Source organism: Dendrobium catenatum, unplaced genomic scaffold (assembly GCF_001605985.2).
Source record: "Dendrobium catenatum unplaced genomic scaffold, ASM160598v2 fragScaff_scaffold_313, whole genome shotgun sequence".
Lineage (NCBI taxonomy): Eukaryota > Viridiplantae > Streptophyta > Magnoliopsida > Asparagales > Orchidaceae > Dendrobium > Dendrobium catenatum.
This window is the reverse complement of record NW_021318775.1, coordinates 1,898,270-1,970,358: the sequence shown is the minus strand read 5'-3', so window position 1 is coordinate 1,970,358 and position 72,089 is coordinate 1,898,270. Positions and strand designations below refer to the sequence as shown.

At 32.9% G+C, this 72,089-nt stretch overlaps 1 protein-coding gene across 2 annotated transcripts; it reads left to right on the top strand.

Moving 5' to 3' along the window:
• The first annotated feature begins 47,501 nt into the window (after positions 1 to 47,501).
• On the top strand, positions 47,502 to 66,814 carry LOC110105045 (hexokinase-3). 2 transcript variants are annotated; one of them, XR_002304111.2, is made up of 10 exons: positions 47,502 to 48,040; positions 50,447 to 50,597; positions 50,687 to 50,866; positions 52,380 to 52,454; positions 59,970 to 60,125; positions 60,754 to 60,852; positions 60,925 to 61,052; positions 63,897 to 63,965; positions 65,714 to 65,795; positions 66,072 to 66,126. XR_002304111.2 is itself a non-coding variant. In XM_020834402.2 (9 exons), exons 1-9 carry the CDS (start codon positions 47,739 to 47,741, stop codon positions 66,423 to 66,425), a joined length of 1,527 nt encoding a protein of 508 aa, XP_020690061.1. In that variant the 5' UTR covers positions 47,502 to 47,738; the 3' UTR covers positions 66,426 to 66,814. The 2 variants fall into 2 exon arrangements, 1 of the variants encoding a protein (XP_020690061.1); XM_020834402.2 differs by lacking the exon at positions 63,897 to 63,965 and having other exon boundaries at positions 66,072 to 66,814.
• The last annotated feature ends 5,275 nt before the right edge of the window (positions 66,815 to 72,089 follow it).

Sequence of the window (72,089 nt, the reverse complement as noted above, 5' to 3'; positions counted from 1 at the left end):
TACATGTCATTTTTATTTTAGCATGGATTCAATTGAAAGCTTGGGAGGGTACGCTATAATTTTTTTTGCTTAAAATTAAAATAAAATTTTTAAGTCAACATAAAAACTCTAATAATCAAAGAAGTAAGCCGAGATCGTCGGGAGTCATGCATTATAAGCATATTTTATCTTCTTCTACTTGTTAGGCTTCTCCCGGCCTACGGGTTCTGACAGAGCACCTAGCCTTTGAGGGTGCAGATCTGTCAAGTGGATGTTGTGCAATCTTTAGGAAAAAATATTTTTAAACCTTTTAAAAAAAATTGTTACATATTTATTTTATGTATTTAATCAAATTGATCAACATGCATTATATTAGAAACTAATTTAAATGAGTTAAAAATTTAATTATATTTGTCTCAAGCATTCTCATCCAATATAAATCAAGGAACTAATTAGGATTCGCTCTAAACGTCAGTCTCAATTTTCAAAAGCTTTAATTATAATGCCCCTACCACTTTCATAAAATGATCAAACTCATGAATTTTAAATCGACTAGGTGATTAGTTATCTCTCCAATCCAGGCCAGGATAAGTTTAGATTTTGTACTACATTAGTTAGATTTGGGCCATCGTCGTTTGGTACCCAATTTAGACTTAAGATCTGGGGCAGATTTTGAATCATAAATTATTAACCACTAGGAATATAATCCTAAATTTCCAATAATTTATCCAACTCAAATTAATTTTTTTCTCAATCTAAAATTTAAAGTCCAACACTTAGACTAGGCCAGGACACTTATGAATTATTTCAGAATCTAAAAGTGTCTTCTACCACTCATCCGTTGACTCTAGAAATAAGTGCTCCAATTTAATCTAGTCCATATTGAAATTCTAAAATTCACCTCCCTATATATCACTCCTTGAAAATATCTAAATAGAATTTCTACCGTTATTAATTGATAGTATTCATAGGAGACACTTTGAGATCTTTTTTCCTTTAGGGTGATATATCATTTGTTGATAAAATTTTAAATATGAAATTAACAATAATTCATCTAGATTGTCGTAGCTAGATATTCAATCAAACTTCACTTTGACTATCCGGGGTCATATACAGTTATTTCTTAAATTTGGCTATGATATTTGAGATGAAATTTGCAATTCTAAATATAAACCCTATTTTGAAATCTTATATCTACCTCTCAGGTAGTTTTTTTTTTTTTTTTTTATTTTAGCGTGAATTCAATTGAAGGCTAATGAGGGTACATTATAATATTTTTCTACTTAAAATTAAAATAAAATTTTTAGGTCAATATAAAAACTCTAATGATTTAAGAAGTAAGCCGAGATCGTCGGGAGTCATTATAAGCATATTTTACCTTCTTTTACTTGTTAGGCACCTCCCGGCCTGCGGGTTCTGATAGAGCACCTAGCATTTGAGGGTGAAGATCTGTCAAATGGATGTTGTGCAATCTCTAGGTAAAAATATTTTTAAGCCTTTAAAAAAAAATTGCTACATATTAATTTTATGTATTTAATCGAATCAATCAACATGCATTATACTAGAAACTAATTTAAATGAGTTAAAAATTTAATTATATTTGTCTCAAGCTTTCTCATCCAATATAAGTCAAGGAACTAATTAGGATTCACTCTAAACGTCAGTCTCAATTCTCAAAAACTTTAATTATAATGTCCCTACCACTCTTTCATAAAAATGATCTGACTCATGAATTTTAAATCGACTAGGTGGTTAGCTATCTCCCTAATTCATGCTGGGATACATCCAGATTTTGTACTACATTAGTTAGATTTGGGCCACCGTCGTTTGGTACCCAATTTAGACTTAAGATCTGGGGCAGCTTTTGAATCATAAAACCTCAACTACCAGGAATATAATCCCAAATTTTTAATAATTTATCCAACTCAAATTAAAATTTCTCTCAATCTAAAATTTAAAGTTCAACACTTAGATTAGGTTGGGACACTTATGAATTCTTTCAGAATCTAAAAGTGTCTTCTACCTCTCCTCTGTTGACTATAGAAATAAGTGCTCCAATTTGATCTAGTCCCTATTGAAATTCTAAAATTCACCTCCCTAGATATCACTCCTTGAAATATCTAAACATAATTTCTTACGTTATTAATCGATAGTATTCATATAGGAGACACTTTGAGATTTTTTTCCTTTAGGGTGATATATCATTTGTTGATAAAACTTCAAATATGAAATCAATGATAATTCATCTAGATTATCGTAGCTAGATATTAGATCAAACTTCACTTTGACCCTCCGGGGTCATATGCATTTCTTTCTTAAATTTGGCTACGATATTTGAGATGAAAATTGTAATTCTAAATCTAAACCCCATTTGAACTCTCATACCTACCTCTCGAGTAGTTTTTTTTTTGACGGGTTGTTCGATTTTGGAATTGAAATTCAAATTTAGTTTTAAATTACCCAAAGAAGATTAACCTTTTCAAAACACACTTTCAACTCCAAACAAAAATAAGAAACAAGCTCAGTTATATTCACATTAACATAGATGGTGTAAGAAAGTGAAAACATAATAATCAGCATCCTTGTGATCCTTTTTAAGGGGCAAATAGAGGTTAAAAAATAAAATGCATCATCCCATACTTCTTTCAGACACCCGTATAATGCACTTAAGTTACTTGAAATCAAAGAAAATGCTACTGTATAAAAATAATTGCACATTCATTAAGTACACGTTGATAAAAGATTAAAAAAATAAGCATTAAAAATGATCATATGAATGAATGAATAAAATTATTAGAAAAAGAATTTGTAATAATGATCATACTAATGAAAGTTAGACCTATTCATATAAAATAATATTTGATAAAATAAATTTTTTTTTGTCTTTACAATTTAATAAATAATAGGATAAACAATTTAGAATGCTAATCATAAAAAATGTAATCTCTTGCAGAAAATTATTTCGATAAAATGATTCTAATTCAAGTAGGCTATTTTAAATTGTAAAAATTGACAATAGTTAAATGTCAAATAAAAATAAAACACCACATTTAAAAATAATCATAAATTCTAAAATATTTTTTATGAAATAAATAATTATAAGCATTACATATAATTTTTTAAAATGAATTATTTTATTAATTTGAGTTAATATAATTTCTAAAACAATATATTGGAAATTATATCATTCAATAGAATCTTAGTCTTTCATTTGAACTATTATGATAGATTGCTAAATTTAAATCAAAGCATCAAAAAGATTTGTAAATTTTCATGCATTATATGAGTAGAAATGCATTATGAAAACATAATATGAACTAAATTTATGGTAGTCTAAACTAAGTCGATTCCATCTATAAACCAATTGTTAATGAATTAATTTATCTTGATATAAAAATGATTTAAATAAAAAATTTATATTTGACTTTATTATCAAATGACTTGAACTCAATTTTCATAGGATTCTAGAATGATATCTAGATTTTGTCCAAACAAATTAGTTCCATGCATCACATTAAGCTTGATCTTATTTAAAAAATAGTTAAGATAACCTATAGGTTATTTGGATATTTCAAGATTCATATAAGGTAGGAATGTGAGAGATTGATTTTCATCATTAAATGAACTATCAATGATGAAAATGAGTAACCTATCATAATCATATATAAGCCAAAGAAATAAGAGTTATGATAATGAGCCTTCACAGGTCCCACAATGCGGATTTCATTGCTCGAGGCGCGGCGAGCCAACACTGCCAGTGGTTTGTAGGCCGTGGCGAAGAGCTGCAAAAAAAAAATGAAAGATAGATGATTACAGCCGAATATAAAGATTTGAACCACTTGAATGTGGTGGAAATTAGAATCGATTTGAATTTACTGTGTAAGATATTATATTATAATGTAAAAAATCTCTATAATTTTATCCTAATCTACCTGAAACTTCATATTTTCTCAACATTAGATTTTTAGAACTCCAAAGGAGCAATTGATAAAAAAGATCACACCATGAGCTCACAAGCACTTACAAAGCCTAGAAAAGTACAAAACAAAGTGTAACATTTTAATCAAAACACACCATACGCGAAAAGAGAGGATTCATTGTTGTAACCTACAATTTATTACATTAATTGACAATCATAAAATTTTTTACTTAAATGAATTATAATATTAATTACAAGGATTTGTATTAATTAAAAAACAATGGCAAAAAATTAATTAATTTATCCTAATTGAACATAAAAATACATGTAATTAAATGCAAGAATTGACTCTTACTTAAATGCAATTAATCTAAATAAATGAAAAAAATATCATGCATTTAAATGAATGAAATGAAGGGCTGGTATAAATTTGGAATGAATAAAATTATTTTAGAATGAGGTATATGTAAGGGGGCATTAAATTGCTTAATTTATTCTTTTTAGCTTTTTTTTACTCAAATTTATGAAACATTAATCGACAGGAGGGAAGAATAAAAATTAATATGAGGTGTAAGTAATGGGGAATTAAATTGCTTAATTAATTCTTTTTTAATTTTTTAATTACTCATATTTATGAAACATTAAATTGCTTACTCATATTTATGAAACATTAAATTACTTAATTAATTCTTTTTATTAAAAAAAAATATTTTATAATGAGGTCTATGTAAGGGGCATTAAAGTATAGATTAGTATAGATATTTTTAAATTTGTTAATTATTTATAATATAATGAACGACAAGATAATATTTGTAGAAATAAATGAAAGGTCAAGATTTGATATGGGTGGAAACTCAAGCCTCTTTTAGAATAGTAGCATAGATGTGATGTATGTCAGAGCTAGTGGGCTACCAAGATGAGATTTTGATATAAGATATGTTATGATGTTGGTAAGACATTTATTTATTGTTCAATTTCAGTATAGTTCATTGATTAATTAAATGCATTCAATTTCATTATATGTTTGAGTTTTAACTTTTTGTACAATACACCAATTTATTATTATAGCATAATATTTTTTGGTTCTTTTAATTTCACTTATTGATTTCTATTTTAGACTGTGATAGCATACTGGGTAGCTCACTCATACTTTTATTTTCATTTTTAGGCCAGGCAAAACATAAGGAGTGAGCAGAGTAGTTTTGATAGCAAACCCTGATATGTGTTATATTTATACCCTTTTAGTTAACTATCTTAGATTATAAATACTTTTGGATGATAAATAGAAAATTATTCTGAGATTCATTAGTCTTTTGATTTATTTACATCCAACTAGATCTCAGGGTTTGAGTTTTGCCGCAATCGAATATGATATGACCTATGTGGTATCATGTCATATTGGGTCGGGTTGTGACAATACACATGGCACATCACATTAAATACATTGCATTCATACATGATTGAAATACATGATAGACATGCATTGATACTTAATATTGTATGACATGCATAGAATTATGCTCATCAGCTTATTATAACAAGTATAGTGATGTATATTACATGACATATAGAATGAAATAAAGTATAACTTATTGATATTCATAACCAACCTATTGCATTATATTGTACATGAGTATATTAATGACATAACCTACTAACTTTATATGACTACTGATCACTAAATTTGAATTATAATTATTTTGATGATTTATATACTCATATGAAATGATATTACTCATATTGACTGCTACATAATCTTACAGTTACTTATTACATTGATTTGGATTGAATGATTACATATATATTACTTCTATTTCCTTGTATTGATAACATTTATAGGTTGTAGTAACCTACTGAGCTGTTAGCTCACTCAGTTATATTTATAAGTTTTTAGAAAGGGGATAGAATCCAGTGGAGTGAGGTTGATTATGATTTAGTTTTTTATTTTTTATTTTTTATTTTTTTGTATTTTTGGTTGTATTCTTTTTTAGTTAGAAGTTTAGGAGGATAGATCGATGGATGAAGTGATTGATGAAGTTATTGATCTCCGTATTATTATAAATTGAATTTTGATGAATGAATACATAAATATTTTGATGTATATAATTTACAGTTACTTTCGTTGGACTATTTATATAAATGAATGATTAGTGGCTATGGAAGATTAAGTAAGAAATAAAACAGAAAATTTTTATAAATTTAGGTCTTGGGGCGTTACACTTTAAGATTTACGATTGGGATGTATAAGTGAGTTGCATTAATACTTGTATCATGGTAACTGAGATTGCTTAACTATTTTAATTTCTAACACTTGTACTATACACAATAAAAATTAGTATCGACTATATTGGTAATTGGTAAGTGACAATTTTAATTCAATGCTACAGTCAATAAATATCATACATCATATTAAAAAAATATTAAATGGTAAAGTTATTAAGTAAAAATCATCCTCATGTTTAATAATATAAGTACTCTTTATACATTCATTTATATGTTTAGTACTATTCATGTCACCATTTTATCCTTTTTGTTGTGCCTTAGTGTCTAATTGAATCAATACTTCATAATCTTCAGTAATTATATTAAACTATTCATTTGATCTTGCTTGTTTACAACACTCATATACAATTAACATAATTGTTTACTTAATATCATATGATAGATTAAATTACAAACAAGCTTGTATAGTTGTAGAAATAAGTATCACTTCATAATATTGTGCTCATTATTGGTCACACAGTTTAAAGCTTATTACATCTTATATAGTTTTCACATACACTTATACATATATATCACCATTATTGTAAGTTAAATTTATTAACATATGCATTTGTGAACATTAGTATAACTTCATTTTAATATTTAATTATACAATTATAATGTTTGTACATTCATTAAATAAATTATTAGTTTTATTTACATTTTTGTTAGCCTCCATATTGTATTAGTTTGTAAAGGCTTTGAATTGTAAAGAAATTCAAAAAAAAAAAAAAATCTTGAAGTGTTGATTACAAACCTAATTCACCTCCCTCTCCCTCTAAGTGTACCTTTACTCTATATTTTCTATTATGTTTATTACCCTTCACTTGAAAGTGAAATCTAGAACTTCTTAATATCTTCATAACAATAAATAACAAAATTTTCACATCTCTCTCTCACTACAGGAAAACACGCGTTTACCAGCGGAAATTACCGGCGGACAAAGCTGCGACGAAAAATGCGGCGCTGCAGCGGCGCATAATGCGAAGGAATATCTACGACGTTGTTTCCGGCGCAAATGTCGCAGGTAAAATACCGACGGCTTTTGCGCCGCAAAAGACGCCGGTAAATAACAGTAATTTTTTTTTTCCGGCGCACTTTACGGCGGAAACGTATCGGCGCATTACCGGTGGAAAAAAAACGCCGACGTATTTAAACTCAACGACTTTAAACCAACGCATATTGCGTCGGAAATGTTTCTGGCATCCGAGATGCCGGAAAATCCGCCGGCGTAAACCCTTATTTCCGAACACGAACCCGACGGCTGCTCAATTCTTTCGTTCGTTTCTCTCATAACGTTTTCTCTCCCTCGTCGCCCTCCGTCCGCTCGCCGCCGTAGATAGATGTCGCCGACTTGTGTTGCCGATCACCAGACGTCGCCGACGATCATCGCATTCATCGCCGGGGAAAGCCCTTTTTCACCGTGAGTTTCCTCCTCCCCGTCGCCTCCCTCCCGTCGCCTCCCTCCTGTTTTTTTTTTTTGTGGTTTATGTAATTTGATATAGGATAGGTTTTTTTTTTTTTGTTCATTTAAGGTATATGCATGAGCTATTACTTGTGTTCAATCACAAGGTGGTTTGGCCTAGTATTTTCCTATTTTGTGTGGATTACATCAAGGATCTACCTCAAGTCCATATCTTTTTGCTTTAGGGTTTAGGACATTCTCAATAGGCATTCGCAAGAGGATGCACCTTTATGTATTATTTTTGTTTTTGATATTCTTCTTGTTGATAAGATTAGAGAGAGAGAGTTTAAGGTGAACTTGAATTATGGAGGTCAACTTTAGAGTCTAAAGGCTTTTGCTTTATGGTGCCAAATGTTGGCCATAAAAATAGAAGCATAGTACTAAGTTAAGTGTTGCAGAGATGAGATGCTTTGGTGGATAAGTGGTTTGACCCTTTTAGATAGGATACAAATTGATCATATTTCAAGTGGAGTTGTAAAAAGAGAAGCAAAAAATTAAGTTGAGTATTGTGGAGATGAGGATGCTCAAGTGGCTGAGTGTCTTTACTCTTAGAGATAATGCTTCAGGTCTATTAATTGTGTGATAGTGGAGGAATGCTTTAGGCCTATTATGTGATTGATAGAAAAGTATTGCAGAGATGAGGATGCTCATGTATGTGGATGAGTGTCTTTACTCTTAGAGACAATGCTAAATGATCATAATTTTTTACAAGTACCCTATCTTTTTACATCTATATATATTCAGTTTTACATCTACTTGAGCGAAAATCCATTACTTATTTGCTCTTATATATATGTTATGGTTATTAGAAATCAAAGAAATTTGATGTATAACCGATTATCTCAAGGACGAAAGATATTAACATATGAATTCATTAATGGAGTGAACATTTTCATTCAGCAAGCGAAACAACTATCAAGCTTCATATCAGAAGGAAAGTTTCGATGTCCATGTTCTAAACATAAAAATCTAGTGCACCTAGAACTAGATGATATAATTGTTGATCTGTATCGCAGAGGATTCATGCCACAATATTGGTATTGGACTTCTCATGGTGAGTACGAGCCACAATATGTGATGTTTAGGTGCGCAAGCTCAGGCATACGAGGGGAGACCTCCTCTACTGCATCCAGCTTCGCATCCAGTTCTCATGACTCCTTACAAGCTCAACAAGTAAGTGCCCTTCAAGCTGAGCTAAAACAAGTAAGGAAATCACAAACTGATTGGCAAGCTCAGTTGCAAGCACAGATTCAGATGCAGATGCAGGAGCAACAGAATCAGTTGTTGGATGTAATGCGTAGAATGAGGGAGCAGATGAGTGGAAAAGAGGCAGATCCAGCTGAGGAGGAGTCCACGGAGTCAGAGTAGTTTAGTTTAGTTTACATGAACTTGTTTATTTCTGTGAACGTGTGTTAATTAACAATATGTGATGTTTTTAGTTATTTATGTGAACATGGATATTTATTTTTTCTGAGTATATATTGAAGTTGTTTATATATGTTATGTGTATAGCTGTCATCTGGAAGTGGTTTCTTATAGGTTTGCAGGTGTGGAAATTTGATTGTTGGCTGGGAAGGCAATTTTTTTGTCAATACTACATGTTTCCGACGGATTATGCGTCAGAAAATCGACGGAAACGACGATACAACGAACTGGATCGAGCATGCCGGCGTCTTTGGGTGCGCCGGAAATTACCGGCGCCTATTCCAGCATTTTCTCCACCGGCAAATTCTGACGCCACTTTTGCACTGGAAATAAGCCGTAGCTTATTTATGACGACATTCCGGCGACTTATGCGCCGGTAGTTTCCGTCGGATCCATACGACGTAAACTACCGACACATTAGTCGCCGGAATTACGGAATGAAAATCGACGTCTTCCATGTCGTATTTTGCGCTGGTAAAGCGCCGGAACGTGCGCCAGAATTTTTACCGGCGGCCTATAAATGTCGGTAAATATTTTGCGACGTGAGTTAAACCGGCGGAGGCAAATTCGACGGAAATGTGTCGGAAACTGAGGATTTCCGTCGGATTTCACATGTTACCGGTGGATACTGTCCGCCGGTAACGGCGTGTTTTCCTAGGCTTTAAGTTTTGTTGTAGATTGGTCCTTTAAATCAATTACTAGCTCCTCAAGATCAACACCTGTGGTATATAAATTGGCTACATTAATGTATTTATCATGGGAACCAAGGTAGCATGATTGCTATAATTTATAACTATCGCATTATACACAATTAAAAAATAATATCAACTACTTTGGTAATTGGTAAGTGAAAATTTTAATTAGATACTACAATTTATATAAATTTTTTTGTTAAATTCTTAAGTAGTTAAATAAATTCCATTTTATATTTAATATGCTAAGTACTCTTTGTATATACATTTATTTGCTTAGTACTCTTTATGTCATTATTGTATCCTTGTTTTAGTGCCTTGGTGTTTAATTGAATCAATACTTCATAAGCTTGTGTAATTGTATTAAACAATTCATTTGATCTTGTTTGTTTACAACACTAATGCACAATTAGCATAATTATTTATTATTTCATCGCATATACATGTTGATACATTTATATGGCTGATTAAATTGATAACCAACGTGTATAATTATAGAAATGAGTATTCATAAGATTGTGCTTAATATTATCCACTCATTTTAAAGCTTATCACATCTTATATAGTTTTTCCCATACGCTTCTACTGGTCATCATCGTTACTGTAAGTTAAATTTATTAATATATGTATTTGTGAACATTAGTATAACTTAATTTCTACATGCCCACAAACATTTTTATTATGTGTACATTTACATACACATTTCTATTCCTTGCACATTCATTAAATAAATTATTAAATTTCTTTGTTTTTTGTTAGCTTTCATAATGTCTTAGTTTGTGAAGGTTTTGAGTTGTAAGGGAATTGAAAGAAATTCTTAAAATGTCGATTGCATACCTAATTCACCTCCCTTTTCCTCTTTGTGTGTCGTGGCCCTATATTTTTTTGTTATGATGATTACGTTTTATTTCAAAATAAAATGTAGAGATATGTAATGTCTTCTTAACCATGCACCCCCTAACCCTAGATGTAGCCAACAAAATTGAACCATTTTAAACCCATTATTGTTTATAATGGTAATGAGTGACAATGGTGGGCATTAATACGTGACAATTATGATAGTGATGGTTAGCATCACCAGGTGACGATTAGTGATAATGGTTACTAGTAATGACAGTTGTGTGCTAACGTGGCAGTGGGTATGGACAATGTAAATAATGAGTGATGATGGTTGTGGGAGATTGTGATGGCAAGCAATGGTGATGGTGAATGGTGATGTCAATGGGTAACAACTATGGCGATGAAAGATTAGGTATTAAGTAGAGACTTTTTTCTTGTATTTATAATTTTCTTGATTATTATAAATTTTAAATTTATTAAAAATAAGCATTTTAAGGTAACTTAAGTCCCAACATAATTGATTTGTAGTTGGCTTACTTCAAATTAAAAATACAAAAATAAATAAATAAAATTAATAATTTTTTTATATTACATTCATAATACTTGCCTTGCCACTAAACAACCCCTATGCTGATGTAGTAGCCAACCTGCAAAAATGAGAAACCACAAGAAGCAGAATATTGAACATGACCAAAGGCCTTGCAGGCAAAGTTTCTGTGATAACTTTTTTATATTCCCTCCTCCATGCAAAGTAAATAGTATATATGTGTCTCTATTGTAATAACATAAGTAGTAATTTTGAAAATAAAATATAAAGATACGACCAAAATAGAAAGAGAATAAAACGGTTGTAAAAGCAGTGGAGGAGTATGACTATTGAGTAGGTCCTACATGGGACGTGCATTCTATATGGATTGTAGCCCGCATCAGGTCACACCTACCTCATCAGAACACATCTCTGATGAGAGGGTTATAGGGTGTAGAGTATCCGGTGGGTAGTAGGATGGATATCGATAACATTAAAAGTTGATGAGGTTTGAATGTATTTGGGAAAGTCTATGACGTAGGAATTGTCATTGATTTTGTGCAACAGATGTAATGGACCAAATTTCTACAGGTTGAGTTTTGTGCATGGTCCTGAAGGAAAACAACCTCGGCGGTATCATAACATCACTAGTTCACTCAATTGGAACTCAACATGTCGACGGTGCTTATCTCTTGTGGCCTTGTAGTTTGTATTATTGTCATTTAACTTTTCTTGAACATCCTTTAAAATGTTGGAGAACTGTGTTGCGGCTTGAGAGGCAGTAGTACTGCATCATTTAGGAAGGACATCTAAGTCGACAATATGATTCAGCATCAATTGGTGTAGACAATGCAAAATGGGCATTGGCCCGTAAAACGATTGTGCATAAAATTAGATGTAAACTCGTCCTGTCTTAGCTAGGGCTTATTCTCATTGCTTCAGGTGTTCTTGAACTAAATACCTAAGCATATTAGCAAGTGTCCAATTAATGACTTCTGTTTAGCCATTCGTTTGAGGATGATACATTGAGCTAAGTTTCAATTCGGTTTAAAACCTCTTCCAAAACCCACGCTAAAAGTGGCTAATGAACTTAACATCTCTATCATAAGTCAGAATACGAGGCAATCCATGTAAGCAGACTATTTTCTTAAAGAAAATTTTAGCAATGTTAAGAGCATCATAAGTTTTCTTACATGGGATAAAGTGTGCCATCATGGAGAATCTATCCAAAACCACCATTATAGAATCAGATCCCCTCTTTGTTCGTGACAGTCCCAATTCAAAATAAAGATCAAATCCTCCCAAATTGAACCGGGCACTCACAATGGCTTGTACAAGCCTATATTTTGGGCAATCCCCTTATACATTTGGGATACGACGCAATGTTCTATGAATCGAGAAACAACCCTTTTCATGTGTGGACAAAAAAAATGTATTGAAACTATTGGAGGGTTCAATCATGACCCACATGGGCTGCAAGGCTACTACAATGGATTTCCTTAATTAGCTGATGCCACCAGGATGAGGATGGGATGCATAGGGAATATCCTTTAGAAAGGAATCCATGCATGAGAGAGAAGTCATCATCCGATATTCCAGAATTTCATTTAGTCCAGAGCATGGCAAAATCAACATCTATGTCATATAACGACTTCATCTCCTTAAGCCTAGTAACTTCCATTTGTAATTGAGTAAGAAGTGTAGCATGCTTGCTGAGTGCGTTGGCCACCCAATTCCTTTTGCCAGTCTTGTGAAGCTGAATCTTTTAAGGAAGATCGCCCACCTCGCATGCATCTTATTAATTATCTTCTTGTTGTTTAGAAATTAGATTGATTATTGATCATTGCGCAATATGAAGTCATGGTGGAGGAGGTAATGCTCCCATTATTTCAATGCTCTCATAATAACATACAGCTCTTGTTCGTACACCATCTACTTCTAGCGAGGAGGACTCGGCTTTTCACTAAAGTACTCAATTGGTCGGTCCTCTTGATACAACACATCTCCAATGCTTATGGTATATTCATCTGCATCCTCTTGGGATAGTTTCTCAAATTTTGGCAAGGCCAAAATGGGTGCGGTGCTCAATGCGGTTTTAATGTTTTCAAAGCTGCTTTGCTAAGTGGAAAACCAAGTGAAAGCATGTCCCTTTATAACATCAGTAATGGGTGACATTATAATACTAAATCCCCTTATGAAGCGTCTGTAGAAGTTTGCCAATCCATGAAAACTATGTCAGCTATCAAATGAGGCACAGACCAATCTTAAATGGCCGAAACTTTGTGGGGATACATTTGAATTCCTTATCGAGAGATAACAAACCCCAAGAAATAAACTATAGGCATTGTGAACTCACACATGGGAAATTTTTAGAACAATTTGTGGCTTCTCAAAACTTGGAAGAGTTATGTCAAATGTTATATATGATCTTCAAGAAAGGTGATATAAACCAATATATCATCAAAATAAGAAACATAGAATTTACCCGAGAAAGGTTTGAGCACTTCGTTCATGAGTCTCATGAATGTTGAAGGAGCATTGCAGAGTCTGAGTGACATAACTTTCCATTCGTATTTCCCTTCATGCATCTTGAACGTTGTCTTCAATCTATCCCCAGGCTGTATACGTACCTGATGGTAACCACTGCAAATCAGGTTTGGAGAAGATCACAGTACTATGTAGTTTGTCCAACAAATTAGAGATTTTGGGAACTGGTAAACGATACTTCATTGTGTTTTTTGTTGATGGCTTTTCTTTCGATGAGCATTCCCACTGCCCACCCTTTTTAGGAACAATAAGCGTCGCCACAGCACAATGGCTAATACTATGCTGAATCAAGTGTCGCTTGAGCAGATCTTCCACTATCTCTTATAAATTCAGATGCTCTTCGAGACTCATCCAATAATATGGTAGGTTGGCTAATGTCACTCCCAAAATGAGATCAATCTGGTGCTGATCATCGTAAAGTGGAGGCATCTATGTTTGCAGTTCGGATGGTCTGTTATGTTGTGAATCTGATTTCAGGAAATATAATTTTGATGATAGCAAACATTTCTGATACTTCTGCTTCTCTATAATTTCCTTGCCTAGTAACATTTCAGATCCATAAGGTTGAGTGCAACTCAAGCCAGCTCAAGATTGGGTAGACCAAGACTGAGTCTGTTTGTAATCTTTTATCTTTTCTTGAGTCAATTATATCGATGTGGTTCCTGATGCAAAGTAACCTTGCACACACACACTCGAGGGAAAAATTCTAACTATTTTAGAGTTTTTTGTTTTTGATCACATTGTTCATGATGATCCAAACATCGTCCTAAACGATCAGTTAAAAAATAGAAACCCTAATTAGGACATCCTGGTTATGGCAACCATCATTAAGCACATCATCCTTGATGATGTTATCATCATCCTGGATGATAGGCTCTAATAAAAAATAATCAGCCACCAAATCTGTTTTGGCATGTTCTATTTTTGGACATCGTCCACGACAACATCCAAGATATCGTCCTGGATGATGAATTACAATTATACCTAAATTACTATGGTAATTAAGGAAATTAATTAAGATTTGATTACTTAATCATATCATTCTAGACGATCATAGGATCGTCCGAGACGATCAGTTAAACAAACCTTAATTCTTCCTGAATGATCCATAATCAGCCTGGCTCCATTCAGGGCGATGTTTTGGACGATATGTGAAGTTTTGAACTAATCATCCCGGGTGATCTAGTCAATTTTTCATCATCCAAACATCCATTCAGGGTAATGTTCTGAACGATATGTGATATTTTGAACTAATTATCCCGGACGATCATAAGATCATCCTGGACGATCAAGTTACTTTTTCATCATCCAGACATCCATCCAGGGCGATAGTTTGAACGATATTCGACGACTTGAACTAATCATACAAGATTATATGGACGATATGAACAAATTAACCTTCTAATCATCTATACTCTCCTAAATCGTCCTGACTGATTGAGCTTAATTTATACTGATCGTATAGGGTAATCGACCGATCGTCCTAGACGATAATGTCGGTTTGTTGCAATTAAGAGAAAATATGAAGATCTTATATATAAGACATATTATTTTACCCAAGAGTGCATCCTTTGCTGTTGTTTCGACCTGAGAGAGCCAAGAGGAGAGGGAGAGTAAGGGGGGAGAGAGAGATAGGATCTTGTGAGGGGGAGTTTGTAAGGGGTTTCAAAAAGGTTGCTCTAAGCAATGATTCGGGTCGTCTTATCCAGTCATCATCCCTGGTTTCTTGGAGGTTTGAGAGAGGTCTACTTTAGTAATTGATTGGGGTTCTCTGTCTGCTTCAAGAGGAAGCAAAAGGAGTCAGGTTCTTTTCCTGCTTCAGAAGGAAGCAAAAGGAGTTGGGTTCTCTACCTCACCGGTGTCGGTGGAAAGGAGGTTTATACAGGCTTCTCCACCTTGCTGTGGGAGCGAAAGGAGAGTCACTGAGTTTAGTGCAATATTCGGAGGAGAGGCTCTGGGGAGTGGACGTGGGTCAAGTTGACTGAACCACTATAAATTTATGTATTCTTTATTACTATTATTTCACATTTAATTTCCGCACTTCATTTTCTTTGTGGTGAATTTTGGTTTATTTTAAGTTTGTGTTTTTGAATGAGAAATTTTTAAAATACCAATTCATCTCTCTCTCTATCTCTCTCTCTCTCTCTCTCTCTCTCTCTCTCTCTCTCTCTCTCTCTCTCTCTCTCTCTCCTGGTTAGCATTGGACTGCTAGTTCATATGGGCTTAACATCCAAATGATTTTTCATGTTATCATTGAACTCAAGCATCAGATGATGAATCTGTTCAGGAAGGGAGGTTTTAGATGTAGGATAGGAACTATCGATGGCTATTAAAGCCAAAATAGAGGAGTTATTGTGGGACTCTTGCAATAGTAAATGACCAGAAGTAATATATGTGGCTGCTCGTCCATTAACATCTTTGTTAATTGAATATGGGGAATGCGGCAGCAAGTGCAATTTCCTTCCCTTACACTTGAATGAGTAAACATTGTATCTACAGTCATATGTTGCATTAGCATCAAACTTCCATGGCCAACCGAGAATGATGTGGCAAATGTCCATCTCCAAGATTTCACAACTGAATTCGCACACACAGTGTTTCCCAATAGAAAAGGTTACACAACAAGCTTCGGCAACTATTATCTCCATACCTCATTTAAGCTAGCTAATTTTATAAGGTTGAGACTTCTTCATAGTCTTCAACTGTAAAGCCTGTGCATCAGAGCGATAAATCACATTCTTTGTACACCCACTATCAATCAACAGGTCACAAACCTTTCCATTTATTGTGCACCTAGATCGAAATAATGCATTTTGTTGAGATGGTAGTGGGTGTCTAGGTGCCAATATTAACTTCTCTAAAATGCAATTAACATGTTCTCCCTCATCTCCATGAAGATCCTCGGTAATCACCTCATCTTCTGGAGGGTCTTCACTACCCAGTCTTTCATCTAGATGCTCACCAATAATAAGATGAATTTGTTATTGATTGGGACACTCATTGGATTTGTGATCGGGTTGAATGGACCTAAAACATTTCAAGGTTGTGGGCTTACTGTATGGATTCTCCTTTAGCGTAGCCTTTGCTTTAGTTGGGAATTGAGCTTCTATAGGATTTGGGCTAGATGAAGGAATGGAATGCTGCTATGCCTTAGCCATCATAAGGTTAGATTTCAAAACTTCCATACTTGCTTCCTACTAGAACTGCCATCAAGTAGAATATCTCCATGAATGTCACTACATTTGAGACTCTGCTTTCAAAGTGAAATTGATGGCTTGGGATAACAACCAAACCGAATTGAGTTATAGTTTATCTTGTATCTGATCTTTAAGCCACTTAATGTACCTTGCTACTAGCTGATTATCCATCTCATGAAGGTTATTACGAGCACTCATATAGTAAAACTCCTTCATAAACTCGTTCACCATCCTCAACCATTGAGTACAATGTTGGTACTTGAGGTATAACATTTGCTCATAGTCCGTAGGCAAGATATGGCCCCTCATCGATTGCTTCATGCAAAACCAGCTACGCATAAAACCTTGGCCCTAGTGACTTGTTATTTGTAAAAGCTGTAGCTAGCATGCACTTGCTCCCCCTTTCAATCGACATACCACGTACTTAACTTGCTTCTCCAGATGAATTTCCATATATTTGAAGAAGGTCTCCACCACTCATTCCCAATCTATATAGTCTTAATTATGAAGATGACCATCAAAGTAAGGAATATCCATCTTTACTTAAATTCTCCCTATTCTCTGCGAGCGTATCCAACATACCATCTCGGGCAGCGCAATAGTAATGGTGTCAATCATCCTCTATATATGATAATTCATGTTGAAGTCTGGGATTATCCTCATCTTCTAAGTCAGAGAGATCTGCAACCAGAGCTTACGGTTGTCGTTGAGCCTGTTCGGGACTCTAAGTCGGTGGCGGTGCCTGTGTCAGTACCCGACCAGATAATGTTGCATCCACTGTCGCTCTGAGAACAGCCATTTTGATCCTCATCTCCAAGGAGAGGTGAAAAAATCTGCTCATAACTCCTCAAGGTGCCATGTGAAGCTAGCATGTGCAACCTACACTAACAAGCTCTGATCGTCATCGGGAGCTCTCTGGGAACTTTCGTTGGCCATCTCTTCCAGGTTATGGGCTCTGATACCACTCTGATGTAGTAACCAACCTGCAAAAATGAGAAAACCACAATAAGCATAACAATGGAATAGGACCAAAGGCCTTGCAATAATTTTTTTTTTAAAAACTTTTCTATATCCCCTCCATGCAAAGTAAACAGTATATATGTCTCTATTGTAATAACATAAGTAGTAATTTTGAAAATAAAATTAAACGGTACAATAAAACATAGGGGTGTCAATTTTTGACACAACCCGAACCTGACTTGGAAAAATTCAGGTTCGAGTCAACCCGAACCAGAAACGGGTCGGGTTCATGTTCAAGAAATCAACCCGTTTTAAAAATCGGGTCGGGTTCGAGTTGACCCAGCAACCCGAAATTGACCCGAAAGTGACACGAAAACTCATTTTTGACCCGAAAACCCTAGATTGACCCGTTTTTTACCCGAAAACCCGAGATTGACCCGATTTTTGACCCAAAAACTAGCAATTTTGGGTCAAACCCGGAGCATTCATGTCGGGTCGGGTTGACTCGGACCCGAATCGGGTCAGGTTCGGGTCCAGAAACCTGACCCATTTTTAAAAATGGGTCGGGTTCAGGTTGACCCGAATAGTGTCGAGTCAGTTCCGGGTTCGACCTGAACCCGACCCGTTAACCCGAATTGACACCCCTAACAAAACATAAAGGAAATAAAACGGTTGTAAAAGTATTGGAGTATGGCTACTTAGTCTTGAAATAGTAAAAAGTCCTAGTGCAATTAGACGTCGCCAACATGCAGCTTAAGACAAAGCGAGCCTAAGGAACTGTACGTGGAAGTTGCCACTTGATTGCCAATCATAGCTTCATTCTATTTACCCATGCATGGCATGGTACCATGCAAGAGACTTGTGATCAAATAAGATTTATTGATCTTGAATCAATATGGTTGAGCTAATTAGTCTTGAAATAGCTCAGTTGAGCCAATTTGAGTCTTATTGAGTACACAACTCATCTTGGTCTGTTGGTTGTGAGCTTTTGCTACCAACCAAGATGTTTTCAATTCGAGTCTTATGTATCTGATGTGTATTTTAGTTTGCATTAATTGACCTAAATGTCTCCCAAAAAAGCCTTATTGAACTCTGATTTTAAGAGATTCATGTGCACACATACTTTTTTTTTCTTTTTTTTATCAAGAACCCAATTAGCCCATTTGATTGATTAACAGTATTGAAAGCATTTTATATAAAATTGCATTACTTGAACACAAAATCTCGAGATCCCAAGCTTTAAAGAGCCGCCAAAGATGACAAATAAAGATGCAAAAAGACCTAAGACTTACGGGACGAAAAAGATTATTACTTCAAGATCTCGAATTCTAGCCACATAGTTTATAATTTATCGCTCACATTCTCAAAAGAAAAGTCATTATATTATTTAAAAATATTGCATTAGCCATAACATAGAGAGAGAGAGGTGAATTTGAGTAATAGTTTAAGTTAGCAAGTACAGATCTGTTAGCATTTAAAAGAAATGCTAATTATTGTCCTAAAAGCAGTACTTAAGAATATAATTAGATGCACATAAAGCTCATAAAACAGACAAAAACAAAAAAAAAATTAAGCTTAACCTTATTAATGAACTTGCTAATCACCCTTAATCTCATCTCCTAAACATTCCAGCCCAGAAAAGCTTATATAAATCACATTTATATAATATATATATATATATATATATATATATTTATGATCTAACTTAGTAACTAAACCTGACACCATAGATGACGCGCACAGAAAGGGATGCTAAATATGACAACTAACAGCTACATGTGGGCCATAGCTGTTTTTTAATTATCGGTTTAGTTACTTAATTAGTCGTCTTAATCCTCATTTAAACTCTTCCTAATCCCAGCCGCCTCAATAATGCAGGAGCCAGGAAGGAAGCCCTAATCATTCGGCCACGCCAAAACAAACCCATCTTGCGGTCCGATGTCCCGCCGATACAAAATAAGTGCGCAGACAAACCGGTATCTCTCCTTGCCGTCCGATCTGGTGGGCCCCACTTACACAGAATATTTATGAAGGGGAGGTGGGCACCCACGTACACCCACGTGTGGGGGCATTTGTGGTGTTGGGTGTGGACCCGGGTGCCAGGTAATGTCTCGTGACGCCGCGCTTCGTATCCCGCGCGAAAACGATTAGAAGCCGTGCCTGAGCCACGAGGGCATTTTCGGAATGATGGAGGAAGCGAGGGCTTGTTTGATATAGTCACCCGCAGTTTATACAGTGGCACGCAACCAATAAATCCTTACCGGGGCCCACGGGCTGTGGGCCCCACGTGCCAGTAGACTGCTATGGGGTGCCCCCACGTTTTCCACTTCCGCGGTATTAAATCTGTCACGCTGCGCATATTTTCAGCATGATAAAAAATATGTGGCATTCAAATTTTTGTTATATATTTAATTTTTTTAAATAACTCAAAATATAAGAAATTATGTAATTTAGCTTTTTTATTTTTATTTTCTGAGTCTTATTATTCTTAGTGATTTATATTATAATTTCATAATATATTTAAATGTTAAATATTTTAACAAATTTATATAAAAATTATAAATCTATAATTAAAATAAAAATATGGATAATATTAGGCAATATTTTTAATATTAAAAAATAAATATGCCTAAATTAAAAAAGTCACTTTTTTTATTAAACTTTTTTCACTTAATAATCAAATGAATTTAAAATATTTTGTAAGATTATAAAATTGATATTTTTAAATTTCACTCTCTATTTTTTTTAGCCATTTATACACACATTAGATACGTAATTTTTGAATCTCATGCTTTGTTTGGGATTTTTTTTACTATTTTTTTCTTAGAATAATTTTTTAGTAAAAAATTTATTTTTTTATGCCAAAAAATTATTTTGAGAAGCCACAAAAAAAACGGTCCCAATTAGTAATCAAAGTTCTAAACTAAGAGATCAGTGTAAGCTGCCTTTCTCACTCTTTGATAATGATATGATAAAAGTTATCAATCATAAATCACATCACACAATAAGCGGACATTATTTTTTCAAAAAATTTAATGAATGTTTGTCATTTTTTGTATTTTTTAAATTAAAAGTAATAATAATAAGAAAAGTCATTCTAAAGTTGAGAATCTAAAAAGGGTGTTTAAAGGTGTCATGTAGTAAATAGACCATTTTAAAAATATTAAATTTAAAACTTTTAGAGTGCTCCCTTAATATTTTGAAATATTAGAGAAATTTTTTATCTCTTATTGAGCTTTATTTAATATTGATACATTTAAAACTTATGTAATTATTAGTGCTTTAAAAATCGGACCGGACCGGTCGGTCCGACCGGTTCAACCGTGAACCGGTTTGAGGGACGGTCTGGTCTAGTCTGAAAACCAGCCCTGCTTTAAACCGGACGGTTTTGGGATGAACCGTCGGTTCAACCGGTAAACCGGCGAACCGGTCCTGATTTTTTAAAACCAGCCGGTTCAAGTTTTGAGAATAATATTTGTTAAATAAATTATTTAATATTAAATAAATATTAAACTTAATTATAATTAATATAAATATTATTGTAAAACTCTTAGTTTTAATTAAAGATAATAATATTATAATTTCATCAATCTCAATATATATATATATATACGTATTAATCATAATTTATGATTAATTAATAAAAAATAAGAACATTTATCAAAAAATATAAAAATTAAGAAAAAAAAATGTTAAACAACTAATTTTTTGGTCAAAATGGAGTTGGTGTACGTGTCAACCTGAATCCAACCCATTTAATAAACGGGCCGAAATGCATGACCAGAATCTAACTCATTTATTAAACAGGTCAACCCGAACAAAATTTCTTGGATTAAAATGGCGGGTCGAGTCAATTATTGACACCCCTACTCTATGTACAAGCACAAAGCATCAATAATTCATCAATACCGATGACTGTAATCGACACTCCCAAACATTATTTGTTTATCAATGACAATGCTTAATTGCTTATCATTTTCACTGCCATAGACAAATCAACTATTGATGTTGCACATCTATCAGTTGTCAACATCCAATGCCTAACTTCTATATCTATAATTTCTCGATCTTCCCTTATAATGGAGAACGAGTGAGTCAATTTGCTTAGCATTGTTTAACGTTACATAGGGGTGTACATTGTCTGGTAGGGGTGTCAAAAATGGGTTGTAGGTCGGGTTCGGGTCAAACACGATATTGACCTGTTGCTATTTGACTTGACCTGAACTAAAAATATTTTTGAAAATTAAATGGGTCAACAATTACAACTCGGACCTGACCCGTCAGATTTCTGGGTTGACCCGACCCAACCAAATTAGTTAATTTAAAACGAGTTGCGAATCAGACTGCATGCGGCACCGGTGACCGGCTGAAGTTGTGACCTATAACAGCTACTAAAAGGGGGCGACATGCCTAATAGAGCTCGGCCTGGAGGCTGACTACAAGTAAATAATGAAGCCAGAAGGAACAAGCTAGCAAGTGGGAGGTCAGGGTCGGCCGTAGGGTTGTTGCTGTAGTGAGGGAGAGAGTTGGAGGCGGAATGGTCGAGTTTAGTGTTAGCAACAGTAAGGCCGGTTGTATAAGAGTGCCAGCTGGTGAGGGGCGGATCTGATGGGTGTTTAAGGGTCGGATAAGGGAGAGATAGGCACAAGAGGGACAACGATGGTGTGTTCTATCCTTTCAAATCAGAGAGGAAGGAAAAAGGGAGCTTCAGTTGTGTCTTCCTACATGTGAGAGTGTGCATCTTACACCTCAGAGGAATCGATTTGGCGAGGCGGCGAGGGCAACGAGCGAGCGAGGAGGTGAGGGCAGAGTTGAAATGAACACGGGTTTCTTGGTCAAAATCGGGTTTTCGGATTAACCCGAACTCGATCTCGAATTTGAAACAGGTCAAAAATTAAGACCTGAACCTGACCCATTCTTAAAATGGGTTGACCCTAATCTGAAAAATTCTAGACAAATTTTTGGGTCGTGTCAATTTGTTACATCCCTATTGTTTGGTTAAAAATATTTTTTTTTTACTAAACGGATCTTATTTGGTTCATTTGATTCAATTCTTAAACTATAATTTTGATCATTAGTTTTTGGTTTTCAGTACAATTTTTATTTTTGTGAAACCAATTAGATTAAAAATAAAATTTTACTAGTTTATTTAAATATCAAATCAACAAAATCTATGAATTATAAATAAACAATACAAAATAAATATGTGGCATAAAGATTATTGCCGACAAAATTATAAATTTTAGTAATGATTACTTGGTATTCTTTTCAATACATGTTATTTAAACTAATAACAATTATATTCATTGTTAAAATTAATTATATTTTGGTTCATTTAGAACCGAATCTATATTAAAGTTTAGTCTAGTTCAAGTTTGATAGTTTCGATTTTCAATATTTTAGAATTAAAATCAATTGTTTTTGTAAATATGTAATACAAAAGGTCCAAACCGAACAAATGCACATACTTAATATAGGCAAACCTTTGATTTTCCTTGTTGATCATTGCTTGTATGACACAAGCCTTCCTAGTTGTCTAGTACCCCTCTTATAAGAAGAACTATAGAATCAATTAAATAGTCTGATGTTGCCCAATTATTGATGTCCCTCATTAATGGTTGTGTTGCATATGATGCTTGCCATCGATTTCTATTGTAGCTTTTCCAGTCATCTAATCTACCATTTTATAAGAAGCACTATCCTCCTTAAGCCTTTCCCAACACATATCAAGAGTAATGGATGACATTTTTCAAACATAAATATCTAATATCTTATATAAGTTTCAACATCTAGTCCCTCCTCGTATAAGGACAATCACTGAGTCGAATCGTTTGATGCCTCTTAACTTCTAACGTTCATAATTAACTCAAGTTTGTTGTTTAACAAAGAGTGACATTTGACATTCATCAGCTACTGACTTCTGATGCAATTCTTTATGATCGTCCAATTTCTCCTGAAATAATAAGAATACTTTAGTGAGAGTAGCTAACAACAATGGACACTATTTGAAATTTCATGTTGAAACTTGCACGAAACATATTAAGGATTGATGTTCAACATTTGAAACCCTGCATTTTGGTCGCCTAGTCTTCACTTATGGGAGAGTTTTTAATCATTACAAAGCCTAACCACTGACATTTTTTTAATCATCACCTAATACATATCAAAATGTGATGTTTAATGTCTTTTGTCCACCAACAACTCTTATTAGTCATCTCAATTACAAAGCCTCTCTTTTTATAAGAAGAATGATATAGTTAGACTAACAAACATACCCTAACCTCAAATATTTCTTATCGACCATCGCTCGGTGCCCTCCAAAGAGTTATGTCCAACATATATGAGTAGCCAAAATTTAATGCAAGCCTTTCCAACTATTTAGACTACCCCACATTGCTCAACCTTTGATCCTACATTTCTCATTATTCATGTTCAGACAAATGCTAAAGTATGATGTTTAATATCCATCAACCATCGATATTTGATAAAATCCATCACAAGTTATGGTCTCCTCTCTATTAAGGAGAACAACTATGATTCCCTAAGATCTAAATTGAAAGAATTATTTACTTTTATCTTTTAATCATCTAATCGAGTTTCTATAAAATCATCAATATAAATCAATGCATCCAATGAAAGCAACTAAGTTTCACATACATCAAAATCTTTCACTATATTCTTTCATCAAAATCTTATTTACAATAGTCAGGAGATTATTTACAATGAATAATTTATCACAAGCACTTGATTATGAATGAATAAAAAATACAAAATATCAACAGAAAAAAGTAGACATCTCAATTAGCCTCACTCCACAAAGTTTTGGTCCCTTCCCTATCCATAAATCAATAAAATTTATATAATTTAGCTTACAAAGCCCAGCAAAAAATCTAAAACTCACTAAAGCTTCCAATACAAAATTTTAGAAATCAATATGTATGCTCATCTCAATCAATACAATCAATAGTAAATAGTCTATCAATGATCATTCATCAATACTATGAATCAATATAATCAGTAATAAAAAGCATGAATTATTATGCTAAAATCTATTAATAAATAATATGTTCAAGAAAATAATCGTGATAATAATCAATTAATCTATACAGTAAAATCAGTACTACAATCATTTAATATTATCCTTGTATCAATGAGATGAATCATGAATATACAAGTGCCTATATGCATGCATGAAATAAGGAATACATGAATCAATTATCAATTTCATCTATTCTTAATCATCAATTCTTCATCTATTATTTTATATGATATCAATGTATACATCAATTTCATATAGTTTAATAAGGCAAGATATTGAGCTTTAATGTAGCGTATTCATCTTTCCCTTTGTTATTCATTAATCTTATCATTTATTCATTAAGTAAATTATCATTATAGGTGGCTTTCAATAATCTATGAAGTGTCTTCACTCTCTGTCCTTTGGTATAATTAGTCATCAATTATAGGCTATAACTAGGATAACATCATAAACTATCTTTAAAAGAAATATCATCATCCCACCCTTCTATATAAGATACTACCCTTTTAATAGCCAGCCTGCATTAATTATAGTATTAATAGATAACCTTCATTGCTTACATGCAAATGACATATTCATATATCAATAGTATTATTTTCCAGACATTCATATACCGTCGGATTGGCCGGCGGAACCGGTGTCGGTAATTTTTCGGCGTATTTTGCGCCGGAAATGTCGTCGCAAGATTTACGTCGAACAATTCCGCCGTTGCCTGCGCCGTTATTACCGGCGCACAATTTTCCGTCGGAAAAATCCGACGGTAATCGCGTGTTTTCCCGTAGTGTCATCTTATATCAATAGTATTATTTTTCAACATAATATAATAACATGTGTACATAAGGTAAAGCAAAAAATTCTATAAAATGTATACTATTCATCAATATTCAAAAAATAATAACTTCTAATTTATCCGATGAAATTGTATAAAATTACAATCAAAATGTCTATAAAATTCATATCAATTATATATAAAAAGTTACATGATGAAAGCTCAATAAATCAGAATAAAATATATTTTTATTACTTTTGAGAGGATTTAAATCAGTAAATATAAAACCATTGAAAATTAAAATTGGAATTGGGTTACTAACAACAATCTCTGTTAAAGCCTTTTGAATTTATTTCTGAAAATTTTCTATCTTTTAAGTTTTGTATCTTTCTTTATCTAACTTGCCTTTTAACTAAGAGGTTCCATTGAGTTATGTAAAAACTACTCGTTAAGGGAATTCTCTAAGACATAGCTTAATACAATGTCCCTTGCCTCTTAGTATGACTCAATATCTTAAGTATTGTATGGGTTATATATCATTTATCAAATAATTTTATATCTGATACGGCATCATAAAATTAGCTTTTGATCGGGCACGAATCTCGAGGCAAAAGCTAGTTGGAAACTTCAAAAATTAAATCCGGAAGCACCCGAACTCCGATTTCAGCGAGCTTACAGTCAAACTAAGCGTCTCGAAAATATGAACCCAACGACACTAAGTTCAACCCAATTCGAGCCCAAATGAGTCCGAATCAAGGACCCGAAGTGCTGTTGGAAGGTTCAAATTGCAATTTTAGTTACCAAATGGTCTCCGATTTTAACGAGCTTATACTCGAATCGAGCGACTCGACGAAAAGAATCCAATGAGCCCAAGATCGTCGAATTCCAACATCATTAAGGCCTCCAAATGTCCGACGAACGGTGCACATTTGCAGGGTTCAATATCGGCCGTCCATTCAAACCACTCTCTATTCGCCCATGATCTCACATCTATTTACAAGCCATGCCACTCCAAAAAAATTATATATAGAGCCCTCATTCTTCACAAGGAGGACTCAAGTGAAGAGAGAGAAGAAGAAGAGAAGAAGAAAGAGATGGAGGAAGCTCCTCCTAGACCACCGCCGAAACTCTTCCCGCCGCCTGAAAACGCTCGAACTCTGCCGGATTTTCGGGAAACGCCGGGGATTTGCAGAACTTTGTAACTTTGTGAGAAGTTGATTGTAAACTGATCGTCTCGATTTGTAAGACGGATCAATCTTTGTACTTCAAACAAACACTAGTGAAACTTTACAACTGGGCGAGGCCCCGTGGTTTTTTCCCTCTTTCGGGTTTTCCAAATAAAAACCTTGGTGTTCATTTCTCTTTTTTATTTGTGTGCTGAATCTCCGTACACTCGGATGCGAATTTACAAATTCTACCGCCGCGTATTTTCTAGCACGCAACAAGATCTAATAATCCTAGTTTTCAAATTAAAAATTACAATTTTGTTGGTCACTAATTCTCTTTGCTCTTCATATATTTATCATTATTGAGTAGTCAATATTAAATAAAATGAATGATAAATCATTCTTCTTTTACTCAATCAAATATATTTTTCTATAAACGATTGAAATCTGTTGCACGGGATTCGGCCTAAATCCCCAATGATCTACTGCACAAGCTTAAGAGATTATGTTCAAAATTCAATGATGTTGTTTTTTGGCTAATGAACTTGTATTAGATTTCATATAAGCTCATCAATAAGGGCTCTTAATATATATAAAAGATAGTGAAGTAGCACAAGAAATAATATAAGGGGTTGTTTGGTCGAAAGCAGGGGCGGATCCAGCTTCTTTTCTCAGGGTGGGCAAAAAATTTTTTTTTGGTGGGGATGGACAAAAATGCCTAGGATTGATAAAATTAGGGCAAAAAATATTTTTGAGGGGGGGCAAAATGCCTAAGTGGGCGTAAAATAAATTAAATGCAATGCATTTCACTCTAGTTCATTTTTGACATAAATCATTCTCACCCAATTTTGAGTGAGAAGTATTTACCCTGCATCAAAGCTTTTGCTTGAGCACCGTCTCCACCACCCCACTGCCGGACGCACCTACCACCGTTCACCATCATCGCCACCGCCACTACCGCTGACACCCACCTCCACCAGTCGCTAGTCATCGCCACTATCAACTGGCGCCACCATCACAACTGGCCTCCAAAGATGACCACCGGCTACTGTCGATCATCATAAGCATAACTTTTTATATTTTACATTGCATTCACTTTACTTCAAACCATACAAAATAAAAGTAAAGTCATGCATTCCTTTTACACTCATCGAAATAACACCAAAAGTATTCATTTCACGCCATATTTTTTATATTCATTTATTTTTCAGTACATTTTTTATATATATAAGGCAACCCTTCAGAGAAAAGAGGTGGAGGTAAATATTTGCATATGATAATGATAGTTTATTTAAGAAAATTTATCAAAACAAAATATAAATTATATTGATTTATTTAATAAAAATTAATACGATTGTTGCGTCTTTATATATATAAGGCAACCCTTCAGAGAAAAGAGGTGGAGGTAAATATTTGCATATGATAATGATAGTTTATTTAAGAAAATTTATCAAAACAAAATATAAATTATATTGATTTATTTAATAAAAATTAATACGATGATTTAAATTTAAATTGTTTCAAAGAAGCATAACACTGCTTTTTAATATAATAATAATATTTTATGAAAAATATTTAAAAATTATGACATTTATTTTTTCAAAAATATTTGCATGTGCCAAACATGTAATACTGCAATAATAACTTTTGCATAGGAGGATATGGTAAACACGCTGGCAAAAATAATCTCGCTCTCTGCGCCGAGGAGCTTTAGATCGTACGGCTCTGCTGAGCGCTTTGCTGGAATTAGCGGAGGACAGCTGGTGCGTACGGCGTCAGATACGCAGCTCCGGTCGCCGTTCGGCTGTCGATAACTGTAGCCGAGCTGTCTCCTCCTCCACAATTATATTTATTTATTCCTTCTGCTGGACAAAAACTCTCTCCCCTTCACATTTTCCCAATTCTCGCCTCATCATTTCGTTAAATCCTTCATATATCCCGCCTCTCTTTCGTTTGACCATAACGACGACTTCCCCGCCTACAGCTCTTAACGGGCCGATTTTTCTACTTTTTATTTAAACTGCTGCCAATTAAAAAATATATATTTTTTGGGCCGATAAATAACATAAATTATTTAAATGATTGATTGTATTACTTGACCAATGTTTGACCTCGTATTTATGAATTTGTGTGTAGGCTCAATGTAAGAGGAAATGTTATAATCAAGCTCTACATGTAAATTACATAGCAAGTATGAGCAAGTGTTGACAACTTTATCTAATCTTATCAACGAGTCTTTTCACGTATATATCATTTGGGATTATACCTCTAAGGGTTGTTTGATTGGCTAAAATAAATTTGCAGTGTGAATACTTTGGAGTTGTTTAGATGAATATTGTAAAAGGAATGCATGACATTATTTTTTGTTTGGTTTGAAATAAAGTGGATATCATATAAAGTGCAAAAAAGTTGTGGCTGAGGTGGCCGACAATGGCGGGTGGCGGCCAATTAGTGGTGGACGGTGGGGGCTAGTGCTGGTTCATGGTAACCAGTAGTGGCAGAATGCGACAAATAGTGACCGACGGCAATTGACGGGGCTGCAAGTGGTTGCGGCCAATCTCGGAGGTGGCTGGCAGGCAATGATAATTGAGATGAGTTTGCGGTGTATTTAAAAATCGTCCAAATAAAAAAAAAAAAAAAAAACTAGTTGATGTATTCCAAATGCACTGAAATTTTACTATGCATTTCTTTACTTCAAACCAAATACCAACATTTTCAAAACCCTCTTTATAGTAAAACAAATAGTCCCTGGGGGTAAAGCCACTCATCCACCTGAGCATCCTCATCTCTACAAAACTTAATTTTATGCTTCTATTTTAACAACCAATATTTTGTGCCATAAAGTATTGTAGGTCTCACGAACATCTTATAAAATTTTCCCTTATGATTGAGGAGTACTTTTTTATCAAACAACATACCTAAAGCATTCCTCTATTTCAATCAAGGATGGAACAAGCCTCAGAGACAAAAAAAGTAAAAAATAAAAAAAAAAAAAAAAAATGTCGCTAAAGATATATTTTAGCTACCAAAAGTAAAGAAGGCCTCCCATCACCTTAACTATATCCTTTATCGTCATACCCTTCGCAGATATGACGGGGGTCCAAGGCGGCAACACCCCTTGGTAGGGTTTTTATTAGGATATTTTTAGAATTCAAATTAATAAATGATATGATTAATTCTTTTTACTATTTCTCTTTGTATTTGGTTCATCATTCCCTAACAATAACACGTCTACAGAATGTATTTAATTATGCTAGAGGACAATTGCCTAAACACCATAGTATTTTAAAATTTTTAGGGGGGGGGGGAATAGACTGAGGGTGTAAATTACCTAGGGAATCTTACAATAAAGAATTTTTTAATCCACCCCCCCAACCATCATGAGCTAAAGGGGGATCCGCCCCCGACTTCAACCATCTAACCTAAATTCTACTAATAATATCCTTATTTATTTCATTATCTCTTTGAATAATAAACATAATAAATCTAAAATGTAACATCATTAACTATGAAATATAGAGATATTGCCCACTTTGGCCTAAAAATCTCACAATTTTATCATGTTAATGTAACTACCTAGGAGGTCATCCATTCAAGAATTTCTTTGAAATGAGCATGCTTAACTATGATGTTGTTTAATGAAATTTTAACTATTATATCAAAAGATGCCTCAATGTTTAAGAGCTTAGCTTCTTTTACTTAAGAGATTTCACAATCTCCTTCACTTAAGTAACTGACATCCTTATCAGTATTCGTATCCCAGAATCATCCACCAGGAAGATAGGATTCTAGTGGTGACCTCTACAAGTTTAAGTGGTGACTCTATCACGTAACACTATATCCCATATCAAGTTCAAGAGTTGACTCCCATGGCATAGTACTTTCTCTTTTATGATACTTTGTTTATATCTTCTAGCTAGTGTATTGCTCATATACTAATTTATAATATCTCAAAATTAAATTAAAAGAATTATTGATTTTAATTAATCAACCAGAGCTTCTATAAATCATCAAAATAATAAATTTATGTAACTAGCAAAAGAAACTAATAATTATATACCTCAAAATATTACATTACATTCATTATCCTGAAATTAATATATAATAGCTAAAAGAATATTCAACCACTTATTTATCATAAGCTCCAAATTACAAAAAAATTAAAAATATAGAACAAAAGCTAAATAAGAACCTGATGATCTTTATTAGTATCACTACTCACGATCATGACCTATTCCATTACCTGAAATCATTAAAATTTGCATAATGAGAATAAAAGCTCAGCAAATAACCAGAACTCTATCACTACTTTTAATACAAGGCTAAAAATCAATGTGTATGTTTCAGTTTTAATCTTTATTAATTATTAGTTCATATGAGTAATAAAAAATTTAAAAAAATAATAATAAAATTAATATGATCAATGAAGTCAAAAGATATCTATCAAATTATAAGACATACAATAAGAAATACTATCACCTAGTGAATCATGTCAGTATGCTATGATATACTGTATAAGTATGATTTCAGTCATATCTATCAATTAATTTAATGTACTATCATATAAATGCAATCATGAATATAATTATAAAAAGTAATGCCAGTCGATATAGCTTTAATGTAGTGTTTTCTTTGGTATATCTATTAACTATCATAGTTATTCGTTTATCAATCTCATCTTATCTTTTTTTTTATATTAATCATTTATTTTTACATGTGGCTTTCAATAATCATTTAGGAGTCATCATCCTTTACATGTCGATATAATTTAGTTAATCAATTACATGCTACAATTAAGATTACACAACCAACTTTTTATTTAATGGAAATCTCATCGGTCTACCCTCTTGAACATAATGCTATATTTTAAGAGACAATTATTTGATTGAAAAAGTGTAGTTTTGAAAAGAATTAATTTTCTCTGAGAAAAATTAATATATAGAATTTTGAAATTAAACACGTCATTATGAATAACATATCACCTCGGAAGGTGAACATATCATTCTCTAATGGGTTTAAATTACAAAACTTTATATTCATCCTGATTATCATAATCAAACTCAGAAAAGAATCACATATGACCTCAGAGGATCAATATTAAATTCAATTGAGAATTTAACTATAATGATCTGGATATGAGATCATTAAGTTCACAATCAAAGTAATAATAATAAAGCAATATATCTTCCCGACAAAAGATGATATTGATTATTATCGATTATTTGAATATGACGATAATGATCGTCATTTTTTTTTATTTCCCAAAAAGAATTAATTGAGCATTTTGAAAAATTAATTTTTTTTGAAAAATTAGATCTGTGTTTTTAAATCTCCTATGAGCGCAAACCCTCATAGTTAATTACATCGTATGGAAACTAAAGTTTTCCTATGAAAACTCTCGATTAAAATAGCGGTACAAATCTTATTTAGATTTTCAAAGCTCGATATCAAAGAAGATAAGGGTTGGAATTTTCAAATGGGATTGGCTCAAGATTGAGCATTTATTTCTGAAATAAAAGGAGAAATGGTTGGAGGTATTTTGAGAATCTAAATTACTTTAGAAACACCTTAGCATATTCTTAGTGTTGGGCTTGAACTTGATTTAAAGAGATCTTTAGTTTAAATGATTAATTTTATTAAAAAATTATTATTCAATTCCTCGAGATTGAGGGCTTATAGCTTGAGCCTACCTTAGAACCTAAATCTAAAGTGGGTACTAAAAAAAATAGTGACCCGAATCTAGTTAATATAGTACAAATCTAGATTTATCCTAGCTTAGATTAGGGAGCGAACTAAACCACCTAGGCATTTTAAAATTATATATCCGATCATTAATGAAAGAGTGGTTAAGGATGTTAATTATATTAAGTTTAAGAAAAGTAGGGCCGACATCCAGAGCAGATCCTAATTGACTCCATTGACTTATGTTGGGTATTTGATGTCTAACTAAATATAATTAAAAGTTTAGACACTTTTAAATTTGTTACTAATATGATGCATGCTAGTTGACTTGATTAGGATGTATGGATTAAAATAAAGTAGTTTACAAACTTTGCTTAAAAATAGGTTTTTTCTTAGAGATTGTACAACATCCTCTTGATAGATCTGCACCCTCATAGATCAGGTAGTCATCCAAAAATCACAAGCGGGGAGGTGCCTAATAAGGTAAAGAAGGTATAATATGATGCATAAAAAACCCTCAGCAAGTCTGAGCTTACATCTTATGACCGTTAGAGTTTCTATTTGAGTTAAAATTTTTAATTAGTTTACATAAAAGAATTTTTATCGTACCCTCATGAGCCTCTATTCAAATTACAGGCTAAAATAAATATGACATACAAATAAAAAGATTAGAAATATATATAATTTCTAGAGCACAATAAAATTTATAAAATCAATTAAATTAATTACTCAAGTTGAATGTTCATATGGCAAGTGCCACTTAATATTATATCCTAGAATTATAGAAAAGTAAAGTGGTCAAGTACCACTGACAACAAACCCAAATTTCTACTCCTAAGACACTAGTGACTTTGAGATTTGGGATTCATCTCAATCTTCACTTCTTCACCTTCTCACGAGCTTCTTGATTTGTCGGTTCTAGATATCTAAATGAAAAGAAACTTTTCCTCGAAAGGGGCATTATCTTTTCTCTTTGGATATTTAAAGATCATCCTAATTTGGATCTTCAAATTAAGAGGGACTCTCCCCTAAGGGTTGTCTCTTCCTATTTGGATTCCAAATTGGATGTTTAACATCATAATCTCAAAGCATTTAAAATATTACAACTCAAATTATATCACATTACATTTGAAAAATAAAATTCTAGACTCGATCCTACAAGGTTATCCTAATAATTAGCAGCTATATAAAATCCCAAGTAGTTAATTTATATATAATTTAAATTGTTCAAATCATAGCCATGTTTGGCTATGCTCTTTTAATTTAAAGGGCTTAGCATTTCAGAGCACCTGTACAAAACATATTACTTATATTTTTTTGATTTATGTCCCTTTAATTTTTTTTAATGTCCTGTATGAGCATGACCACCTGCAAAAGATTGAATTAGTATAATCATCTCTAACATAACGATAGATCTAACGCACAATCAAACACATCACAGAATGCAGAAAGTAAGTAAATAAATATATCAATGTATACTAATAAATAACATGCAGTGAAAACTTAAAAACTCAGCACAAAAAAAAAAAATAAACATCAGTCTAACCTAAGACTAGAGTTGGTTATCATAGCAAACCATCTAAAGTATGTGAGGTAGGCTGTGTGATTTAGATATATCCTAGGTAGGATAGTTAGTTAAAGTTGTTTAATATTCTGATTGGTTAAACAACTTAAGAGAATTTAAGTTTAAGTTTAAATATTAATGATTTAAAATTATTTTAAATTGTATTTTAAAAAGTTATTAATTATCTCTTTTGTTGCTCGCTCAGGCCGTTAAATTTATTTCACCTTCTTTGGAGCTAATTTAATAGCCTCATAGGCCTGGGTTACCTAGTGGTAACCGGTATAATTAAATGACTTAAGTTATTTAAGGTTTGAAAGTTAATGAATTTTAATTAAAGTTGGTTTGTTATTGGTTTTAAGGTTAAATAAAGATTTTTGGATTTCTTAAGTGATTTTCGAAATTTTGGAATTTTTTGGATTATTTTAATTATTTAATTAAGGGGTTAAAAATTAACTTTTTAATTAAGCTTAAATTCTAAAAAAAAATAATATTTTATAAAATATTAGACTTTAAGATGAGTTGTTAGATATTAAGTTTGCTAAATTTGGATTTTTCTATATTTAGTTATGAATGTTTAAAAATTTGACTTGATTTTGACTTAAAGTTTGACCAAAAGTTGACTTTTTCAAATTTAAATGATTTATGGTTTCTTGGAAATTCTTGTAATAAAGAATAAAAAAATAGACGTGGGGGGCCCCTGACTTCAACCATCAAACTTAAATTCTACTAATAATATCCTTCTTTATTTTATTATCTCTTTGAATAATAAACCCAATAAATCTAAAATATAACAGCCTTAACTCTTAACTATTGAGATATTGCCCACTTTGGCCTAAAAACCTTGCAATTTTATCATGTTGACGTAACTTCCTAGGAGGTTACCCATATAAGAATTTCTTAGAGATGAGCATGCTTAACTATGAGGTTGCTTAATGAAATTTTAACTATTACACCAAAAGATAACTCAATGTTTAAGAGCTTAGTTTCTTTTACTTAAGAGATTTCACAATCTCCCTCACTTAAGTAACTGACATCCTTGTCAGTATCTGTATCTCATAATCATCCACCAAGAAGATAGAATTTTAGTGGTGACCTCTACAAATTTAAGTGGTGACCTCTACAAATTTAAGTGGTGACTCTATCACGTAATATGTATCTCATACTAGGTTCAAGAGTTTACTCCCATGGTGTAGTACTTTCCCTTTTATGATACTTTGTTCTTGTCTTCTAACTAATGTATTGCTTAGATACTAATTTATAATATCTCAGAATTAAATCAAAATAATTATTTATTTTAATTAATCAACTAGAGCTTATGTAAAAATCTTCAAAATAATAAATCCATGTAACTAGCAAAAGAAATTAACAGTTATATACCTCAAAATATTACATTATATTCATTATCCCAAAATTAATATACAATAGCTAGAAGATTATTCAACCACTTATCAATCACACTCTCCAAATTACAAAAAATTAAAAAATATAGAACAAAAGCTAAATAAGAACCTGACGATCTTTATTAGTATCACTGCTTACGATCATGATTCATGACCTATTCCCTGACCTGAAATCATTAAAATTTGCATAATGAGAATAAAAGCTCAACAAATGATCAAAACTCTATCACTACTTTTAATACAAGGCTAAAAAATCAATATGTATGTTTCGGTTCAAATATTTATCAATTATTAGTTTATATGATTAATAAAAAAGTTGAAATAATAATAATAAAATTAATATGATCAATGAAGTCAAAATATATCTATCAAATCATAAGACATACGATAAAAAATAATATCACCTAGTGAATCATGTCAGTATGCTATGATATATTATATAAATATGATTTCAGTCATATCTATCCATTAATTTAATGTATTATCATATAAATGCAATCATGAATATAATTATAAAAATTAATGCAAGACAATCTAGCTTTAATGTAATGTTTTCTTTCGTATATCTATTAACTATCATAGCTATCCATTTATCAATCTCATCTTATCTTTTATTTATTTCTTTTAATCATTTATTTTCACATGTGACTTTCAATAATCATTTAAGAGTCATCACTCTTTACCCATTGGTATAATTTAGTTAATCAATTACATGCTACAATTAAGATTACACCACCAATTTTTTATTTAATGGAAATCTCATTGGTCTACCCTCTTGAATATAATACTATATTTTAAGAGATAAATATTTGATTGAAAAAGTGTAGTTTTGAAAAGAATTAATTTTTTGGGGGAAAACTTAATTTTTGGAATTTTGAAATTGAGCATGTCATTATGAATGACATATCACCTCGGAAGATGAGCATATCATTCTCTAATGAGTTCAAATTATAAAACTTTAGATTCATCCAGATTGAGTAGTCAAACTCAAAAAAGAATCACATATTATCCCAGAGGGTCAACATTAAATTTGATTGAGTTTTTAACTATAATGATTCGGATATGAGATCGTTAATTTCATAATCAAAGTAATGATAATAAAGCAATATATCTTCCCAACTAAAGATAATATTGCTTATTATCGATTATTTGAATATGACGATAACGATCGCCATTTTTTTTAATTTCTCAAAGAGAATTAATTGAGCATTTTGAAAAATTGATTTTTTGAAAAATTAAATATGGGTTTCTAAATCTCCTACGAGTGCAAGCCCTCGTAGTTAATTACATCATAGGAAAATCAAAGTTTTTCTATGAAAACTCTCGATTAAAATTGTGGTACGAATCTTATTTAGATTTTTAAAGCTCGATATCAAAGAAGGTTAGGGTTGGAATTTTCAAATGGGATTGACTCAAGATTGAAAAGTTACACTAAAATCCCACTTTGTCTCCAGACCTTCCTAAATACCTTTCGACACCTTTGAGGTAAACCTATCATCATGATCAAAAATAATAATCTTAGGAATTTCATGCAGCCTAACAATCTCCTTCACATAAACCTGAGCCAACTTATCAATAGAATTAGTCTATAATTAGTCTACTGCATCGATATAAAATGAGCATACTTCATCAATATATCCATAACCACTTATATTGCGTCATTTATTTTCCTAAACCTAAGAATACTCATAGCAAAATCCATAGCGATCTCTTTCTACTTTCACTTAGGAATAGGCAAATGACTATAATATCCCATCAAATCTCTGATGATTAGCCTTTACTATTTGATATGCTTCACACTTAAACCAAACTCTGACATTTCATGCTTCAATCCAATCGATCAGAATATGTACTTCATATCATGATACATTTTATTACTATCTAGATAAATAGTATGCTTCTAGTTGTGAGCTTCATATAAAATCACTCTCCTTAGATCACAATCATCTTGGATCAATAGTTTGCTACCACAGAAAACCACACCTTGCTCATCTATCTATAACTCAGGTCTCTTTCTAGATTGAATCTGATCCATAAACCTAATATATTCTTAAACTTCCTTCTGTGATTCTTTAATCATGTCCTGTAATGAGGGTTAAACTATCATTTGATAAATGATTACAACAGACACATCAGAGGAACACAATTTCTAACTCTAGTCTCTTCATTTCTCTAATCAATGCTTGCTTAGAAGTAACCAAACTAGCTTCCACTCCTATTAATTTCTTGCTTAAAGTATTAGTAACCATATTTTCCATACCTGGCTCATAAATGATATCCAAATCATAGCCTTCAATTAGCTCCAACCACCTTCTTTGCCTCGGATTTAACTCTTTCTGATGAAAATATACCTCAAACTCTGGTGGTTCATATAGATCTTACACCTAATACCATACTAACTCTAGGGAAAAAATCACTTTTAACTCTAAATCATGTGTTGGGTAGTTCTTCTCATGCAGGTTCAACTTCTGGATGCATAAGCTACCACATTTTCATTATATTGCTACACATATCCAAGACCCTTCAAAAAAGCATCATTATGCACCTGAAATCTCTTAATACTTGACAAAATAGCTAACATAGGGGATGACACCATATATGCCTTCAACTTTTGGAAACTCTCATCACACTCTAGTGTTCAATCAAATAACACAGTTCTTCTGAGTTAACCTTATCAAAGGGATAACAATCTATAAAAAGCCTCTAAAAAACTTTCTATAATATCATGACATGCCCTAGAAAACTATGAACCTCAATCATAGATGTCAACCTCAGCTAATCTACCAAAGCTTACACTTTTTGGAGATTCATAATAAGTCTCTCCTTGCTCACCATGAGCCCAAAAAAATTCACATAAGTCAACTAGAATTCACATCTCAAAAATTTAGTATATAACTTTTGTTGCCTCAATATCTCTAAAGATATTTTTGAATGAACCATATATTCCTCATATTTTGAATACAACAGAATATCATCAATAAACATAATAAGAAATTGGTCCAAAGATTCTTTGAAGACTCGATGCATCAAATCTATAAATACTAACAGAGCATTTGTCACACCAAATGTCATCACTAGAAACTCATATTACTTGTATATAATACTAAAATCCATCTTCACTACATATTCTACTTTCACCCTCAATTGGTTATAACCTAATCTCAATGTAATCTTAGAAAATATAGCTACTCTCTCTAACTAATCAAACATATCATATATTATGGGTAGTGGTTCCCCTATTACTTTATTCAAATCTCAATAATTTATACATATCCTCAGAGATATATCCTTCTTCACAAATAATATAGGAGCGCCCAATGACGATATATCCACTCAGCCTGATAAAATCTCTATCCAATAGCTCTTGTAACTGCACATTTAACTCCTATACCTCCCTAGGTGCCATTCTATTTGGAGTCTTTGCTATCAAGGTTGTACCTATCACAACCTCATTATAGAATTCTACCTTTCTCTTTAGAGGTAACCTAGATAACTGTTTAGGAAAAAAATATCTAGGAATTCCTTCACCATTAGAGCATGTTTAAAGCCTTTAACAAATTTATTCACATCTCTTTCATAAGCTAGAAATACATAATCTTCTTTTTTCTTTCCCTCTCATCTCTCTCTTCATATTAAGAAAAAAGCATCTTATGACACCTAAATTAGTTTCTCAATATTAGATTGAAATTTTGACTGTGATAGTTGATTTCATAGATCTTATAATTCATAAAAATTGATATTAAGACAAAGGAACTATTTAAGGAGACTACAACTTAAATAAAATAACTAAAGCATCATATACAAGCTAATTTGAATCATTTATAAGACAATAGAAATCATGCCCCATACTCTGCCTAAAAATAATACAATTTTAGAAGTTAAGGATTTTATATAGATCAAGGAGAAGTCCAACCTAATCAGAGAAAACCCAACCTTAGGAATAGAGATATAAAAAACCATCCTCAGAGAAATCTGGTGATTTTAATGATCCCTTAAGAGAGTTAAAGTTGAAACTCTCACCAATGATGAAACCCATGACTCTAATATATTACTAGGTTAGTTAGTCCAAATGGATGGTCTTTTTATTAGTATAAGATAGATGACTATCAAGGAGTTAATTTTGCCAAAATGAAATTAATCCTATATGCAAAAATATATTTGACAAATATACGTGTCATTTTGGTGAAGAAAAAAATATTTTTATATTGTATCTGATGTGTATTAAAAAAGATATAAATTCATTATAAATGGAGGACATACAATGAATGTCATATCTACTCACACCTTCATTAGAGTCAATCTCAAGCGCGAATCGCACCATGAACCTTTTCATGTCATTTTAGTCAACCATCTCTCTCCCAATATTGATAGTTATAAAGTTCAAATATGTTTTGATATCTTTCCCATAGATATTGCTCACATCTTGCTAGGAAGACCTTGGTTTGTTTGACATAAGTGTTACTCATTATAGTATAGAGAATACTTATATTTTTAAATATAATAACAAAACCCTAAATGACTTCAATTGATTGAAGCTACTGCCAATGATAATATCATCAATTTTTATCCTAATTCAAGTACCTATATTATAAGTACTTTCACGGTCTCACCAAAAATGAAATTTTGAAAAATATAATTTTTTTATCTACGTATTCTTTAGTCATTATATATAAAATAAGTAACCCTAGACAATGGTGAGACTTACATATCGATTATGGTATCATCACTCCTTTTTTATCACATTGACATTGCACCAAAAGGACTTCTTGATGAATTATCCCCTCTTATAACCATCAAACACGTTATTGATTTAGTTTCAAGTTCATAAATTCCTAACCTTCCTCATTACATAATTAATCACCCTAAATACACTAAAATCAAGTGATAAGTTGAGAAATTAATTAGGAAATATTATGTACAAGAGAGCCTTAGTCTCTACTTGATCCAGGCCTTTCAAACCCCTATGATAGATGAAATATGGCAAATGTGTGCTGATAATTTAGCTATAGATAAAATTAATATAAAGTATAAATTTGTTATTCCTCAGCTAGACTACATGCTAGATTTAGTCTCAACGGCTAATTTTTTTCTCAAAAAATAATCTAAAAAAATGTTATTAATAAACTTTGATTATATCAATAGATAAATAGAAAACTACTTAACAAAACCCCCACCAGCTTTAATAATGGTTGGTCATCCCTTTGGACTCTTAAATTCCCCTAGCATATTCATGAGGTTCATGAATATTTTCCTTAAGCCCTTTATAAGAAAAAAAAATTGTATATTTTGATGACTTCTTAATTTTTTTCTCAAGTGAAATAGACCACTTACAACATTTTAGGCAAATTATTAAGACTCTTAGGAAATAAAAGTTATACATTAATTTGAAAAAAAAAATATTTCCTTTTACAAATTGAAGTGATGTTTTTTTATTTATAATTTTCACTATTACGATAAAATATGATCCTAATAAAGTTAAAGCTATCTTAGTCTGGCCAAAACCTAAAAGTTTCATTTATGTTAAAAGCTTTTATGGCTTAACCACTTTCTATAGACAATTCATCAAAGTATTGAGTATCATTATAGTTTCAATCATTTACCTACTAAAATTAGATAAGTTCCATTATATCCTAATCACACAAAATGTCTTGGATCAAATTAAGTTTCTTATGACTTCTACCTCAATGCTCAAGCTTCTTGATTTTTATAAAATTGTTAAGGTGATTTTTTATGCATATGTAGTTGAAATTAGAGGAATATTAAGCCAAGAAAACCATCATATAACTTTTTTTTAGTAAAAAACAAAATGAGTGAAAATAGAGGTATTTAACATTTGTTTGAGAATTTTATGGTATCATCTAATCATTGAGATAATGGCGACAATATCTTTTACATAGGGTGTATATTCTCATTGTAGACCTTCATGCCCTTAACTTTATCAATACCCAATAAAAATTAAGCTATAGGCATGCAAAATGGAGTATCTCCAGGATTACTCCTTTATCCTAAAATATAAACTTGGAGTTGAAAATAATTTTATTGATGTTTTATCAAAGATAACATTGACAATCTATTTTTTAAAAGTTAAAATTTAATTATTTAAATGAATTAGAGATTAATACATGGTGTGTCCTAACTTTCATCATATATGTATCAAGTACTTGGGGAAATTATTAATCTTATAGGGAACATTCTCAATAGTTAGTGAATATCTATATTGAAAAAATAACTCTATATCCCTATATCCTCTCTTAGGGAATTCCTAATTTCTAAATTACATTTAAAGGAATTGCTTATAATTTTAAAAAGATAAAATAATACATTTAATGAAAAGTCAAATTTTGTCTTCACTTAAATGAGATGTCCAAAAATTAGTAGTACAATATCTAACATGTACATAATCTAAAGCTAACAAACAAAAGTTTGATCAATATATTATTTTGCCTATTCCTTAAAGGCCTTGGGAAGATCTCTAGATGGATTTTATCTTAATGTTTCCCCATACAACTCGAGTACATGATAGCATTTTTGTAGTAGCTAATAGGTTCTCCTAGATGGCCAATTTCTTACTATGCTCCAAAATTAATGATGCTTCTCGTATTACTAGATTATTCTCTAAGAAAATTATGCACTTCCATGACCTTACTTCGACCATTATTATTTATCATGATGTTAGGTTCAATTTATATTTTTGGATGACTTAATGAAAATTATTTGACACTAAATTGAAATTCTCATTTACATTTCATCCCCAAATTGATAGATAAATTGGAGTAGTAAGCTGAGTATTATAAAACCTACTTATATGCCTTATCAAAAAACATTTAGAAAATTAGAACATCCATTTGCCTACATCTAAATTTGCATATAATAACATTATCTCTAGAACACACAAAACATCACCTTTTGAAGTATTGTATGGTCAAAACCCTACGTGACCAATTAATGTAAGCAATCTCTCTTTTTATGCATTTTTCGATTTTGCATTCATATTTACTAAGGACTTTCAAAGCTTACATGATACTATACAACAAAAAAATTACTTCAAGCAGTGAAAAATATGTTTTTTAAGTAAATCATAATCGATTAATAAAAGAATTTAAAGAATGCGATTATATTTTGATTCATATCTAATCAGATCTTACCAAACATATAAGTTTGAGAAATTATTATAAGGGCATGTGCCTCCTTCAAAATTCTTAAGAAAATTGAAACTAATGCTTCTCGCCTTGATTTATCTTTTAATATATAAATCCATCATGTTATTAATATTGAATATATTTTATCATCTAAGGGAGTTAGCAAACCTCCACTTCTTTAATCTAACTCTTTAGTACGAAACATAATACTCTATTTATTGAATCTAACTTTTTTATACATCGATCATATCATCACTAAAGAAGCATATATTAATCCAACCACTAAGGATAGATTTTTAATTCATTAAAATACAATCTATTGATGATACATGATTGACTCGTACTAATTTAGAAATTTGGCCCCATAACTAATAGAAGACTATTTACATTTTAACTATACATAGTAAATTTCAATTGAGCCCCTAAGAGTTGATGTGGCACATCACGTGGATAAAGATAATCAAGCTAAAAATCTAATTATAATATCTAAGACCAAAGCCCCCCAAAAAAAAAGATAAAAGAAAATGCTCAATTATAAGAGCACAATGAAGAGCCTAATTAAGACTCTATAGTTTTGAATATTTTAAATATAATTTATATTTTATTTTTCATCTACAAATTTATATGGTAGACTATGATAATTTTGTTATTGATAACATATTAAAATAAGGTGGTTAGAATTATTTTTCATTAATGGCAACCTACCCTTCTTTTCCCTCCTTTTTTTCCTCCAAAATTGGTTGCCTAAGAGTCTTATAATAACCATAAATATGGACTAAACCATTTTATAATATTATTAATGAATGAAATATTTTGGTGGAGAAGTAGTCTTTATTTACTCGGTGCTTGGTGGCTTCAAGTGGTTCACACATTTTTTGTGAGTTATGTAATTATCTAGGTATTTTCTTTAAATTAGTTATTACATGTGACACCCCAAGATCTCAATTGGGAAGAATTATCTATTTTGTCTCTTAATTAATCTATCAAAGCTTCTAATAATTAATTATTATAATAAAACTAATAAAAGTAACTACAAATTATATGCATCAAAATATTTCATATTCATTCCTCAAAATTCAATTTATAATAGCTAGGATATCAAAGAATACATCGGTCTATCTTTATATGCTCCTAACTACAAAAGAATGAAACCAAATATTAAAATAAAATAAAATTTGAATTCTGATTTATCTCACTCAACTGGATCCTAACCCCTTCCTAAAAATATGTAAAACCACAAAGTGAGCTAACACCTCAGTAGGTTATCAAAACATATAACTGCAATCAATGCAAGATAATAGTAGTAGTATACGTATAATTATTAAATCCAAAGTAGTATAATTATGTATCAATCAATATAAATAGTATCATTTCATATGAGTAATAGAAATCATTAATATAAATATAATTCATTAGTAGTCATATAAAGTATCAGTGTATTATGTCATTGATATACTCATGTCAAATACAACATAGTAGGTATATTCTGAATTCATGCATGTCAATTAATTATGCTTTATTTCATTATATATATTATTTCATTTACATTTGTATACCTATCATATTAAACTAGTGGACACTTATTATATGCATGTTATGTAGCATTAAGTATCAATACAAATATATCATGTATTCCTATCATATTCAATGCAATATGATATCATGTGTATTTCATGTATAGCATATGTCTTTATAGCAATCTCATCAGTCATATCAATCTTATCATATGCATATATCGGTCATATCTTGTATCATGTGTATATCATATCATATCACTTATGTTATTTATCATGCACGATGATGTCATATGCTTATGAAAGCAAGATATGATATCTAGCTACTTGTGGTATTTTTTTATATCATGACCTATAGGCCAACCCTATATGAATCAATCTCAATTACATCAGCCATATTTGTAGCAATTGGTCTCATATCGCATATCACAAGTCTTTATGCAGCATTAAGTATCAATACAAATATATCATGTATTCCTATCATATTCAATGCAATATGATATCATGTATTTCATGTATATCATATGTCTTTATAGCAATCTCATCAGTCATATCAATCTTATCATATGCATATATCGATCATATCTTGTATCATGTGTATATCATATCATATCACTTATGTTATTTATCATGCACGATGATGTCATATGCTTATGAAAGCAAGATATGATATCTAGCTACTTGTGGTATTTTTTTATATCTTGACTTATAGGCCAACCCTATATGAATCAATCTCAATTACATCAGTCATATTTGTAGCAATTGGTCTCATATCACATATCACAAGTCATATGATTTTCATGTAAGAAGTCATCACTTGTTTCCTATTAATATATCATATCATATCATATCAGTCAATCTCCTTATAACTCCCTTTTCATATCACTTAGAATTATATAATAATTTTTTTTAAGAAAAGCACATCGGCCCACTCTACTATATAGGATAATGTCTCTAGCCAATCTAAAGATTTTATGCATATAGATCATATAATAATAAGCATAATAGAAACCCAATGCAATTATCATCACACTAATCAATATGCATTTAGTATGAAAAAATATTCATTTGAGTAAATAAATAGTAAATTAATGCATGTCATATATTTTATTCCAAGATACATTATACTAACTCCTAATAATCTTATACCCAGTATTATACAACTCATTTTAGATAAAATGACATATAGAAGAAATCACCAAATGAATTTATAGATAAATCAGTCAAAATACTCAAGGTAATAATATCTACTACATATCAAAAGTTACATAGTAAAAATCATTAAAATGGGAGATATTGCATTTTAATCAATTTTAGGAGGAAAAAAATCAGCAAAATATAAAATAATTGAAAACATAAATAGGATTAGCGTTACCAACCACAATTAGAGAAACATTTATATTATGAGTGATATAAAATACAAGCCCAATCCTTACTTTCTCTCCTCTCTCTCTCTCTCTCTCTCTCTCTCTCTCTCTCTCTCTCTCTCTCTAGCCTACTCCAACCTCTTCCTCCATAACATAAGCATCTCCTAAAATCAATAAACTAGCAACCAAAATTTTAGGCCATATACTTTCGCATAGCTCTAGTGAAACACTTCAACCTTGTCTTATTCTTTACATCTTGGCATCAACTTAAATTCTTCCAAATTATATCATCAATTACAGATCATAAGCTCACATCCCCAGCTAACCTTCCACCATCATTTTCAATCATTTATTCAGCATAAAGGCTACTATTCTAAATCAGCTCAAATTAGACTAGTCTTGACATTCCTATTTGTATACCAATTGAAACTCCTCATCATTCCACCACAAACTTCGAACCTCTTTTTTAAATAGTATGCTAAAGATCCATATTCTTTTTCTAGTCATTAATCTCATCAAAAAGCTACCCACCTTCATTAATGGAGATAAGTAATTTTATTTTTATGTTAGGAGATATGGATGAAGCTATCAAAAGTACTAAGAGAGTTTCTTGGCTTTAATATGGGAAAATCTAAGGGTCCGTGAGAGGTACTATTAGGTTTTGGGATAATTTTCATACTTAATTTTATATAAAGATTATGAGATAATTTTCAAAGGGTAAATGATGGATGGTGGGCATTTATGGATAACTTGGGATGTTGGGGAGGATATTTTATATGGAGTTAAAAGAATGGCATCCTAATCATTTATATCAAGAATTATGAACTCCATCAAATGACTTGAATTGATTCCACTTGTTAATTTAATGTTTATTTGATATAATACCAAAAATTCATCTAATTGACCATAGATCTTGGTAATATTTTCAAATCCCAAAGCCCCTAAATATTCAAACTAGAAACATATAGGATCCACTCCATGACCATCCAAACTCCTTTTTTAATAAACTTATAATCAAAATAAAAGCAATAATTAGATAAACTCAATGATATAGACAATGTCTTGATCCATGCAAATAGACTTGAATCGAGTACCAAGAAGTATAGTTGGAAACTTTATGAGACTATTTGAGGGACCAATCATCCTATAAATCTTGTGTGTTTAAAGTCAAAATGAGCAATTCAACGAGATAAATCAAATGAGTGTAAGATTATTCAATTCTAATATCATTAAAGCCCTTAGATGGCTGATAAGTATTATATTATAATCCCAAAGCCTAGAATTAGACATATGTTGTCCACTTTTATAATCACCACATAGATCTACGCTCATCATCTCCAATAGCATCAGTGCTCATTATAGCTAATAATGGTGAGGCTTACCACCACAAACAAGGTTAGTGTCTATTTTCAACACAAACACCTATGTCATCGCCGCTAACAACAAGAAGTCCCAAAATTGCTAATAATTTTGATATGCATCATCTCAAATAACATAAATGTCTTTCATTATCAATAATTCCAATGCCCGTCATTTGCACCAGTGACAATACTCAACAACAAGATTAATTCCTTGATCTTATAGAATTAATGCATGTATAATAGGAAAGCTATCAATATTGGATAAAATTTTATTTATAATATAAGTTCTTTAGTCATATTGACACAAACAAAAATTAAACATAGCCGACCAATAACCAAACTCGACCAGATTCAAGATCCAAATGATTTTTTTTTTTTTTTTTTTTTTTTTGAATTTTGAATCTTCAGCTAGAAGAATCTGAGATAAATTCGTTAATAGGCCAACCAATGCTTGGCAGCAACGTAATTAGCCCCATCCGTTGTGGTAAGCACCCGACAGCTCAGATTATGCGGGCGGGGCTAGGAAAAGCGCGGGTGTCACTTTCGGAGCCAACCGACACAAGTCAAAAGCGAGGTGCTGCGGCGGTCATTTTGTTCACGATCGGGGGGTAAATCCGTCATTTGATGTATTTTGAAAAGGTTGGCACTGGGCAAGCACACTACTTGGCTAACCAAGGCCGCTTAATAAAGAGCGAAGAACCCCTCACGCTCCCCTCCCTTTCGCCCTTCTCTTCCGTTTATTTTCTCTTTTTCGGCTTAGCCCTCGTCCGTTACATTCGTGGTGTCTCCTCGGCACCACGTCGAACACTTGGCGGGACCCGGCGGAAGTGTCGCGTCTCGCCACCGTGCTTGCCGGAGGCTGCTGTTTATCGACTGGAGGAAGTAGAGGGGAGGCGAGCCGAACCATCGATGGTTTGATGTGGTGATGGGAATCGACGAAGGAGGGAGGCGGTTGATGGGAAGAGTGGGTTTTGGTGTTGCGGTGGGGTGTGCGGTGGTTTCTTGTGCGATCGCAGCTATACTTGTTGGCCGACGAGCGAGGAGCCGGCGGCGGTGGGGAAGGGCGGTGGAAGTGGTTCGGGAGTTCGAGGAGGGGTGCTCCACTTCGATCGGGCGGCTCAGGCAGGTGGTTGACGCCATGGCTGTCGAGATGAACGCCGGGCTCGCATCAGAAGGCGGTAGCAAGCTCAAGATGCTTCTTACCTTCATAGATAGTCTTCCGGATGGGTATGGTGGTTTCTTTGGTTTTTTTTTTCTTTTCGCCCTGCCCAGCCTCCTTATTCTTGAATATTTTTGGGCTTCTCGAGTTGATGATCATTTAATGAAAGGTGGGGCCTTTGAGTGCTCGCAGTGCTGGATTTTGTCTTTCTTGATGCTGTATTGTGAAATTGGACCTGGGTTTGGTATGGTCGAAAACCTTATTTTGATCATTTTATGTGATTGGAAGTTTGTGCTGGTTCCTATCCAATAAATTGTTTCTGTACTATTCATAGAGCGTGTTGAATAAATTTAATATTTGGAAAGTTGTTGTGAGGTTACAGTTTAGTAATTTATTTAAAATATATCTAAAAGCATCGACGAACAGCTTGGAAGTTTGACAATACCTGGGATTTGTTCATTTTGGTTATGCAAGGCCTTCATGGATATTTTCCTCGAGTTACACTATTACATTGTGGTTACTGCAGTTCATTTAGGTCTTTGTATTTGGTTGATGGGTTTTGCTGCGTGGATTGAATACTATCTTTCTTAAATGGTATGCTTTCTGGCATGTAAAGTTGCTTGCCTGCAAAGTTGAGTGCATCAATTTTCTCTGCTCATTTGGGGATCACATAGCTTATGTTTTCCTCCTGTGTAGCTGCAGTTAGGGCTGATTAAGGAAGCTTTTCCTTGTTTCTGTTTAAGAATCTTTTGTTTTCTTGCCATTTTTTTGCAATTTCTTCATAGCATTGTTGCTATCTTTGATGTTGTTAATATTTTACCATTACCACTCCCCATAATCTACCCGTTCCCTCTCGTGAGCATTCTTTGATGCTTGGATCATTCTGCTTAACTATTGCTCACTGAGCTTGATTAGTTTATCTTACACTTTTAGTTAGCTTGCTATGGGTTTGTCATTGGCATCTAGGCTGTACGATGGTACCTCTTAGATGATTCAGATAAATAGGAAGCTTCAAGAAATTGCTGTGAAGAAGATAAATCCATTTTCTCGATCTGCTTCCCACAGGAGTAGATCCAAGTTTATCTGATTGATTTTTGCATCCCTATATGCCCATTCTTTTTTATTTTCTAATGACGGTTTACAAATGTCATATATTTCCCATGTAAATAGTGGAAAAATCATTATTTAAATAGAGGGGTGGTAAAAAGAAACTATTAAAAAATCAAAATTAGAAGTCTGACTTTCTAATGTAACATAAGTAGAGAAAAAGTTTAATAAAAATGGTAAAGAAGACAACCTACAAAAGAAAACAAAAAAAAAATCTCTTTTAATTTAGGTATTATGTTCACGCGTCTTAAATTATGTCAGAAGCTTTTTCATTGCATCAAAATCCTTGATCATTGATTCTACCTAAAAAAATTTACAATGTTCTTCCCAATATATTTTACAAATCAATCATTGAATTTGGAAGAAAATCACCATTCATCTCATTTCATAGGAAACCGACAGCAAAGAGAATTCCAACTGGCTCTAATCTTATCATAATAATCTTCATTGTTAAAAATGTATTATAATCATAGTAGTCGATCAAGTAGAGTTAAGAGAAACTACATTGATCGATCAATAAGAAAATATATGATCAATTTTCTTGCCCAACATTTGACATAGATAAAAAATGATGGGGAAATTTTGAAAAACTTGATTTTGATGAGCTTGAATTTCAAAATGTTGCAATTGAAATTTTAAATATGGTTTTTTTTTTTTTCTTTTCGGTGAACTCTTTAGGATAAAATAGATTTGCAACATGGTAAATATCATCAATTTTAAGTGATGAATGTCTATCTCGAGAATCCAAGGATGAACTAAGAATCAGTAGTCCTATAACATATTCTTTAAATATGTTGTTCATTTCTTGCAATGGTGTGTATAAGTGGCTATGAAAATATCAAATTTATAATGTCTTTTATATGAACAAAGCATCCTTGACTACTTATTAGGTGTTTTCTATGGCTTTAGGTTTGCTTTTCATGTTGATTGAAATGGGCAATAGAATCCCAACTCCAATTTTGTTTGATTTTTTTATTTTATTTAATTTTTTTATTATTATTTTTTTAAGTATCTAAGAAACTACAGTTGTTTGTGAACAAGTTTTCTTCAAGAAGACCCAGGCTAATTTGTCTAGATTAGACAATTATGTTAATGCGAATATATAATAGATCTCTTTTATCTTGTTTTCTCATTATTTTTTCACGCAGCACTCTACATTGATTTTGTGTAATTTAATAAGTTGATAGTTGAAACAAAGGTAAGCATAAATTTGTTGTATATCCATCTCTTAATGGGTTTATCGTAACTAAATCTCATTTCCTACGGCATAGCCATATGATTTTGTATTGCATTCTTATCTATATTTTTTTATTTGCTTGTTCAAGTTAATTAACATTACAATTTCGTTACTTCACTTCTTCATGCAGGAAAGAGATGGGAACTTACTATTCTCTTGATCTTGGAGCCACAAGTCTTAGAGTATTGCGTGTAGAGCTTGGAGGAACTCGCTCCATGATTTTGAGGCATCAAGTTGAAAGCCAACCAATTTTGCCATATCTAATGACGGGTACAGCCGAGGTAATTGGACTGTAAGTTTTAATTGAATTTTCTTTCTCATGATTCTAAGAATTTAGCTGAAAATTATTTCCAACTTCTTTTTGATGCAGGAGCTATTTGATTTTATTGCTATGACGCTGCAAAATTTTGTAGAAAAAGTTGAAGGACTCGAGCATACAAGTGATTTAAGAAGGGAGCTCGCATTTACTTTCTCTTTTCCTGTTAGACAAATTTCAGTTTCTTCAGGCATCCTCATTAGATGGACAAAAGGATTTGCAATCGAAGATGCTGTAAGTTAAACTTGTATTCGCACAAAAATTTAGTATTTTCCTAAGAATTCATCTTTGGTTGGCATTTTGTTGTTGACAGTGAAGTCATTTGCTGTCTCCATTGTTACTGTTAATGGTCTACTATTGTAATGCCATTTTTAAAAGTATGGTAACCTTTAGCAGTGTAGTACCTGCATCAGGGTGTTTAAATTCTAGAGTCAAATTATATTTGGGCTCTTTGCTTGACAGTGGTAATCTCCTAGAACTTTTTTAGCTCCTTTTCTAGAAAAATACCTTATACTAGTTTGAGGATGATATCAGGCTATGAGAGTATGCAATTGGGGTACTTGATATTTGAAGCTCTAATTGAGTACACACCTTATTTTCCACTTATTGCTATTTATTCTATCAATGTATTGGTTCACATGCAGTAGCAGATGATTGATAAGTGCATTTTAATGTTTCCACTTTGAAAACTGCAGTTTATTTTGGTAAGAACCACCATCGTCCCATTCAATAACCAATCTTGCTGACTAGTTTTACCATGATATTTCTGGAGATTGGTATTAGTCTTCGTACCTGTGAAAGTTGAGTAAGTTAACAATTTTCAAACCAAATATTTTAATTTATTAGCATTCAGAAAGTGAAGTTTTTTTATGTAACGATCTCTTTGTGATCCATTCATCTATACTTGTACTGAACAATACTTTCTATACAACTTGCTTGTACACTTTGGGTTTGGATTGAATTACTGTATATCATAGCCATTATTTTGTGCAGCACAAACCTCCATTTATTTGTGAATGAATTCAAGAACTTTTCTTTGCATTTCATTCTTCTTAACATTTTATGTGGCAAATGAAAACTCGGATGATTATTTATTTCCCATTTGTTTCTTTTGTAGCCATCAATTTTATCTCGGATAGATTGCATTAAAGCACTGTATTAGTGCTTTCATGTTCTTGGTTAATTTATGCATTCTAATAGGAAACAAACGGAAGCTTACCGTTTATTTACTTTGATGGATGCACTTGCCAAAAAGGAAGATGCAAGATCTAAGTTTTGCAATCATTATCTTCTGAAAGCGTATTTTTTTAATTATCTTCGTTGTTCAGTCGGTTTACTTTGTGTTTTATTTCTTGGAATTACAACTCTATTAGAAAACAAATGTGGCAATGTACGAAGTTTTACAGCTTCTGTTTACACCTTTATATCAGTCTTTTATTTATTCAGTCTTGTGGTTGTGTAATGTGTAGTGAGTTATGTTTCTGTCTAAAGAAATATCCATCAAATTCAACTTAAAGCTTACCTTCTTATTTTCTTATTTGCCAGCCATAGTTGGAATTTTCTAGCAATCTGTATCGTTTTGTTTTTCTTCAATGAGATTTTGTAGTTCCAGTATGAATATTTTTCCTATTTTTGATTTTTTTTTTAATGTTTTGTGCACATGCTTATTGTGGTGGGCATTAGCGATAAAGTTCAATTAATAAGCTTGTATATGAAGGAAGAAACTAACATTTAGCATGGAATGCAGATTGGAAAAGATGTTGCACGATGTTTAGAAGAAGCAATGAGCAAACGGGGACTAAACATGCGGGTCACAGCATTGGTATATTTAGCTAAATGTTTCATTGCATTTTATGGCTCTCCTTCAATCATTTTAGTTATTCCATTTTTATAAGTGGTAATGTCTCTTATCATCCATTTTATACCATACATTGTCAATATATACATTTAAAGGCAGATCTTTCCATGATTTGAATGCATGTGTACATCTTAATTATGTTTTTTTTTTGCTGTTTGTCAGCATTTATTTTTGTGTGTTAAGAGGAGAAATATCTTTTTTTATGTGTATTATCCAATAGAGAATATGATGTTGAACCAAGCTAGCCATGGTTGGGGTGTGATTATTGATTTAATAGAGTTTCCAATTATGATATCTCGATTAAGGAAATAGGAATTAAATGAAATCCCAAATATGAAGTTAATTTGGAGTAATTGATTAAGAGACTTAATTGGGAGAAGTAAAAGGGGAAAAGGAGAGAGGGAGGGGCCGACCCCTTTGATGGGGATTTGATTGGAGTGTTTTATGACTTGTCAATCCTAGGCTATCAATTATGGGAGGGGAAATTTAGGCCAATCTCCCATTAAATTCAAATTGGCATGATTGGGGGAGGTTTCTTAATATAGCTCATGTTATTTTAGGAAAGGGATTTCAGATTTTGAGTAAATTAAAATTTGATTTGAAAACCTTACTGATTTAAAATGCGCTAATTATGGAAAGTAGTGACTATGCGTTTGAAATTTAAAAATTGAAATTAAAGGAGAGAGGTGGGTTGTTTAATGACTTGTCAATCTTGGATTACTAATTAGGGAAAGAAATCATGGTAATTATCCATTTGAATTTCAAATAGCATGATTTGAGGAGCTTTCCTAATATAACTCTTTTCTTTTAGGAAAGAGATTTCAAATTCAAAATTATTTAAATTTGAAATATTTTGACTTTCCAAATTTATAAGAATTTAAATTAGGAAAGTAATGAATCCTTGGTTTTGAAATTTTGGAGCCTAGGGGAGGAGGGGGATGGTGGCCGACGGCTAGGAAGGTTGTGGGGTCGGTGGTTGGGTAGGGGAAGGGTTCAGCCAAAGGTTGGGAAAAGTGGAGGTCGGCAGCTTGGTGGAGGTGATTGGGCCGACAGGTGGGGAAGGACTGAGGGAAGAGGAATGGTATCAGAGCGAGATGAAGGTGGCGACTAGGGGAGATGGAGGAGAGGGAGTTGGTGGAGAAGTTAAACCACGAGCCCGAACGCTTCCTGCAGCTGATGGGTAATACGTTGCCCTCACCCTTCAAACCACGAGCCCGGACGCTTCCTGCGTCTTGTGGATAGTATGTTGCCCTCACCTAGGGACTTTAACTCTCATAAGAATTCTCAAAGCTCTTAAGAACAAAGTGCAAAATTTTCTCCTAATATCATCCATCATCTCAAAAAAAGGGGTTATAAATAGTCAAAATGCAATGATAAGACAAATGACAAAATTTTCCACATGGGTCACATAGGCCTACTCCCTCAAATGAGGGTAAAAATGGAAAAAAATGCATAAATAAATCAAAATACAAATAATAACTCAAAATAAAGTGGTACAATTATGACCGTCGATCTTCGGTTCCTTCTGTGATAAACTTTCACGGTCGAATGTCCTCATCAGAATACCCTTTTATCATAAATAAAGGAATCAATACAATGTACCAAAGTTCATCGAAATAAATATATTATGATAGTATTTTTATAAGGCATAATAATACTCTATGCTAATATTGTCGTTCAAGTTGGAATGCGTTTTTAATTAGATTTGATTTGTTATATAGTTTGAATGTTGAAATGGACTTGAAACCTTTGTAAATACATCTATTAGGGGTGTCAATAAATGACCGAACCCGACAATTTGACATAGACCAAATTCAAAAAATCATGATTCAGGTTGACCCGTTTAATAAACGGGTCATATTCGGGTTGGGTCATTTATTGACAATGGGTGCATGAAGATAAGAGAATTCTCTAATATGTAGATGCTTAGACTATTTGGACAATGTGGATAGAGCTTTTATTGTAGGAGAGATCATGATGTGTACACCTATAAAGGTGGAGATTGGTGGGTGTTAACTCTTTGGAAGGAAGAGGAATAAGTGAAAATGATGGTTTAAGAGCCGGAGAAAAGTAGGGAGAGGACTCGTGAAACTTAACATCCGTTGAAGTATATATGCATTTGATAGTTAAGTCATAATAGCAATAGCCTTTCTCAAAATGAGAATTCCTCGTAAGATACATCGAATGGCCATAAAATAGAACAGCCAAAAGCTCTAAGTGGAGAGGAGGTGACACACCACAGAATGTAGACAAGATGTAATTAATAAGCTAGCATGCAACATCGCTTCATGTCACGCCTTACCCATCAGACTTGGAAGAAAATCATGTAAACCTAGTAAGATAAGGTGAGTTGATAAAGTTAGAAACAATTCTAATAATATAAGTATTATTAAAAAAATCCACTAATACGATCATTAGAGCATCTAAATCTAATAATATATGCTAGTTTATCTACCAAAATATAAATAAAATTAAATGCTACAATAACTCATCCAAAGAATAAATCACTATTGAGACAATTATATAACTTCTATTTTCAATCACCTTCCATTGATATATCTTAAGCATGAGTCTAGAAACTCTTATCTAGATTATGCACTCTCAAAAAAAAAATCACAAATAATGTGTTTGTTTGTAAGAAACAAACTCGATAAGCAAAATGTACTAATTATAGTATAAATGATAGGCATATGACATAAATAGAATTTGTGAAAGAGGTAAAAATAACAATACATATCATTTCGTAATATTTATACACTATGTATAAAAGATAAGACTTTTAAATTTGAAAATCATTTAATGGTGCTTTTACAGACTTCTTGAACTGATTGAATTGTTCATAAAAATTCATATACAAACTGATGATCATTGAATGTTTTGACATACAAATCACAATGATGCCTCGTTGGTCCGATCAGCTTAATCTAAAAGGAATTTATAAAAAAATATATGCATTATACAAACAAGTCATTATATTTATTTGATATTATAATAAATGCTCCTTGATGAAGATTTTATAATCATTATGTTAATTTTGTGGACTTGGTTCATTGAAATGGTGTTGTTTAACCTTTTTTCTTAGTTACTACACATCACCTCATAATTGACGAGCATAAATCATGTGGAAAGTCAAGATTTAAATAATGTTGAGCAAATTATATTCGACAGCTCTATTTTAGATATATAGAGACATGAAGTCTATTGAATGATCCCATTTTCATAAAATGAGCTAAATTGGAACATCATAAACCCTAAAGCATTATTAATATAAGGAGCTTTAATTATAGATGAAAAGCAAACTTTTACTTTCTTATAAAAGGTATGAAATATAATAAAAGGTGAGAAAATACAAATAAGTATTCAAAACTTGTGTAAATATATTCATGTTACTCAAGAGTGATCTTCAACGAAAATAAAAAAAGTACTTAAATCATGGGTGGGTATGGACATGATTCAAGTCCCAAATACTAAATGAATTTATGTAAATGAGACCTGGCTAGGACTTGACATGAAATATGGTAAAAAAACACCTAATGAAGTTTGCCTGGATCATATGTATTAATTCAAATTCTGATAAAAAGCAGATAGGAGCAAACTCCCAAAGTCGTTGTTGTGGATGATGATCCATATGCCAATGCCATAAGTGATGGTGGAGAAGGTAAAAGGGGGCTCATGTGTCAAATACTCCACTTATATGAAAAAATTCCACCAATCATCTTCCTTGTATTGAGATTTTGAAGGGGAAAAAAAACAATGTGAGGGATAAATGTTGTAAAGTGGTAGAGTTTTAGTGAGATAGTGAATGAATAACAAATTGGCTGGAAATTTGGGAAGATATAAAATGCCTGGGAGGGATAGGGCTTTGAAAAGAAAGACAACCTTTCTAGAAATCAGGGTGGGAGTTCCATCAACAACAATAATATAGATGGTAGAGAAGACATGCTAAGGAATGAGAACAATCATCTAAAATATGTGGAGAAGCACCAGACTCTGAAGTTAAGGATGGGCTAGAAGAAAAAGTTGGTACAAATTTAAAGAACACGACAATGAGAGGTCGATATGGATGCTTGGATTTGCTGAACATGATGATCATAATCCTCCTGAGAAAGAGATTGTGGCTCCTACAGTGCCAACAATAGTTATAGAGGGTCCATAAGATAGCCAGATTTGGCATAACTCTCTAAAGGATATTATTACAATCGTGAGGACAGCAAAAGAAAAATATCCTTCCCCCCTGGCCACAATTATTATCAGTTCGACCATCACTAGTCATGACAACAACTACTATGCCCAAAAAACTTGCCATTGTGTATCATAGTAAGGGTAGACTGGTCTTTTGATCATTGCCAACAATAGTTATTGAATTAAAAGTCAATACTTGAGCGTTGGAGAGACATCCTAATGAGATCCAGTGGGCACATCATGCACACATTAATAGAGTGTGGTTGTTTGTTTAGATTTTTAACCTTGGATCAAGTGTTAAACCCTTTAGCTTAAGCTTGCTTTTCAATATTTTGATAATCTGAAAATATTTTGGTGTGAATTAACATTGTTAAATGAGGATAATATTGGTATGCTAGTGCATTTATTTTATGTAGAGGTTGAAAGAGCCCATGATGAGTAAAAAAGATTTTGAAGCAACATCATGACTTGAAGAAAACCTGTGGTCTAAGTAGTTTGATTCAAACTGAGTAAATCACTATCAAAACTTCAAGGTGCGAAATTGATTTATTTATTATGATGCTATAATGACCAACACACTCTCATAATGAGAGTTAAATTAATTAAATCAAATATTAAGGAAAAGTGGGAAAATTAGAACCGATTGTGTTGTATGATTTTTATCGTATTATATGATCAACCAATAACAAAACTTCTAGAACTGATCGAATTGTATGATCATTGATTGTATTGTATGATCATACTTCATTTCAAATTATTCAACAAATTTGTTAAGATCATATGATACTATAACTAATGGGAATTGATCCTAAGATAAGGAAGATCATGCTATATGATATCTTAATACATAAATATAATAATATCATCTATTTATTTTGATTGAGACTAGTTAAATTTCAAATTGATCATGTTGTATGATGTGCATCATATGCCGGGTTATTTAAAACAAATACTTAAAGTTAGTCTGCATTAATTTAGCTCACTCAAAATTTGAACTTGTCATATTGTATGATTAATGTCGTATTATAGAATATTTTTCCTACTTTAAAGGTAATTTGTCTTATGATTATCTTAATGGGTAGAATAAAATTGAATAGATCATGCAATATGATTAACCAAAAAAAAAAACAATTTTTTTTGTTTTATTAACAACCTTTAGGTTAATAATATATAGTGAAGGTAAATAATATAAATAGTGAGATAAAACCACCCTAAATGTAATACATCAGAAATAAAACTCTACCACCAGAGAAACCTTGGAGAGAGAGAGAAAGAGAGTTCAACACAAAGGTCATCTTTTTCCTTTCAGAACATTATGTTCATCATGTTTGTACACTTGATTGTTGAGAGACTTGCTTTATTTTTATTGAAAGAGATCTCAAAAGCAACTTTGTAAGAGCTTAATTACTTAGCAGGTTGTTCTAGGTTTAGTTTGCTTCTTACTTTTGTAGTAGTGTAAGTTTCTCCGCTGCTCCTGAATAAGAGAGATTTCTCGACCTATGATAATGAAGGAGGGGATAGTTGAATAAATCCTGGGATCACTTGAAGAGTTGACATAGGCTTGTTGTGGTTAAACTACAATAAATTTATTTGCCCATTTTTTCCTTTTGTTTTCTGCACTTCTAATTTTTCAATCTTGTACTTGATGTAATCTTTTAGTAGAATATTTTGCTATGCCTTGAATGATGGATTGTGTTCGATGAATAACTTATGAAAATCTTTTGAAAAAGAAAAGGTGGTGATATACTTTAAAAAAATGTATTGTTTGGGGAAAATTGAATCTTGAACCAAATATCTTGTTTTTGTCATTTTATTTTGAAAACAAAAACTAACTTTTTTTCTACAAATTAAAAAAGAATTTAGTTTGCCTTTTTTTTTTTTATAAACAAAACTAATTCAACCCTCCCCTTTCTTAGATTGTGCTAGAACATTCCGTAAGAAACACGCAAGTTTCATTAACAAGAGAACTAAGCAAATATACGGAGGAAGATGTTGCTTCCTTGAGTCCCCTCTCTCTAGCTTTCTAACTCCACAATCTTTCTCACTACTGTCTAATTCCTGAATTTCCTTGGGAGGCTATGAATGATCTCTTTAACATTCTAACTCAATAGGCTGGCAACAAGAAGGTTAACCCCTACTCCTCTAACATCCCTTTATATGAATAGGGAATGTCGGTTACAAAAATATGCATTTTGATAAGGACATTTTAAAGGAGGCATCGAAATCATGAGCTGTTAGTGCCTGGTTGTAGCTATTGCTCGACAAATAAAACATGGTCATGAAGTAACTGTACTCTTCGTAGTTTCTTCTTCTTAAGATATATTTTGAGTTTCCTCTTGGCAACGATGCTCTTAATTCTGGTTCTTCTCGACATTACCTTAGAATCTATTAGGAGTCACCTCATTTTTCTAATTCTTCTCAGCTTGCCATCTTGTCAATGATCTCTTGATCAAATATCCAATTTTTGGAGACGATTTAGGCTTGTGAATCAAGGTTCAAGAGAAAGGACAACTCGACTCCTCCGCCACCCCCTCCAGCTTGGAGGCCACTTTCCTTTGTTTATCAATTCTATTTGTGCTTTTTTTTTTCTGATAGTTGGAATTCTCTCTGCTGGTCCTCTCAGCATAGAAGCAGGTCATTGAGAGGAAGTATGCTTATTTGGCTTCTCACAATACCTTGTTGATGTACTCTCTGATAATAGCGAAGGGAACTCAACATTGTTGATCAAGTTGCATACATGAGTTTTTTTTTTAATCCATCTTAGTGGATAAGGATGTGAGTGAGGATTCCTCAAAAGTTGTTTGGATTCCATTGTTTAAACCACATGTTAGGATTCCTAATGTGTTATTGAAAATTGAATTATGATTTATTTACTGGACCACTTGTCCACAAAAGATATTAGTTTTCATTCTCTGCTTTCTCTTGAGAGTCCGAACATCTAGTCTGGCTCATTACAGCATTGTTCAAAAGGTGTTACAAAGTTGGCCTTGAACTCAATACCCTGGCTAGTCGTTCTATTCCATTAATTGTTTGAATAAGTTGCTGAGATATTGTTATCACTGGTGGAATTGTTGTATTTCAAGGGGCAAACTTTTATGAAGTTGAATGGAAAATTTGTCGAACTGTTATGAAGAAAACAAAGATATGAAACTTCTGGCATTTCTTCCATTAATCATTTTGACCATCTACGGTTTTAACACCTTTTTGTTATTTTGAATTTATGAACGATGCTTACAGGATTTGGTTTATCAATTAGTTGCCTTTGAGGAGTGTTTACTTTGTGCTATGTTTAAACAGGTTAATGATACAGTGGGTTCATTAGCTCTTGGTCATTATCATGATGAAGACGCAGTTGCAGCAGTAGTTATTGGAACAGGAACAAATGCCTGCTATGTGGAACGTACGGAGGCAATTATTAAGTCTCAAGGTCTCCTCACCAACTCTGGTGGCATGGTATGTTTATTGCTTTTTGATAGAAAATAGCCACCAACAATGCAAAAGTTTGCTGAATTTAAGAAAAATTCAGCCAAAAATAGCAGATTTTTATAAAAACTGTAGGAAATTTGAGAGAAAAATACTTGAAATTCACTAATAGAAGAAGAAAAATAGCACAAGATACATGATCTCTAATTCGAGAGGAAGAACCAACTCTCCAAATCTCTAGCCAAAGACTAGAGACCAGGCACCACACAAGAGATCCCAAATTCAGATTCAAATTTATGATGAAATTCTAACCCTCACAAGAAAAATTAATTAAAGCAAAGAGGACAAATACAAAATCTCTAACAGCCCCTAATTCAAATTTTCCCTCCCAAAGCAATGTTTAATTGAGTTGTGGGCCCCAACTACTTAGCCGCCCCCCTCTCTCCATAGTTCCGCCCCCCTTGGGCCATCCACCTGCTGACAAAAACTAGTCCACTAGGGGCCAGTTCAGCTGGTTCAACTGGCCTCCCTTGGGCCGGCCTAACACTCTTCCATCAGTAGTGCATTATGATTCGTCAAAATCCATATCTATTTGGCTTTTTTGCATTCTGGATTGGACGCTTTCATTAATGACGCTCTTTCTTTTTGTCATAATTAGGTTATTAACATGGAATGGGGAAGTTTTTGGTCATCTCATCTTCCGAGAACTTCATATGATATTTCCCTGGATGATGAGAGCCCGAATCAAAATGATCAGGCAAGCATTTTATACTAAGCTGCTTGTAATTTAACTGAGATACACTAAAGATGCATATTTTTTTCTTTATAGGGCTTCGAAAAAATGATTTCAGGAATGTATTTGGGAGACATAGTAAGAAGGGTGCTCCATAGGATAGCGCAAGAGTCGGATATTTTTGGAGATGCTGCTCGCTGTTTGGCTGTACCCTTCATGTTAAGGTACATATATACAATGCTGCAATGTTATTTCTTTCTCGTTCCTTCCCTTCTTTTTGAGTACTGTGTAATCCGTAAAATGCAGTTCCCAATTGAATTTAAAGCCTATATATGCTACTTTTTAAGTAGAGAGTAGTCGGATGGAAACCCTAATTTGCATGTCCTGTCAATATTGGCGCATGCATTTGATTGGAAAAGAAGGTTTGGGCAAATAAAATTACTCTCTTTATTAATTGTTCTTTTTCTGGCTGATTTTCTTTCTTTTATTCATTTTTTTTAAATCTAGGGAGCGTGACAATATGTAGTACATGTTGAACAGATTTGAATAGGACTCTAGTTGAAAGCTGTGATGTTCTGGTCTTGTTTCTTTTGGGTTTATATGTTTCGCTTTCTGACCCCACGTAGTGGGACAAAGGCTTGTTGTTGTTGTTGTATGTTTCGCTAAAGTTTTTTGGGAAAATAATATGTTTTTAGTATTCAAGTGTAGCAATTATTATTTTTGAACCAACGACTAGTTTGTTTATTATTCTCAATCTCTTCAATGTGGAAGATCGACCTAGTGATTTTGTGAACTTTATGATTTAACTGCATCTTTCATTTTGATTCACATTTTACCATCTTGTCATGCATCATATGCATGATATGTTTCTCGGATGGATGGACAAACTGTGTCCAAACAACTTTATTGATACTTAAAAATGTTATACTTTGCATGGAAAATATTTTCATTCTAGTACGTTTGTTTGAGCTATCAACTTTTTTGAACTTTTCATGTTCTCATAAAATAATTGGCATTAGCTTCAGTGATTTTAGGTCTAACTTTGATGATTATTAATTACTATAGTTGTTTTATATGATGTCCTTGTACATTATGTGGATGTCCAAGTCTATCATTGGCATTTTTGTTGAGCCATCGCATGTACTAGGTTATTGTTCACGTAAATAATAACTGTTGTTGCAGTTGCTATTGACAGTGAATGGTAACCTCATGAAGGGATCTAAGACTTTGACGTACATTGGGAAGATTGATTTTTTAATTTTTGCTCTTGTCAAATGTATGCTTGCTCTGAACTTGGTTTTAGTGGTGGATATGCCCGAAAGGCATTAGAATTCCATAAAATATGACATTTTCTATTATCATCACTTCTCATCTTCCTAAGACCCCTGGCTTTTTATTTTATTGATTCTTTCTGCTTTTAAAGCTATTTGGATGTACTTATTTAAACATTTGATTCAATGTTATGGTGACATTTGGTCTGCATTATCATCAATTCAAGTTTCTTGTTATGGAACTTAATGTACCATTCTTGAAGTTAGCTTACTGTTATGCTATTTAATGGCACAAGCTAAAACTGTAAATCATGTCCAACAGAAGCCTTAAACATATTTTTGTTGGGCTATGCCACCTGAGGTTTTGGCATTGCAGTACCTGCTATGCTGGAGAACTTGACTTTGCAAGTTTTTTAGTCAAGGTGGTTCACCATTGGCTATACCACTCATTAAAACAAGAAATAAGAACCGCCAATCTGAGTTGCATTTCATGCAATTTGTATTTTTTTAATTTTCTGCCTTGTCATCCTTGCTGCTACAACTCTTTTGCCACTGTTGTTGCCATACCTTCATACAATAACTTGTACCATTTTCCAATTCTCTTGATTTTTTTCCCATTCCATTTTGTTTCTTACAAATAACTAATATTTATTATTGTAATCATTATTTTCACCAGTTCTCATCGGGGATTGAAGTCCCCAAATTTTGTGGGACAACTCTATTCCTAGTTTTAGAGCTAGTCAACCCTGACATACTTTTCTCATAAAGGAGTAAAAGTTTTAGAACTAGTCAAGTCAGTTTCCTACTTCTCACCTAAAAATCAAGTTGGTTCATGATGTTTCATTTCTAGGCAGGATGATCATTCACTTAATTTTATTGTCTACTAGTTCTCATGATCTTCAGAGTCAAAATCACACATATGATTGTAATCTACAACATGAAAGCTATGTATTGGTCGAGTTTCCTCAATTTTTAAGTAAATATTCGCATTTATCAAGCATATGAGAAAATAGGATGATACATACAAGGCTACTCAAAAGTCTAATTTTATCTTAGTATTTCACCAATAGAAATCTACCCATATGCTTTAAATATCATAGTCAATTCTTGTATTTAATTATGAATTAGTTAAATTCATATACATATTGAAATAGCAATTATCCTCCTATGCAATTAATGCCGTATTTTGAGAAAAAGTTCAATGCATATGATTTCAAATGCTTTTCTCCCTAGGGGAAGAGTTTACATTCTCTTATTAAGTTCTTTTTACATCCACTTATTCATATAATCCATAAATTCAATATTACACCAATAATTGTAATTTATAACATAAGATTTATATTGTTGATTAATTTTCATGATAATTTAACCATTCATCAAGCATATCAAAAACTTAAGGATGTATTGGAGTTATCTAATAGCCTTTTAAAAATCTAGTTTTCCCTATTGTATTTCACCAATCAAAACCATTCAATACATGTAAAAGATCATGAACAAACCATGCATTTGATTCCAAGCCATTTAAACTCTCAACAATTTAAAATCATAATTATTTTCTCATGCAATTAGAGACATTTATTCTGAAATTTCTTTTGCATTTTATAGATGCCAATTGATCTTAATTTTGAGTGAAAGAATATTAGATGAATTTCGTCGTTTGAGGTTGGAGAAATTTTCTAATTTGAAGCTATATTTCCACATCTTCTTCAAAGTTCTCAACAGAATCATTATCATCATACTCAATATGATATTTTTCAATAAATTGGGACTTGAAGCCTCTTTTTGTGTACTTTTCAGAATCAGTACAATTTATTGGAGTTTTCTCCTCATAGTCATTGGAATCTGGGCAACATGCTTCCTTTGAAGGTGACTAAGGGTGTGCATTATTTGGATAAAGTTAAAAATTTGAAATGATATTGTTTGGTGTGTCTGGTTCAATTTGTTAAAGCAACAGTTCAATTACTAGTTGTAATTTTGACTCTCTATGATTTTTGGTTATTAATTTCAATTTTATTTTTTAAAATCATTCAAAGAAAAAAACTAAATTATAGTAATTTCTTCAAATGTTAAAGTTAATAAAAATCCATGAATTGTAAATAAGCAAGCAATAGAAAGATCAATGTGGATAGTTATTCTGCATGTTAAAATAATATTTTTTTGTAAATATTATTAGGTATTCTTCTTAATACATCTTATTTAAGCTTAAGATAGTTAGGTTCATTATTAAATTAATTATATTTTAGTTCATCCTCAACCAAATTCGAACTGAAATGACCAAATTAAAGTTAATTTAACTTAATTCAATTTTGAATATAAATTGATCGGTTCATTTTTTAAATTTTAGAACCGAACCGAATCCATTGTGGTTTGACTAATTCGTAAACCAAACCGATCAAACTAACCAAATGCACACCCCTAGTACTCATCATTTTCTGTAAAATGTGGGATATTACCCTCTTGAATGGGGCAAATTATTGCGTCCGGTCACCTGACATGCGAACATCCAATCCAGAGGCGCCGCCTCACTCGGATGCACTGGGCCCCCAGTATTTTTGAGTGACGTGGCGTGTTTTTATTGGTGTCCGGACGAATCCGGACACTGGACACAATAATTTGCCCTTGAATGGAAGCGACAAATATAGAAGAGATGATATGGGATAATCTTCTATCATTTCATTAATATTGAAAATTTTGTTTAAACTAGTACACTTGGTACAAAGAAGTAATCATAGTAAGAAATGAGAGCTTTATGTTTCTCTCGACATCTTATATAATTTCAACTTCTTTTACAATATTTTGGGCTTTACTTTAATTTTCTTTGATTCTTTTGGAGGTTGGGCCAATTTGAGGGGCTTGCCATCCACTTGAGGTTGAGGATCTTAGGAGCTTCCATCGAAGCCATTGGCTTTGTGTTTTCTATGTTAGGATTAGCCCAAACTTGTAGCGGGGAAACTGGCACTGCCTAATTTATTTCTAGGACTTCCGAGCAGACGATTTGCCTATCATTCCCTGATTCCAATGAAACTGCCAGAAGGCATGAACTTCCTTGAAGATATATATATATATATATATATAGTTGTGTACATGCTTCTCCTCCGACTATGTTTGTATATAATTTGAATTAGATATTGTAGATAGTAATAGCCCTTCTTATGTGGATGAGTGGAATGACAAAGAAATATGAATAACAATAGAGTAAAAGAATATTAGGAGACCAAGAAATATACTAGAAGAGAAGGTAAGAAGTAGAAAGTAAAGGAGGACAAATAGGCAGAAATTAAAGATGCAGCAGCATTAGTTGTACTTTCAACCTTTTTATGAGTGAAGTATTTATTACAATGTCTAAGTCACAATTCTTCAAGATGTAGATAGGCGCCTATTATTCCATTTTTGCAATCCATTTGACCGAAAACTTTTTCTTTTGCTGTATTTGATCCAAGGATTTGTTCGCACATGAAGTAAGCAGCACTAGCAGTTTAACTTTTTCTTTCTTTTACTGATTCATGGTTCACACTCACCATTGCAACTGCTGAAATGATCTAAAAACCATTATAAGAGCGTCCTGACCAACATGTATTATTGCCATCTCTGATTTCAACTGTTCGGCAATGCAGGACACCGCTCATGGCAGCCATGCACGATGATGCCTCTCCAGACTTGCGAGAGGTTGCAAGAATTCTACGAGAAAATCTCGAGGTAAATTCTCTCCTCTCCAAAATAAAACTCCACTTAGGGGTGTATATGAGTCGAGTCAAGTAGACTTTAAGCCCTTATTGAGCTCGGCTCGTCAGTTGGAAAGCGAGCTCGAGCTTATCTCACTGTAAACGAGCTCGAGCAGGCTCGCGATCCCATAAACGAGTCGAGCTCGAGCTAGTTCGTGAGCCGGTTCGGCTCACTTACACCCCTTAACTCCACTATGTATTTCATGAACTTTCATTTCTTATATCAACTCAGCATATTCTGTTTCCACAGATTCAAGATATTCCTTTGAGGGCAAGGAGAATAGTTGTAAGTGTATGTGATATTGTCACAAGGAGAGCTGCTAGGCTAGCTGCAGCAGGTATTGTGGGTATATTGAAGAAAATAGGAAGAGATGGGAGTGATGGAGTTTCAACTGGAAGAACAGAAGGCAAGTCCAGAAGAACTGTGATTGCCATGGAGGGAGGGCTTTATGTTAGCTATGGATTGTTCAGGGAATACTTGAATGAAGCTGTAGTGGAAATTTTGGGAGAAGAAATTGCACAAAATGTTGTACTAAGAACATGTGAGGATGGATCAGGAATTGGTGCTGCTCTACTTGCTGCCTCTCTTTCATCAAATCAATGAAGATTCCTCTGTACATAGATATATTCATGTGCAAATGTAAAAAAGGAAAAAAAAAAAAAGAAGATTCAAATCTGTTCATATAGTGACCGTTATCTCTTATTTGCTTGTATTATTTCATTGTTTTCGCAGAAGATTATTGCCCTTTGTTTTAAGTGAGGCAGCTGGCCAGTTTCATTTGAAAAAAGGAAAAGGGGGAACAAATTGTAAGTCTAAATTAGACGATTGATTCCCTGACGCTTAAATTGAGGATAAGAATCTTCTGCACCAATATTGTATCTGAAGTTGTGGAGGTTAGCTCAGTTTTTCATAGTTTTGGACATCCATTATTCAGCTAATGTATTCTTTATTATTATTATTATTCAATCTCTCGCACTCTCTTCTGCTTTTCATGCTTTATGAAGAACTCGTCATCGTCATAAGCAGTTTTATCCCAATTATTTGGGAGTTTGATTTATGTATTTTAACTTTCAATTCAATTATATTGAGTTTTATTTTGATGTTTTTTTTTTATAAATTATTTCAATAATATTTGTTCATGTTCTCTTAGATATGTTTGTTGGTAGTTTGGCATTATTTTTTTTCTATTTAATCAATGTAAAGTAAAAGGATGATGTTGGTAGCCGACTGATGATGATCTGTGGTGGTTGGAGATAGGCGGTGGTGGCGCTCGGTGGTGGTAGAAGCTGTTAGTTGTCACATTGATTCGGGCAATGATGGCGGCCCAGTGGCTGTTAGTGATGGTAGATGACAGGTCAATGTTCGTGTCAGGCGGTGACAATGCAGTTGGCTTATAATGACAAAGAAATTCGGCAAAATTAGGTGAGATTAAAATGCATAAAAAACTAACGATTTATTATAAAGAAGCTCATTGGAATTTTACAATTGGTTTTTTTTTTTTTTTTGCATGCCAATCAACAAAATTTTAATTTTTCCTGAAAAAAAAGGAATGCTTGGCAAATCAAACTTTTGTTTTAAGGATAAATTATTCTGTAAGTTCAAACGGGAAGAATCATCAGAACCGTGAGTATATACATTGTATACACACTTATTGTAAATTTATAAATTATGTACACATAATGTGTACAAAAATTTGATACACTGTCGACAAATATGTACACTCACATGACCGGACACTTCTTTTAATCCGAACTCTGCATAAAATAATTTTTCGTGCTTAAGAGATGTTATTGAACATCCTTTTAAAATAATCTTTTTTCTGTCGCAAAATTTCCTTATATGGTTATTGATTATTTTTATTGCTAAGTATTTTGATTCATAAGTTATTATCAGTTAAATTATAAGTTTAAAAATTTACCTCTAAGTCTTAGTAATCCTCATGCAACATAAAGTTTTCTGGATAATTTTTCATTTTTTTGATAATATGTTTTAATTACATGTTATATTTTCATTGATAACTTTAGTCTTTCAATATATTTCAATCTAGTACATCATGAATTGTCATCTGCATATCGGAGCATGAATTTAACACATCAAAAATCATTCTAAAATTAGTTCTTCTTTTGACTCTGATGAAGCTTAAATTGATCAAAGTTAGTGAGTCTTATTTAAGAAAATATTAAATAACTCACTTATAATCATCAATAATGGCCTTTGAAGATTGAATAATTATAACATGCATTATACTCTTTTGAATGTTAGATGTGATGTGTGCTCAAGGGTATAAGTGAGTTGAGCTAGCTCATAAGCCAACTCAAATTCGACTCGTTCATGAGCTCATGATTCGGACTTACTGAGCAACGTGTTCAAGCTCGAGTCAATACTCAAACTCGGATATTAAATAAGCTCAAGCTCAGTCTAGCTCGGCTCGCAGTCACTACCTAAATATTAGCCACCAAACTAACCCAACCTCTCTATTTAGCCATAAAATATCCTTAAAGAATCCCATTAGCCTTGACAACCTCATCTTTTTTTTCTCCAAATTATCAAGGAGCATCCAACATGCCATCACTTCTAAATATTCTGCAATAAGCTTCCATCATATTCAACAGAGCTAAAGGGCTCCAAGGTGTGCAAAATCCATGGAGCCTGAAGGCACTACTTGGAGGAGCAACTACTTCAACTAGTTGGCATCTATAAAACAAGACTTGCTCCTTCAAAGATAGGTTTAGTATCTTCTAGCAAAGTTAACAGTTTCAAAGATATCTAAGATTTTGTTTGGGAAGTTTTTCTCACTGCTTCTTAAAGCAGTTTTTTAGTAAAAATTTTTACTTTAAGTAGTAAGAAAATTGTCCAAAATAAAACCCAAGTATACATCAACTTTTTGAAAGTGAAGTCTCAACCGTTGCCAGTTTCAAATGAACCAGACTCAATTGATTTACCTAATGGTTAGAAAGTGCTCCATCAAAAAACCCTTTTAGAACACTAAATGCAAATCAGATAGCCTGCCGGGCAATTCACTTATTTGGGTTAAAAGTCAAAGTTAGAAATGCATCATTTATTTGAAGTAGGGGTGTCAATTTTAAGTCACGGGTCGTATTTAGATTGAAGTCGAAATTGACCCGACACTATTGGGGCCAACCCGAACCCCATCCATTTTTGCAAACGGGTTGATATTTCAGACCCGAACATGCCCACTTTGGGTTCAAGTCACTCGGGATGCAACACGGCAACGCCGACAGTGTCGTCGCTTGAGACGCGACGCAGTAGCTGGTCGACCGAGGGACGCGACACGACAGCAGCGGGCAGGCGGGTCAACGCGACAGGCATATTGACGTGGGCGACAGGCATATTGACGTGGACGACAGACACGATGTCGGATAGCAGGGATGCAATGCGCTAAACTGGATTGGCTCGGGACGTGGTGTGGGTAGCTCTAGTCAGGTTCGATCAGAGCGGACAGAACGGGTCATTCTCGGATTTTCGGGTCAACTCGAACCCAACCCAATTGGGTCAACACAAACCCAAAATTTTCGTGTCGAATTTGAGTCGATTTTCGTGTCTTGTCAAATATTGACATCCCTAATTTGAAGTCCAATGGCATAAAAACCACTCCATTTTTATCCGTTCACCGCTATTAAGCTGCAATTTTAGCTGAACGTTGCGCTGACCTCCCAGCTTTCCTGCTTTTAGCTGAATGCCTGTGAAGATTTATTAGCAAAAAGTTGGAGAAGTAATCGATAGGCTTATGGTATTGTAGTAGCAATCCATTAGCCATTATTTCACCTTATTATTAGATTGTTATATAGCTTATCACCATTGGGAGCTCACTGCAAGTGTTAGCTACACCTCTCTAGGCCTTTTTTATAGCCAGGCATTACTCTTTTTTGTTTTAACATATATTCATACTACTCATATTATTCCAAAAGATAGGAATCTCATTCACTGACCGAGTCAATCAACTTAAGCACATATTTCGTATTACTTTCCTTGCTATTATATCACAATAGATCATAAATAATCAATAACAAATGTTACAAAAAGATTACAACTTGAAGTTATAGGAAATAAAAACGATGAACTACATGGCATAATACATATAGCCAAAACATTAAAACTATGAAGTAAATTCCAAAGAAACAGTATTTAAAAACTCATTAAGGCTTCGGCTTTCTTTCTGCTTTTTGAAGTAGCTTTTTAGTACAAAATTTTTTAATTTTGTATTAAAAAGCTGCTTCAAGAAGCATAAAGAAAGTCATCCCAAATGAAGCCTAAGACTAAACAAATATATAGAATTATGTGAATGTAGACATCCAAAGTGGCAGAAGGAAAGCACAAACACCCAAAAAGATATGATCGAAGAAGTCACAATTATACATCCATTCAAATAAAATCAAAATCAAGTAGTATTATATTTGTAACCTGCTTCCAAATAACTAGCAGAAACCCAAAAAGTTTATAAGATGAATAAGCAACAGTATAAAGTTAGGAATAATAAAACTGCTTGATATAATGAGGCACACCATCCCTAATCTTCCATCTCTTACTTTTCAATCTAATTGCAAAATGAACTTTATCAATAATAACATTATTATTTGCATTCCTAAAAATACGATTATTTCTTTCTTGCCAAATATAGCAAGCAATAATTGCAAGGCTAAAAGAAAAAACTTTTTAGAGATTTTGAAACTACTAGAGTAGAGTCAAAATAATTTAAAATTGGGTGAAGTGAGCCACCCAAATGAAAGAAATTCCCATTAAAAATGCAGTTTTTGAGCAATAGAGGAGAAACTTCATAGTCAAAGAATCGGTGTGTGCGACTTTCATTGAAATTCATACATAAAGTACGGGTTGGATTCACCGCCATACCCTTCTCAAAAGAGCATCATCAGTTTTAAGCTCGCCTATCATAATTTTCCAAGCTAAGAATGCATAATTAATGGAATAACCTTTGAACCAAATATAATTATACCATCCAACATTTGGAGTATTCTCATAAAGCTGCTTATTGTAGAAAGAATTTCCCCTGAGCCAATGATAAGATATGGAGTATTATGAACATTTATACTAAGAATTTGCTCCGAAATGTTATTATCATCACAGAACTGGAGAGACCAATGGAGGTCAGTTATAAATTCAGAAATCCTAGCCACGAGACTACAATAAAAGCAGTCTAAGATATGGGGGCCAAAATTTTCAATGAGGGAAACACCATTAAAGCCTGGGTCATAATAAAAGTAGAGCTGACAACCATTACCAACGCTAACTCCATCATATTCCCCAATTTGTAAGCATAGTTGTACAAATGCTTCCAAAAAATTAAAGAGTTGCTAGTCGGCTCGCGAGCCGGCTCGAGCTTATTTACAGAAGGACAAGCTCGAGCTTGAGCTCGCTTTTCGACTAACGAGCCGAGCTCGATAAGGCCTAAACTAGACTTGTTTGCACCCCTAGCCTTGACAAGCATCCAACCCCTTCCCTTCATAGCTAATACTGGTCTTTACATCACAAACCCTAAAAAGCCCCCTTTTCCAATCCTCATCTTCTATGTTGTTCATCACTGCCCCACCTTCTCTGCAATTCTCCATATATATATATATATATTCTCACACTTATAACCAAATTTATCTCAAGTCATACCTTATTACATAAAGCTAACACTCTGCTTTTACCCAAGTTCTTTACAACCTCATCATTTTTTTCTCCAAATTATCAAGGAGCATCCAAAATGACATCACTTCTAAAGATTCTGCAACAAGCTTCCATCATATTCAACAGAGCTAAGGGCTCCAAGGAGTGCAAAATCCATGGAGCCTGAAGACACAACTTGGAGGAGCAACTACTTCAATTACTCGGCATCTTTAACACAAGACTTGCTCCTTCAAAGATAGGTTTAGTATCTTCTAGCAAAGTAACACTTTGAAAGATATCTAAGTATATATCAACTTTTTTGCAAGTGAAGTCCCAACCTTTGCCAGTTTCAAACGAACCAGACGCAATTGATTTACCTAATGGTTAGAACATAGAATGTACTCCATCAAAAAAAGCCTTGTAGACCACTAAATGCAAATCAGATAGCCTGCACACAACTCTCCTTGGCCTATTGGTTGAGAGCTTAAGCTTCCAACTAAGAGGTCCAAGGTTCGAGTCTTTGTGTATGCGTTGTGTGCGTGAGTTTGCCTTAAATGGCCTAAATGTCCCAAAAAAAAAAAGATGGGCATTCATAAACACAAACAAAATCTTAGAAATGCATCATTAAATTGAAGTAGG

Excerpts from the sequence above, each read along its gene's own strand:
- LOC110105045 (XM_020834402.2), top strand. The coding sequence starts at position 47,739 with ATGGGAATCGACGAAGGAGGGAGGCGGTTGATGGGAAGAGTGGGTTTT. Across the intron at positions 61,053-65,713 it reads GCTGTACCCTTCATGTTAAG|GACACCGCTCATGGCAGCCA; the intron begins GTACATATATAC and ends TCGGCAATGCAG. Across the intron at positions 65,796-66,071 it reads TTCTACGAGAAAATCTCGAG|ATTCAAGATATTCCTTTGAG; the intron begins GTAAATTCTCTC and ends CTGTTTCCACAG.